Source organism: Pipistrellus hanaki (genome assembly GCF_964339955.1).
Source record: "Pipistrellus hanaki genome assembly, chromosome: 10".
Taxonomy (NCBI): domain Eukaryota; kingdom Metazoa; phylum Chordata; class Mammalia; order Chiroptera; family Vespertilionidae; genus Pipistrellus; species Pipistrellus hanaki.
The window spans coordinates 664072-733158 of NC_140512.1; the positions used below are offsets into that span (position 1 = coordinate 664072).

Here is a 69087-nt window from a genome sequence, read left to right on the forward strand (position 1 = left end):
GGTGACTAGTAAGGAGATTGGATCAGTAATCAAAAACCTCCCAACAAACAAAAGTCCAGGTGTTCCATTAAAAATGGGAAGATCGGAATAGACATTTTCCCAGAGGAGACACGCAGGTTGCCATCGGGTGCATGAGAAGATGCTCAACATCACGGATCATCAGCAAAATGCAAATCAGAACAATAGCTGTCACCTCACACCTGCCAGGATGGCTGCTGCCGCAAGAAACAGTGCCTGTCGGTGAGGACGTGGAGGAAGGGAACCTGCGGTGGGTGTGAACTGGTACAGGCGCCATGGAAAACAACTGGCATACGCCCCAGCAGTTCCACTGTGGGGTATTTACCGGAAGGCAATGAAATCACCAACTGGAAAAGATTCTGCACCCCATGTTCACTGCAGCATTACTTACAACAGCCACGATAGGGAAGCAACCTAAATGACCATGGATGGAGGAATGGTACCGAAACTTCGACACACACACACACACACACACACACACACACAAGAATACTATCCAGCCATAAGAAGGAATGAAATCTTGCCATTTGTGACAACTTGGATGGACTAAAGGGCACTGTATTGAGGAAAGACAGAGAAAGACAAACAGCATATGCTCTCTCTCATATGTGGAATCTTTAAAGACCAACCAAACAAAAACACAGCCCATGCTCACAGATACGGAGAGCAGATGGATGGTTGCTGAGGGAGGGGTTGGGAGATAAAATAAATGAGTACAAGGGATATAAATTTATTTTTAAAAATTTAAAAGAGAGTAACTAATGTAAGAGCTGGTTAATTCTGCTGAGAATAAAAAAAAACCAACAAACCCCAGCACCTGGGCTCCAGTTCTGGCTCCCTACCCCCTGCCACCCGTGGCCAGGACCCACACACGTGCGGGGCAGCGCCCGGTGAACTCAGACCCCTCTGCAGGGGCAGCCAGATCCCATTCCCAGATGGTAAATGGCTGATTCGGCGTGAGCTGCCTCCTGCGGACAGAGTCACTCTGGGACCGAGTCTGTGAACAGTCCCCTGCCCTCTGGGACAGACCACGGAGCTGTGAATGGGCTCCAGGTGTCCTGAGTTTCTGAGAAAACGGAAGGATGGCGGGTGTTTTTTCGAGCCCGGTCCACGGGGTCACCACTGACGTGACGGCAGGGGAGTGGGGCCCCGTCACCGGGACAGTCGGAAGGCCAGCCCGCCCCCGGTCGCTCACTTCGGCTCCTCCACAAACCAGGTCCTCTGGGCTCGTCCATCACAGCTCAGTCCCTGGGATGGAAATGAGGCTGTGATTCGATTTCCCGCCGCTCCATCAGAAGGGGGAATTGAATTTGCCCAGGACAGGAGGAAGCGGCTGAATGGGGAACATGACCGGTGATTGAATTTGGGTCCTTCACACTCGCCGTGATTCAATTCTGACCCACAGACCCAGCCACGAATGGCACAGGCCTGCCCTTCCACGCAGGGCTGGCATCCGCGGGAGCAGCCGGTGCTGGGCCTCTGCTCTGAGGACCACGTGGCTGGCTCGCTCCTCAGGCAGCCCCGGGTCTGGAGGCCGGCGGGGTCCTCAGCCGCCCCTGAGAGCTGTCCCCCGAGCCCCACACCCTCCCAGGGCAACTGTCCCTGCGTTCCTCCGAGAGGACGAGGCCTCCGGCTGGGGTGTGGATGAGGAAGCTAGGCTGGGCCTCACTTCTGGAAGGAGCTTCCGTGTGGAGAGACCTGCAGCCTGCGGGACCTCGTCGTCCCCTCCAGGGCGCCATCGGTCCTGCCCATGGGGGAAGCGCCGTTTGCGAGAGGCCCACAGCCCGCTCCGGCTCGGTCACTGAAGAGGGAGCCCGTGGGAGACCCACCAGTGGGGGTTTCAGAGAGACAGCAGCGTCCAGGGCGAGGCAGGGCTGACCGGCGCCTGCAATGAGGGGCTGACTTCCTTCGTCTCTGAAGAGCGATTTGTAATCATCCTGGGCTGAACTGTGTCCCTGAATCCTGGTGTTGAAGCCCCAGCCCTGGGCCGGCAGCGTGTGGACAGAGGGGCGGGCCCTCGGGCACAGGGCCTGTCCCCTGTCCTGAGAGGCAGGATGACTACAGAGGCCCCTTGGCCACTCGCCGTGTCCTGGGCTTCAGGTGCTGACACAGGTGAAAGGAATCCCACAGATACAGCCTCTCACTGTGTGGCCTGGAGCAGCCCTGTGACCTCTGACCCCCAACAGAAACAAGGTGTTCTCCCTGAGACCCCCCCTCCCCCCCTGGCTGGGAGGCCGGAGAATAAACCTGAGTCTATTCCACTCACTTCTCTGCGGGCGAGGACGGCCAGGCCTGCGGCCCTTTGATCACTGCTCTGGTGCTGACAGCGGAGACAGACGGCTGTCCTCCAGCCTCTCCCAGGGGGAGCGCACTCCCGCCAGGGCCCCCCTTCTCTCCCGGATCGGAGGGGCGCCTGGGGACTCAGTGGCCACAGACCCTGCCACAGGCCCGGACGTGGTCCTGGGACGAGGCCTTGGAGCCTGGCACAGCCGGCCTGAGGACACGGCGAGGCCCAGGGGACTGTGTCAACGCCCCGAGCGGGACTGACAGACGCAGCACCTCCGCTCCCACCGGGCGCACGGCGGTTCTCACCGGTGCCCAGCAGCATGCGGGTTTGCTGGCTGCACCCCAAACCCTCATTTTAACTTGCGCTGAGCTGGTGCATTGGTGACAATGAGGGTCATTTTCTGTGTTTCCTGGCTGCTGGTGGTTTGGGCAGCTCCCATTTGCATATCAGCCGTGCAGCATCCCCTTCCTGCTTCACCAGGTCTTGTCTGCCTGTTTGGATGGATTTGCCTTCGCGTTGAAGTGGACGCTCTCTCACGTCCTGCACATGATCCTTTGTCAGCTCTCCGCGTTAACAACCCCCTTCTCACTCTGGGCTTTCCTGTCATCCTGTCACTTTGTACAGGTGACATTTTAAAATTTTAAATAAGAAAGGAAATTAAGAAAAGAATTCCATTTGCAATAGCATCAAACAGGGTAACATACTTAGGAATAAGTTTAACGGCGGAGGTGAAAGACCTATAGCTGAAAACCATAAGACGCTGGAGAAAGAAACAATGACAACACAGCCGAATGGGAACTTGCACCCTGTTCTCAGATGGGAAGAGCTGACATTGTAAGCACGTCCTCAGTACACAGGGACCCATATGTTTAATACAGTCTCTACCCAAACACCAACAGCATCTTTTCCCACAGCAACAATAAACAATCCTAAAATGAGTATGGAACCACAAAAGTCCCTGAATAGTCAAAGCAATCTTGAGATAAAACATACACAAAACACTTCCTTATGTCAGACTATATTACAAAGCTATAGTCCTCCAGACAGTATGGTCCTGGCATAAAAACAGACAGAGACGATGGGACAGAATAGAGCCCAGGCACAAGGCCACACACCTACTGTCCACTGCCTCTGACCAGGGCCCTGGGAGGGAGCACACGCAGGAGGAACAGCCTCCTCACACGCGTGTTGGGAAGATGGGACACGCACCTGCTGAGGGAGCAGACTGGATCTCGTCCCACACCGTCACCAACAGTGACTCCAACGGACAGAGAGGAGCCCACAGTGAGGCCCAGGCCTGAGCACACGAACCCCAGCCCAGGGGCAGTCCGGCCCCTCCTGCCGCCTCCCCTGCCGGGACAGATGCTTGGGAAACATAGGTGCTCGATGAACGCTCTGGATGAATGAGTCGCGAGAACAGCCAGCCACTCCAGAGCCCATCGACAAAACAACAACGTCCAGGGAGGATGTGTTCTCCGCATCTGTGACTGCCAGGAGGCAGTGCTCTCCGGTGCCCGGCAGGCATCATGCAAACCATAGGCCACGCGGCACAAGCAGGGACTCCCTGCCTGTCTCCTCATCACAGCTCCGAGATGTAAAATGGGGCCCAATCCTCAGCTTGCCAACCACGCACTTGACTCCCCTCCCCGAGGAGACCTCCGTGTTCCCGGAGGCACCAGCGCATGGAGACCCAAGTACGTGCTCTGAGAGGCCGGTGCTGGCTGTCAGGCCTGCGCCCCGCGCCCACGTGGACCATCCGGTCTGGTGAGACTGCCCGCAGGTGCCACTGGGCCCTGCTTTCAGGCGGACAGGCACCCTGCCCGAGGATCTGCCTGATCGGGATGCCCCTGACCCTCCCAGGGGGCCTGGCCCAGCCCTGCCCCATCAGCCCAGACCCCAAGACTCAGGAGCCGTGTCCACACCCCGCCTGCTCTCAAGCCCCTTCTCCCACACTCCAAACAGGCTTGTTGAACCTGTTTTGAATCCAAAAATAGGAGTGTCTGCTCCAAATTCAATAACCAGCTTAGCAAATTCTGATCTGAGCCTGCAGGTCTTCACAGTTTCAAACATCAGCCCAGCCAAACTCGACAGTCCGCCTGCATCACCATGTCATGTGGAAGGGAGTCAGGAGAAACGAGCTATTAGTCTGCAAGACTCCATTGTTAACCTGACAAAACAGGACTTCGTTTCAGAATCTAATTTAACGGTCTGACTTCCATCCTGGCCCGTTTCATTGCATTTATTAGATTTCCGAGATAACGTGCACGATCAGACTCAATAGACAGAACAGAAATTCCGCAAAATAAGATTTTAGCCTTTGATACCGAGTCAGTCAGGCAGGCAAACGCACAAACGAGTCTCCCACTCACAGCTCCGGGGCGCCTGGCAGAGGAGCCCGGACAGAGCCGAGGTGGGTCGCACCCGCCCCAAACCTGACGGACAAGTCTGACACGTACACCTGGTTCCACGTGGCTTCTCGCTGTGCGTGGGAGCTAGCGTTCCTCGTGCGTGAAGAGACCGTGTTGTAAGCACCTCAGCACAGCCCAGGCCGCAGCGGATTCTCGATGCCTGAGGGCTGAAAGGAAACAGATTCCACATCAACCTGCATGAGCGGTAGAAGGAAGAGCCATCAGTGCCCCTGCCATTGGGAGGGGAGGGCCCCGTGGGCATCCGGGCATGGAAGCTGTGGGGCAGAAGCCGTGGGGGCACGCGCACACTCAGGTGGGAGACCCTGTGCACCTGCAACAGGACAGCCTGGTGGTGCCCATCCTCACTCCCTGCCCCCCTCACAGCTGTGTGACCTGGGATAAATTACTTGACCTCTCTGTGAATCATCAGAGCGAGTCCGGAGGAACAGTGTGGAAAACCCACCTGGCACTGCCAACGTGCATGGGCGCTCTCCGAGGCCTGTAGCCCTGGCAGAGCCGGGCACCAGTGTTGGGGAGGGGCCCGCCCAGGGTAGCCGGTAGAAGGCCACAGCATGCAGCTACTCTCCCGTGGGAACTGGGACCAGGAGAGGAGCAGGAGGAAGAGGAGGAGGAGGAGGAGGAGGAGGAGGAGGAGGAGGAGGAGGAGGAAGAGGAGGAGGAGGAGCAGGAGGAGGAGGAGGAGGAGGAGGAGGAAGAGGAGGAGGAGGAGGAGGAGGAGGAGGAGGAAGAGGAGGAGGAGGAGGAGGAGGAGGAGGAGGAAGAGGAGAAGGAAGAGGAGGAGGAGGAGCAGGAGGAGGAGGAGGAGGAGGAGAACTGGCAGAGGAGCCCAGCAAAGGGCCTCGGGGAGGCCAGAGGAGAGCCCAGGAAACCCCGGGAGAGGAGACTGGCAGCTGGCCTCCCGCTGCCCGAGTCGCTCGGGAACCAGGGGACAGTGGGACTGCAGGTGGGCATGCACAGCCGCAGGGGCCGGTCCTCACCCCCACAAAGATGCCCTCTTCACTGTGAGGGTGCAGGCGAGAAGCAATGCCCCAAGTTAGACACTCCAACAGGGTTGTCTCCCGAGACCTCAGCACACAAAGGCAGGCCTGTCCTGAGTCAGCCACTGTGATGCCAGCGAAACAGTACCCGATCCTTTTTCTTTACATACATCCTTTTCCTTGGCACTCTTTCACAGTTGGTCCTTATATTACCTCGTCTATAAAATGATGTTTTGCTCAGTTTGCTACTGATATGCACATGTAAAGTTTTTAACAACGTAAGTGACAATTGGCAAGTAACTTGGAAGTAACTGAACGGTTTCACTCACGCGGAGGCGGCTGAAGGGGACCAGGTGTCGGGTCCCAGTAGGACCACCTCTGTGCCTTCATCCATCTCCTAAGGGACTTGTTCTGCTTTTAACATGTGAATCCATTTCTTTCCTGGACATGATTTATTTTAAAATATATAAATCTATGTCTTTAACCCAGGAATGTTGTTAAGTTATATCTTCCAGTACTTCCCCGTTCCCTGCTCCTGGCTCTGAGGGGACACTGGCAGGGTGTCCTGGCGGACCTCCGCATGGTCACCTTTCAGGTCGGTTTCACTCTTCTCTCATCTCATCTTCCCGACTCTCCTCGAGCTGCAGTCCACACCCTCCCTCTGCTGTGAGCTGACTCCTGTCGCTCATTTTTCCTCCCCCATTTCTGACCTCAGCTCTGTCTCTCCCTCTCCTTCTTGCTTCGCTTAGCTCTTTCCTCAGGGCTTTCCCACGGGCTCACTTGGTGTGGGGGCCACAGGCCCCAGACGACCTGTCAGCGGTCGCATCCTTCCTCCACAGCAGCTGGTGACGACCCTTCCCTGCTGTGCGTCCGCACAGGCCTGGCGACGACACGTGTCCCTCCCTCGGCACCTCCACCCCAGACCCCATCTGTGCACGAGGGAGCCCTGCCCGGGAGAGGCTAGGAGCCCGAGAGCAGGCGCTTCCCGGGGAGACAGCTCAGCCACCGGACAATGTGGCTGTGCAATGACAGCTCTTCCCGGGAAGCCACCCCTGGGTGTCAGCACTCGGCCAGCTCCTTCCTGTCCAGTGCGCCCGGTGTGGCTCCGGGTGAGCCACCGGCACCCTCCCCGTTGCCCCGGCAGCAGCTGTGGACAGGACGGCTTTCCGTCAGGCCCGGTCCAGGCTCTGTGGTGTGGGGTCCAGGCAGGCTCCGGTCACTAATTTTGTTCTAGTGCCTCTACTTCCAGACCAGGGTCTCCGTGGCCCTCCGTACGCCCCTGGACATGGCGTGTCCCCTCTGCGTGGGCCTAATTTTCACTGCTGGCCCAGTGGGTCCCGCTCACGTTCTGGGTCTGGACACTATTCCCCGGGCCTCCGAGAATGGAGCCCGTTCTGTCCTCAGTCTCCTTGGGGATCCCAGCGTTAGTCAGGCGCCAGGGAGCAGACGGACATGCTGACGCCACGTGGAGCTGGAAGTCCCATCGCACACGGCACACCGCCCGCAGTCCCGCGAGCACCTCTCCACAGCTGTCACCCCTGCCCACGGACAGGTATGCACACGGCTGTGGAACGGCGACTATCTCAGACTTCCTCAGACTTAACAGTAAAGAAAACTGATCAAACACAGCTCATGTGCTTACCCCCGCAGCCTGGTCACCAGAAGCCCCCTCCGAGGGGCTTCCCTCTGCCCTGGCCCCAGCCCACGGCGCACCCCGGGGCGGCTGCGCTGGGAGAGGGAATGGGAGGGGAGCGGACAGACGGTCGATCTTCAGCAGCAGTTCATCCAGCAGGTCCGCAAACTCCTCCAGGGAGGTGGTCTGGGGGGAAGAAGAGAGACTAGCATGGCCTCCAGGAGCCCAGTCCCCCTCATCCTCTGAGCGTTTCCCGGCACTGACGCTGGGGAGCATGTGCGGTGTTAGGCAGCACATGGGCCCCCCATCTCAGCTCCCTCGCGCCCTGTGTGGTGCACAGGTGTGTACAACCCGCATGGTGTACGGAGCGTGCACACCTGCCCTCATCAGCACACCGCACAGCTGTGCATCTCCTGCTGAGGCTCAGGCGCGGGCCGAAGGACTGCAAGGTGGACGTGGAGGCATCATAGGGAGAGCAGGACGAGCGGGAAGCACACATGCCCACTGCTCCCGCGTGCGGCTGCTCAGAGCTGCCCGGTGGCGCCGGACGCCAGCCCTCGCAGCGGCTGGGCCCAGTGTGCCCACACCTGCTTGGTCTGTTTGACTCAGGTCGGGGTGACGACTCTCAAGTGGCTCAAAGGACAGAATAGGGTGTGTGTGTTGGGGAGAATCTTAACGCCCTCCCCCTCCCCATCCCTGCAGGGTCATTCTGAGGACGGAGGGGTCAGTGGAGAGCGGGAAGCCGTTAGAGCTGGGAGTGAGGCTCTGTGGCTTGGCAGGGAAATCGGTGCAGAATCGCAGTCTCGCTTTGGTAGCTAAAAGCCAACCTCTGCATCGAAACCGGCGCCTGGGACAGGCTCCTTGAGGCAAGCCCGCAGCTCACCTGGCTCGTGGCCGGCTCAGCCTCCTCTGGCAGCCGCCTCACCAGCCCCAGCGCAGAGCAGGCCCCCCGCACGTAGGCCATCACGTCTCCGAGGCTCACAAGAGATTGGCTTTGGGAAGATTTTCGTTTGGGAACAAAAGCCATGTGGGAACGTCTGAGCTGGGAAAAAGGAAAAAATAAAGACCAATGTCATGTTATTCAGAAAACATAGCTGTGTGAGTTTGTTCAACTGTAACTGGAGATCATATCTGATGGTGTTTTGTTTCCTGTCCATAGGCAGCAGTTACATAGCAAAAAGTCAGGCAACTCTCTCAGGAACTGAGCTCAATTGCAGCAAATTCTGAACTGGACCTGAGTTTCCAGGAAAAATCTGCGTCTGCGTTTTGGCTCCCCCTGGCGGGCCCTGTGGGCTGTGCAGGCCCTGCCCAGGGACTCGCTCCTGCCTGGAGGCAGAAAGGGCCACCAGAAGGATGCAGCTTGCCATTTGCGCAAGCAAAGGTCCCTGCAAATGGGGTTGTTTGTCTCCCACCGCAGGCTGAGGCCTGTGAGCTCAAAAGCCTGCGTGCACCCTGGACCGTGCACAGAGCCCAGACCAGCAGAGTTCTAGCCCCAGGAGCCTCTCAGTGTCCCACACACCCCACAGCAGCTGTCACCCCTGGAAAGACGGGCCCTGCAGGTATAAGCCCCCAGGCTGCTGTCCCTGCGAGCTCTCCGACCTGGAGACTTCCCCCGTGCTGCTGGGAAACTTCCCCCACACAAAACCCTCCCAGACTGCCCCCCCTCCCCCCGGCCCCCCGACACCGCCCTGGGTGTCTCCGGTGTCTCAGGTGTGAGGGACGTAGGCACAAGTCAACCTGTCACCACGGCACCACATGCAGCTGTGGGGCAGGCGGGGCAGCCGGGGAAGCTTGGGGTGACCACACACTGAACACTGTCTTCTGAGGATTTACACCTGCGGGTGGAGGGGAGGGGCTAAGGGGGCGGGGAGGTGAGGGGCGTGGCCCACGTGCCTTCAGGCTCCCAGGGCACTGTGCCTGGTGGGACACAGAGCAGGTTCCCAGCACTTCTTCAAAGGAGCACCTGGAGGAGTTTCTGAAAATGGGGGTGCTGGGCCCCACCGCTGGGAAAGGAGACAGCAAACCTGGGGAGGAATTAGGGAGAGCCCGGCTGAGAACCCGCAGACCAGGGAGCCAGAGCAGATGGGGGCGCGGTGGGGAAGGGTGGGGTGGGCAGGGCAGGGTAGCAATAGCAGGGGAAGGAAACGAGGAACGTTGAAGGAGTCTAAACCAGAAGCTGTGTGTGTGCAGGCATGTGTGTGCGTACATATGTGCTTGTGCATGTGTGTGTGCACCTGGTGTGTGTCACATGACTAGGTTTGCAGGAGGGTGGGGCGCAGGGAGCCCCATTCCTAACTCAGCCCCGAGCCCAGAGAGCATGTGCTGCACAGCTGGCTGATGGGAAGATCAAGGTAAAGGACGGGGCAGCAGGGACAGCCGCAGCGAGAGCCTGCCGGAAATCCGGTGGGAGAGGGTGTGGCTAGGCTGGGAGGCTCCCTGAGGAGGCAGCACCCAGAGCGATGGTCACCTCGTGGAGACTGTCTAGCCGACTGGACAGGTTCAGCTCCGCCCAACGCAGGAGCGGTGAGCCTCAGGTGTCTTGGCCGTGACACGTGGCCGGCAGAGGATGGAACGTCTGCTCGCCCTGCCCTCAGGTCCGGGCTGGCACATACCATTGCTATCCACAGAGCAGTCACTGCTGCCAGGAGGGCCGTGCAGCACGCAGCCGGGGCCCGCCCCGCAGACTGGGAGAGGCCCAGCAGCGTGTCTGTTAGGCTGCTTCTTGGAAAACGGTGGGAGGCGTCTGCGAAGGTGCCCGACGGAGGAGACACAGTAAAGAGCAGCATCCCACGCAGGTGGGTGTGGGCGGCCAGCACCAGGACCCCTGCCAGCTGCAGGGGGAAACCCGCCACATTGACCTTCTGAGCATGGGTCATGGGAGCCCCAGAATCTTGAGGGAGCTTCTAAATGCACTAAAGTAAGGAAAAGCTTGGGGAGCCTTTTTGGGATGCTGATCACATCATCGGGTGTAAGCTCAGCCCCTCTCCGGGCCTCCTGAGCCAGCTCCACCCCACTGGTCCACGCTCTCAGCCTAGGCGCCCTTCTCCCTGGTCCTCCTCCCACCAGCGCCCCTCCTCCTGCCGTCTGCACCCCGACTGCTGAAGGCCATGCCTGCTGCCAGGAGCACCTGTCTCATGGCCTCTGCTCCTGGTGCCCCTTGAGGGCTCAGGAAAACAAGCACTGAAGGAAGGACAGGGAAGAGCAGTGGTGTGGGGAGAGTAGCTCAGGGGAGGTCCCGCTGTCTGGGGTAACAGCCAGGCACTGGGCCCAGAACACACGTTGCTCCCCCATCCACCCACAGAGGCAAGAAGCGAGGGAGGCAGAAGGCCCATGCACCACTCCTGGCACCGCGCAGGCACCAGGAGATGGTGCTGACACATACATCCTGACAGCAACACCCAGGGAGGGCCGGAGCAGAGCGTGTACATGCCCCACGATAGCCTGAGAGAAGTCTCACCGCTGGTGCGATGACGCCCTGGAGTGAGCGGCATGTGGCGGAGGTGCAGGACACCACTGCGTGGTGAGAGCCGATCAGACGGAGGCATCTCAGGGTCAGGAGGAACGACAGGGTTCCCTGGAGCCCCCTCGCCCTCTGCGGTGGAGAACAAGCAGCCACGTGTCACCCTGTCACAGGGCGCACAGCGTCTCACCTGCAGGCGGGCACTAGGGGGCGTGCCCTGGCGTGAGGAGCCACAGCCCTGATGGAGGGTGCTCGTGCAGGTGTCCGAGGGGAAGGCACCAGGGAGAAGCAGCTATTACAGCTTTTCCGAGGGCCAGCTCCGAGTCTGACCTTGCGGCTCACAGAGGCCAGGCCCGCTCAGGTCCGCACTGCGCACCGCAGCCTCAGGGCCCGGATGGGAAAAGGCCACTCCACACGGGCACATGGAGAGCTCAGTGCCCGCTCCCCCTCGCCTTTGTGTGGGAACGAGCTCCTGACTGACATTTCTCATGCACATTGGTAAAATTGTATCTTAAAACTAGAGGCCCAGTCACAAAATTCATGCGCAGGGGTGTGTGTCCCTCAGCCCAGCCTGCACCCTCTCCAATCTGGGACCCCTAGAGGGATGTCCAATTACCCATTTAGGCCCAATCCCACCTAAATGGGAAGTCGGAAATCCCTTTCACAATCCAGGACTGCTGGCTCCCAACTGCTCACTTGCCTGCCTTCCTGATTGCCCCTAACGGCTTCTGCCTGCCAGCCTGATCACCTCCTATCCACTCCCCTGCCAGCCTGATTGATGCCTAACTGCTCCCCTGCCAGCCTGTTTGCCCCTAACTGTCCTCCCCTGCGGGCCTGGTCACCCATAACTACCCTCCCCTACAGGTCTGGCCCCTCCAACTGCTCTCCACTGCAGGCCTGGGTTGTTGCCCCCCCTCCCCCCAACTGCCCTTCCCTGCAGGCCCAGTTGCCCCTAACTTCCCTCCTCTGCCGGCCTGGTCACCCCTAACTGCCCTCCCCTAAAGGCTAATCACCCCCAAATGCCCTCCCTTGCAGGCCTGGTCCCTTCCAACTGCCCTCCCCTGCTGGCCATCTTGTGGTGGCCATCTTGTGTCCACATGGGGGGAGCCATCTTGTATGTTGGAGTAATGGTCAATTTGCATGTTACTCTTTTATTAGATAGGACTAGAAGTGCCCTGTTTTCTACTGACGGAACCTGGGGCTCCAGGAAAGGAGATGACAGAACAAGAGCCGCCTGGCTGAACAACAGCAGGCCCCCAGGGCCCACCTGTGTGGTCCCAATGCTTGTCCTACCTGGTTCCATGACACCATGGGGCTGAGGTCCACAAAACCCTGCAGGAATCCCATGTGGAACTGGTCGGCCACCTCCCCGGCCAGCGAGAGCAGGTGGCCAGAGGCTGCGTACCAGGCCAGGATGGCCCCGGCGATGGGCAGCTGCGGGGGGGGGGGGGGGGGGGGCGAGAGAGACAATCAGACGGGCTACGGTCTGGGGTGCAGGGAATGACATCTGCCTCAGAGCCTTCAGGCTCTCAGGCCATGGGGACGGCCCTGTGCCGGCTTAGCTGGTGTGCAGGCAGGCCCGCTCAGCTATGTCTGCTATGAGCGTGAGGGCCTACCTCCAGCCAGGTCCCTGGCTTTTGCCAGTAGCCACGGACGCCCTCCTCGGCCAGGCGGAAGAGCTGGAGACACAGGTGGGTCAGTGTGAGCACCAGGAAGGCCAGCTGGAGGGGCGGGAAATAAGAGACGACAGAAGTCGCATGAATTGTGTGGGAAGCTTGAAACTCCCGCCCACCCTCAGCAGGGACTCCATCCGAGCTTGTTCCTGCTGCGTGGAGCTCTGAGAGACAAGTGGTCACCGCAGGCTCCGGGGCATTTACACTGCTCCACCCGCCGCCTCAGAGCCTGCCGCAGGGACGGGGGTGCAGGGAGCTCGAGCTGAGCACCCTCGTGGAGCCTGCCCTGTGAGAACTGCCCAGCGCCCAGGGGGCTCCTGCCCACCCCGTCCTTCCTCATGATGCGCAAGAGAAAGAGTGCGCATGAATTTGGAGAACGTGAAATATGTTAACAGCTTCCTTGGCCACCGAAAACCTTTGAGAGATCCCGCACTTAAGAAATTTCCTCCTTCCCTCCCTCCCCCACTCCCTCAGGCCCTCACTCTCTCCCTCAGTGAGAGCAGCAGTGGCCCTGGCCTGTCTGAGCCATTCGGCCTTGTAGGGCCCTGTGCACCTTCCAGTGAACACGTTACAGCTAAAACGCCTCTTTTGGGACCCTCCCTCCCTTTGCTGCCACCACAGATGAGGTGCTGGGCTCAGGACAAGAATGAGATCAGTAGTAGCCACATCACAGAAGATGGAACGTGTGTGGACGGCATTTGGTAACCCACAGCCACGCTTCGAATACTAATCTTCAGTTCCCCCAGGGTGAGGGATGCCAGTGTCTGAGCTGAAGCCGGTGAGAGGCACAGGTCATGGCAGCCTGAGTGAGGCCTGGACAGGGCCGGGGCCTCAGGCCCAAGCCCCCCACATGGCATCTGTACCCGAGAGCTCTGCATCTGCGCCAGCCACTCTGACTGGTGGGATCTTCCTGTCCTGTGCCCACACCCGCGGCATGGCAGGGGTCCGTCCAGGGGAGGGCCTGTGGAGGCCGAGTGGCCGGTGAGCTCACCTGGGGAATCAGCAGGTGGTACCTCGGGGCTGCGTCGCTGTGGAAAACAGGGACTGACTCCACGAGGAGGGAAGGGGTGAGGCCCCCGCCAGGGAGCAGCTCAGCATGCAGGGCCACGCTGGAGAAGAGGCGGGTGGGAGGGTTGTAGAGGACGAAGTGCATGGACACGGCCCTGGTGTGCTGGCCCACCAGCGGCCAGCCCTGAGGCCGCTCAGCACTGCGCGGGCTGCGGACCTGCAAAGCGTGCGAGTCAGAGGGGGATGCCGTGAAGGAGGCTTCCAGCACAGGCCCTGCCGACCCCTGCCGACCCCTGCCGACCCCTGCCGACCCCTGCCGACCCCTGCCGTGGCTCTGCCGGGCCCTGCCAACCCCTGCGTGGCCCTGCATTCACAGGACGGCACAGGTGGCCGTCTGTGTCCTCCGACTCCTCACTTCCCATGCCCCCCTCTCGTTGCCTGGGTGGGACCCCAGGCTGAGGAGACCCTGGAGAGGGGTAGCCTTCCGTCCCAGGGTCCCACTTGGAGATCCCGTCTCCCCCAGGCCGTGGGAGCGATGGGCGGCCCGTGTGGACGACCTGGACCCGTCACACTGACCTTGTCCTGCCCAGGCTGAGCTCACAGAGCTCCCTGCAGGCGGTGGGGGCACTCGGGGCCACTCTCCGGGTCTCTGCGTTGGTCACAGAGGGAGTTTCAGAGCCTCCGACTGCGGGGTGACACATAGGCAGAGAATCTTCGGGAAGCACTGAGCGTGGCCTGAGAAGCTGTAGGACCAACCGAACCAGAGCAGGAGTCAGAGGTGCCTCCACGTCTGCCCTGCATCCTGAGGTGTCTGGCCGGGCCGTGCGGGCACATGCTGACCTAAACATGGCCCCAGCCCCTCCTTCCCCTGCATGGTCCCCGGGTTCAGCCTGAGCCCAGGCCCGGACCCCTCAGGAAAGGCTGCACTGGCGTGACCCCAGTCTGAGCTGGGATGTCACAGAGTTCCTGTCACCGAAGATGCAGCGGATGGGCCATCCTCACCCCTCCCATCAGGACAAGGTACGTGACATTCCAGTGTGAGACGGAGTGCCTGGGTTTGCAGAGCCAGGACGGAGGGGGGGAGGTGAAGGCGGTCAGCCCCGCCCCAGCCCAGTGCCCATGATCACTCACAGCCAGCAATGGCGCCAAGGGCCTGCGTTTCCTGCCCGTGGTTGCTCAGACTTTTCACATTCCAGGTGTTTTCAGAAGTAAAAAAATAAGGGCATCTGACCTCATCGCTTCTTACCTCACAGGAAGGGCTGGGAGAAAGTTTTAGCTGCTTAAGGACTGCCGGGCCTATGAGGTAGCACGTTCCCCCGAGAGCTCCGGGCTGCAGTAGGGAGGACACAGCGCACTGTGAGCCTGTGCACACCCTCACCCAGCACAGCCGCACTGTGAGCCTGTGCACACCCTCACCCAGCACAGCGCACTGTGAGCCTGTGCCCCTCACCCAGCAGCATCATTCTGGACTGCCCGCCTACTGTGCTGGTGGAGCAGAGGGAAGCCCACCTGGGCACCAGGCACACCGACCCGGTACAGGCCGTCCAGCAGTGTGGTCAGGCTCCAGTCCCACCAGGCATCCACGCTGCTCAGGCTGCCGGAGAAGCTCCTGGCACCTCTTAACACAGGAGGAGGAACAGAAGGTCACTTTCTGGGACATAAATGGAGGCAGTCTGGTCTGCAGCGCCAGGCACAGGCCTTGAGCGCCCAGCCCCTGCATGGCGGTGACAGGACAGGATAGTGACTCGTTCCTGTGGCTCACCCGCTCAGTCACCCTCTGAACCTGGGCCACTGGGAAGACCACCGCCTGTCCATCCCTCTTCTGGGCACCGGGACATGGACAATCAGATCCCTGTCCTGTCAAATCCCACATCACAAACACATAAGCCAAGCATGTCCGTGACAAACATCAGGGAGAGAGCACAGTGAGGGACACCGGCGTGGGCAGTGAGCAGTGGGCATGGAATCTTAATTTAAGGCCTGGAAACTTGAGCACGCGGGGACGTTTCAGCAGAGATTGAGGTGATGGAGGTGCCCACAGCGACGTATGAGGGGACAGAGGCACAGGCCTGGGTGGGCATGTACCAGGGGGTCACGGGAGGGCATGGAGGCTGCCAAACTGGTGCTAAGCCAGCGTGGGACCCTCAGATAGAGACACGGTGCTCTCTGCACCGCCACCCGCTGGCCATGGCTTCTCTGCCCTCCCAGCCAGCAAACCAGAGCAGCAGACCCAGCTCCGACGGCTGAGTCAGATGAGGTGCCAGGCCAGGCACACACGGCACTTAGTGGGGAGTCAACAGACGAAGCGTGCTGCCTTCCAGTGAACCTACTGACCCGAGAGGCAGCGTCTGCTGTCCCTCCCCCAGGGAGCTGACTCCAGCACACTGAGCGTCTCAGACAACGAAACCCGTCAGCTCAGCCGAGACACCCGCTAAGCAGAGCCTGGCCATCGTGACAAACCCGGGCCACATGTGAGGACAGGAGACAGAGCAGGTCAGTGACATGTCACCAATGTGTGGACTCAGAGAAGGGAAGGGTGGGACGCCACTCTCCCGATCATGGCCTTCACCGCTCAGAGCTTCCTGCGTTTCCAGAGCCCAGGCCCCCTGCCACCCTCCCCACTGCACGGGCTCCTGGCCAGCTGTGTGCCCACGTGAGCAGGCTGGAGGCCCCAGGCTGAGTTTTCCAGGTCCAGAGAGACCGCCCAAATGATCACTTTGTTGAGCACATGGCGCCACCTGCTGGCAGGAACTGTCCACACGGATGGTGAACACGGCTCAGGTCCTACCTGGTGAAGGTGCTCCGGATGGCGTGGTTGAGAGAGTGCTCATCCCAGGAGGACGTCGCATGGGTTAGGAGCAGGTGTAGGAGCAGCATGAGGACGGACATGCAGGTGTCCCTGTAAGAAAGGCAGTGGGAATGGCGCTCACAGGCCCGCTGCGCAGACCCCGCCGCCCGTTTCCAGTGGCCGTGGCTTCTACATCGCGAGCGGACGCTTTGGTGTCAGGGATGAGGTCTGTGTGAGGCTCACTTTTCTGCATGCTGGCATCTAGGTTTCCTAGCACCGTCCTCGGAATGAATTGCCTTTGTGCTGTTGTCCAAGACCCGGCTGGGCATCTGTGTGGGTCTATTTCCGGCTCTCTGTCCTGCCCCTGGTCTGCGAGTCTGCACCACCAGTGTCTCCGGTCCAGGGCTTTATGCCAGGCCCTGAGCTCGGAGACTGACAGCCTCTGACTGTCCTTTTCCAGGACTGCTCTGGCCAGCCCCTTCTTCCCACACACAGTTGGAAGCAGTCTGTGGGCAATGATAGGCTCAGCTGGCAGGTTTGGGTTGAGACTGCACTGGATCTGCCCTGGAAAGAACTGACACAGACCACACCGCCCCTCGGGTCACAAACACGGTGTCTCTCTGTTGCTTCCTAGCGCTGATCTCCTCTCTGAGATCCCGTGGTTTTCAGCATCCACACCCCGCGCTCTCTTCGCCCTGGGGCTGAGCACAGGCAGAGGGGGAACCGGCCTGGCTCACCCCCACTTGATCCTGTGACCCTTCGGGTTCCCTTTGGCGAATCCCAGGAGCCTTTCTCAGGATCATTTGGGGTTTTCCGTGTAGACTACGCATGTCACCTGCCAACAGGCTGTTTTGTTTCTTCCTTTCAAATCTGTAAGCTTTCCCGTTTTCCTTGCCTGGGGCACAGCTGGGGCTTCCTGGGAGGGGCAGGAGGAGCGGTTTCTACCTGAACAAGCGCGCAGTCCCAGCAGGTGTGAGGCTCGGGAGGGGTCACAGATGTCCTCTGAGTGTGGGGACAGTCCCTCTGGTCCTGTTCTGCGGAGAGGCTTTCTGTTTTGTTTTCATGAAGGAACGTCGATTGTGTCAAATGCTTTCTGTGCGTCTCCTGAAATGCTCACGTGACTTGTCTTATTGGATCTGTTCGGACGGTGAACCACGCTAACTCCTTCTCGTCTGTCTCCATCGGCCTCTGTGCCCCGATCTCTCCCGCCCTCCCCGATGTGCACTGGGTGCTGCTGTCCCTGGGAACCCGAGTGGGCACAGACTTGACCACATTAGGACCTGGCTGAGTGGGGAGGTCACCCCACAGGGGACGTGTCTGCTGTCAGGAGATGCTTGACGCCTGGTCCTTCTTTTTCTTCCTTTATGTTAGTCGCTGTGAGGATCAATGTTTAGACCCATGAATTCACCACAGGCTGCCCATGTCAGGGGGGCTCTGTCGCTTCCTGTAGGGGCTGTGGCAGGTCCATAGGGAGAAGGGCCATTAAGTCTGCTGCCACTCCCCAGGCCTGGAGTCCATGGCAAGACAGCCGAGCCTCCGTTGCGTTTGCTAACACGGCTGCCCCTCCTGTGTGTGGGTGTCAGGGATTCCCACATCTTCACAAACGGCACCAGCAAGATGAGAGGAAGAGCAGGCGATGCCGAAAGTCAGAGAAAGATCCGCAGCCAAGTTCACGAGGCTCCCCACAGCCGTCCAGCCCCACCACGACGAGATGAGGGTGTCACCAGAGAAAGGTGTCTGAGTGCACGCTGGGGAGGCTTACCAGGCACACCACTTCCTCACTTTTGGGTTTCATCTAAAAAGCATGGCAATATTTCGCTGAGCCCCACCACACATTTAACAGTAAGAGGTTTGAGAACACTGGCCGCCACCGCCTCACCTCCCCCCGCCCCAGCTCCATCCACGTCCCAGGCAGAGGTGTTTATCTTTGGGCTCCAGCACCCGGTGTCACCCTGCTCACCATGGGTCCCTGCAGAGCCCAGGTTACTCCAGCTGCTCAGCCTCCGTGGACTGAGGCGCACGGCGGTGGCTCTGGGCCAGCAAAGAGTCCCCCCTTGCTCCCCCTCCCAGACGCTGGCAGGCTGCTCTGGACCAGAGCACAGGACCTCCACCCACCTCAGCACCGCTCCGGTGCGCGTCTGTCTCCGCATCCTCTCCCGTGTGGCCCGGAGCCACGCTGTGGACGGTGGGTGTGCCCTGCGCAGGCGGCGAGCTCGCTGCCGCTCAGCCAAGACCTGTGGGGAGGAGAGGACCGTGGCCTGGGCTGCAGAGCAAGGGAGTGAGGCCTCGCTGCCCGCCACGCCCGGAGGATAGGGGCACTGCCTTTGCACTTGGCCTGGGGTTTGGTCCCACAAGCCAGGCTGCTGGGCAGGAGACTGTTCTCACTCTGTCCTGTCGCCACGGCCACACTGACAGGGCCCTGACACAGTCTCGGTCACATTCGGCTACGGGGCAGTTCGCTTCCAGAGCCTCAAAGTGGGGAAAGCCGTTTTAAAGTGTGCTCATGCCCAGCCGGTGTGGCTCAGTGGTTGAGCATCAACCTATGAACCAGGAGGTCAAGGTTCAATTCCCAGTCAGGGCACAGGCCCGGGTTGTGGGCTCCATCCCCAGTGGGAAGCGTGCAGGAGGCAGCTTCAATCATCAATGATTCTCTTTCATCATGGATGTTTCTCTCTCTCATTTTTGTCATCCACACAACCAGGATAATGCTGCACACATCGGGAGCAACCAGTGTGGAAGGAAGCAGGAGGGAGGGAGGAGCTTTCTGGGAGCCCGTTGCCATGAAAAGGCCTCGGCATCTCCCCAGTCAGAGCCCAGAACCAGACCTCCTCTGCCTCAGTGCGGTTTTGAGCGGTTTTCTCGGGGTCTGGTTCCTTCGGGGTCGGCCGAAGGTAAGGGAGTAGGCCCTGGGAGTTCACCTGTCACGTGGTACAAAAGAGCTGAAGAACCGGAACGCCCCGTAGTTTCTCTAAAGGTGCAGCCAAACGTGGGTTCCGAATGTCACAGACACGCAGGCCGAGGCCACAGCAAGCTCTCAGCTCAGTGACCCCGCAGGCCCCACCCCGTCCTCACCCTCTCCACCCCGCCCGGGCCGCGGGGATCGCTGCTGCAGGGCGCGTGGGGCGCGTGGGTGGGGGAGAGCCCCGCCAGGCCCTCCGTGGCCTCCTGTAAGGACTCCGTGAAGAAGCTCTCGTCGTCCCTCCTTCTCCACGCGAAGCCCAGAGCCAGCAGGCCCACCTGCGGGGACAGGGAGGCGCATCCTGGCACCCGTCTGTGCCCCACGGAGCCGCCTGCGCCCGGGTCAGGACCCGGGGCCAGTACAGATGCACAGGCTGCCTGCCTTCACTCCCGCCCGCCGGCTCCCAGCGCAGCCTCTCTGAGGCTGGATGTCCTCCGGAGAAATGGGTGCCAAGGGCCATGTGAGACCCCGGCCCCCACCGTCAGCCCTGCCCCCGCCTCTGCTCAGGCGGTGACATGGTGGGGCCATGGCCCCGCACGCAGGCACCAGCCCCACCGGCCGGATGGTGGACGCGACTCCCACGCGGAAGGCTGCTCACCATAAGGGGCTGGGTGACGAAGACGCAGCAGGTCACGGAGACGGTCAGCAGGCACAGCCACTGCCCACACTGCATGGGGCTGAACCTGCCCAGGAGACACGCCGTCACCTCCTGTCTGCACTCAGGGCCTGCCGGACTGTCCCCCAGGACAGGGGACTGATGAAGGTGGGGTGCTGGGCAAGGGGCAGTGGGTGGGCTGTTCTTCTGCCCAGCGAAGGGGACTGAGGTCTCCTGCTCAGGAGGGTCGCCAGCCTCCCTGAAGCTGCTCAGTGGGGAGAGAAAGGAGACCCACAGGCAGAGATGGAGCTGGAGATGGGGGGACGGGGGACACAACAGTGATAACAACTTCACATCCGCTGAGGACCGCCTCTGCTCCCTGAGCCCCGAGCAGGCCCATCCGCTGGGCCTCGCGGTTCAGGACGTGGGCCCGTGGAGCCATGATGAGTGGCCCTGGGGTGCAGGCAAGGGGCCGAGTGCCGGGACCAGCAGAGCGGGCGTGGGGAGACAGCGTCGCTGCCTGTGACCACGCTGGCTTCCTCTCCGGGTGTGCCTTCTCCCTCGCCAGGCGGCTGTTAGGGGCATGCTCTCCGCCCTGTCGGAGCTCAGCAGCGGCTCCCTCCGCCGTGGGGGCGGGTCCTGAGACCTCTCCCAACACGGAGCAGCGGGCCCGCCACCCTGTGGGGTTTACAGAGGCGATGGGGGAGCAGCGGGGTTGAGACAGCCAGAGCCACTTCTGGGCCCACCTCACACGTTCCCCAAGCCAGGGTTTCCTTATAGAGAATAGACTTGCCATCCGAAGACCTGAGAATGTCTCTCAGCTCACCTGTATCCTAGATGTACTGTCCCCACACCACAGGCCACGGAGACCGTCCCGCAAATGGCCCACGCTGCAGAGCGCAGCCACGGCCGCGGCGCCCTTGGCCATGGGGTTGTGACGAGTCCTCTGAACGCACTGCTGGGGGCTGAGGAAGAGAAGACAGGCAAGCGTGTGAACAGACCTCATCACTTTTGGTCACTGATTTTGTGACTCCTGACTGGCTCACAGGGCGCCCCAGCTCCCAAGACACACCCTAACTCTCCCCACGGCCAATGCAGGACGGCAGGACGGGGCCAGGCGTGGCACACCCACACCCAGGTCACCTTGTAAACCGAGAATGCAGTCTCTCTTCTCCCTCGGAGCCCGCTGGCCAAGCTCAGCCCTGCATGCCTCCGGCTCAGGGGGCGGCTGGGTGGCCCCCTCCCTGCTGACTGCGCTCTGAGTCTGGGCTCCCCCACAGAGAACGGCCGGTGCTCTTCGCTAGAAAAGACCAGGTCAGAGTGAGGCTGTGCCCCGGAACGTGGTACCCTCCACGGCGGTTCCCTTGTGAGCCTCTCGGGAGGGCACGGCCTGGCGACTCGTCGTGCCTCAGGCTGGGATGGATTCTGGGGGAGGCGAGGGCAGCCCTGGGCAATGACAGTAACTACTAACAGGCTCTTTGAAGCCCAGAGAGTGTGCACCTGCCCCGAGGTGGCCACGTGACCTGGGGCAGGGGGTGGGGCTCGGGCAGAAGGGCAGGGAGCCAGCCCGGTGTGGGGACAGGGCAGTGGAGGCCAGAGCAGCCAGGAACACAGCCTGGGGACCAGGGCCATGCTCAGGGACAGGCTCTGGGCTAGGACTTAGAGTCCAGAGAGCACAGGCCACACCGACATGCTGCCAGGACAAGAGCTCACTGAAGCCACCGTGACTGAGGCCTGGGATGGCGGCACCAGCACAGGCAGCACCGCATGTCCCCGCCCCCCCCCCTCCGCTGTCCCACATCTCTCCCACCCTGCCCACCCCGCCCCCACCCTGCACAGGGGCCTGGGGCCTGTCCCCAACAGGTCCCGTATGTACTCATGGACTCCTCATCCCCTTCCCACCCTGGGCCTGGCCGTCTGTGGCTCAGGGGCGGGGGCTGCACTGGGTGGGGCCCAGGCATCCTGCAGGGTGAGGACGCGTTTAGGATGGCGCCCAGGGCTGCCCAGGACAGGGCCGCGCAGACGGGACCGGGCACCTGGCTGAGCCTGAAGAGCAGCGACAAGAGCTGCGCCCCCGGAGAAGCCAGGAGGGTGCACAGGAAGCCTGTCCAGAAGGACCCGAGAGGTACGCCGGCCGGGCCCACACTCGGTGGGAGCTGCAGGGACAACAGAGAAACATCGCCCCGATCAGCGGGGCCCAGAGGCGCGGTCATTTGTCATCACGATGCAGTCCACGTGAGCATGTGCGTCGTGTGCAATCACACGGCAGTCCATGTAAGTGCGTGCGTCATACTTCACAAAGTTCTCTCTCACTGAACCTCGGACTCCCGCTCGGGAGTGAGAAAAGAAATGGCCAGAAATCCTGCTTTCCCTGCACAACCCTGGATGCATCGAACGTTTGCTGAGCGCTCGCTGGCGCCAGGCACCTCGAGCAAAGCTGGTGGGATCCGCGCTACAGTCTGACAGGAAGCCGTCTGTCCACATGTCCCCAGCGGAAAAGCAGAGATCAGACAGCTGGCGGCCTTGGGAGGAGCCAACCTCGCGTTCTGGGCGTGGCCCTCTCACCCGGTGGGTGGACACAGCTGTCCCCTCACACTGCTCAGTGAGACTCAGGACCACCTTCTCACATCCCACACACTCGCTCTTTTCCAAGAAGCTGCCAACCCGCCGCCGTGACAGTGACCCCGGAGCCCCAGTGCCCTCTGGACGCACACCGCCCCCATGAGAGACCCGCACCACCTTCCCGCCGCGGGGCTGGGAACGGCCGGGAGGCTGCCACGGAAGCAACTGTGACTGCTGTCCCTCCACAGGGTCACTGCGCTACCCGCCTGCCGCGAATCAGCTCGCCTCTGACTCCTGGGAAAACAGACCAGAGCTGCCGTGCAAACCCGCGTTCCGCAGCCAGGCGTGGCCGTCGGAACTCCTGCTTTTCTGTCCGAGGGAATTTAAACTACTTGCCAACCTGAAGCAAGTCCGGGGGCTCTCACAGGACCCTCCAGGCTGCTGTCCCCTGAGCACCAGGCTGAGGGTGGCACGGGCTCCCTCACGGCCAGTCAGCGGAGACATGGCAGCCGCCCGCAGACGCCCCTGGGTCCCCCAGGCCCACGTCACCCCGGCCTTGAGCACCAGGCCCCTTCCCCGCTGTAAGCCCCTCGGAGAACCGTGAACGTCGCTGACATGAGTGTCACCCTGCAGGTCTGGGCCTCGGGGCCTCTTAAGGAGAGTGTCCCACCTGCCCGTGTCCCGTGGCGGTGACCAGGGCGGCCAGGCAGGCGTAGGCGCACAGCAGGGCGAAGGCCACGCTGAGGCGCGGCGTGTGCAGGAGCCCCCGGCCCACTGGCCGGCTGAGCACCGAGGCCCACACGTGGAGGTCCTCCAGCCGCTCGGTGAACCTGGACAGCAGGAGCTGCAACGGAACACAAGGCCGCGCTGCACGGGCACTGGCACTGCCGCATGGACACCCAGGGTCTGAGAGGCAGCGGCTCCTGCTTCTGGGCCCCAGCCTGAGCACAGACCCCGCCGCGCACACTGACCGCGTCTCTCCTTGCTGGTCCCATAGCTCTGAGCCCCTCACACCCGGCCCTCCCAGCGCAGCTGGACGCACGGGAGAAAGGACAGCTCTCTTCACCTCCCACTGTGTCTGCCCTGGCCCGGGTCACCTGGGGACCGATGGCACCTACCTTCCGGAAGCCGAGGCCCCCGCGCAGACAGGCCAGCTCCCGCTCCACACGGCCGTCCCGCCTGCCCGCAGCCAGCCAGCACTCGGCGGAGAAGAACCAGCGGCCCCGGCCCTCCGGCAGCTCCTTCACCATCACGTGGCTGACGTACCAGGCGGGGTGGGCCCCGCTGCTGTCGTGCCACAGGCGGACCTTCCGGAGCGGGCCCAGCGTGGCCGGGGTGCTGCGGACACAGAAGCGTCAGGGGGGCGCGGCCGCTCTCACCCTCGGGCAGGAAGGATCCGTCTACAAGCAGTGACCCAGGAGGCCCCTCGGGGGGGGACAGGCCGCAATGGCGGTGACCCTGCGGAGCTCCCTCAGATCCTCACAGTCTGTCCACGAGGAGCGTCCACAGCTGACCCATCTCAGTGAGGACACAGACCGCCCCTGAGCGTGAATGTCCAGGGGAAGGGCAGCCACCCCCTTCCTGCCTGCCCTGGCCGCCCTCCTGGCAAACCATTTACCCCCCGCCCCCGGCTCTGCACGCCTCGTCCCTCGTCACCCTCGTTTGGGGCGAAACAAACTCCTTTATTCGGGTTTAGTGACAGAATTCCTAGCATGTAAGTCCATCAGCCCTCTGTCCTTCCGTCCGTCCCTCACATGGGCGTGCTATCTGTCACCCTCAGATACACGGTGAAGACACTGTGAGCCCATGGAACCGCCGGCCCCGCTGGAGAGCTGGCCTGACGGCCACACCAGCCTCACGGCTGTTTCCGGACTCTGCGGCGACAGTCTGACACCTGAGGACGAAGGTGTGCCTGGAGTTCCGTTCAAACAGCGGCTTCTCCGGGCAGCAGAGCTCTCTGGGTTCCGAACGTCCATCTTCACCACACAGAACAATGTAGACCTCAAAACACAGACACAGGTCAGCGTTCAGTTACCGAACCTGTGACTCTACCTGTGCTGGCAGGGCCCCCTGCACCCTCCTCCCAGCCCTTCCCCCCAGACCTCCATCCAGGAAGCCAGCGCCCCATGTGGACCCTGCCATCCCGGGACAGTCCCTGCCGGGTGGGGCAGGAAAGGCCAGATGCCCCCTCGGGTCACTGGGCACATGGCTAGCTCACGCGTGGGCCCCGTGGCTGTCTCACGTGTAGGCCTGCCCTCCTCCCTCCACTCTAGCCTGGGTGGGTGAGGGCACCATGGACACACGGCCGTGTTCGCAGCAGCTGGGCTTGCGGTTCCCAGCGGGGTGGCTTCTTGGCACAGAAACGTACGATTCTGACGCAGTGCCACCTACCCATCTCGCACTGGGAAAACCCCTCTTTGTTCTGTTCTTTTAAATCCTTCCCCGTAGCAAGGTGTGCCTTATCTTGGAGTGACTTCTGAGTTTCACGTTGCTTTTGCACATGGAAGCGCCGTCCCTGAGCTCCTCACTGCACGAGCCCTGCTCCACTCTGAGCTGCACGGCCCCAACACGCCTGGTCTGAGTCTGTCCGTGTCTGTCTGTCTCCTGACACGCGACCCTGTCCTGGCAGTCCCACTCCAGCTGGCCTGGGGCCCCTCGGAGCCGGCCTGCTCCCTCTGCTGGTGGCACTACCCTCTAAGTCTCTAACATTCTTGTGTTTTCTTCCAGGTAAATCTTAGAATCAGCTTTTCAAGCTCCACAAAATCTGTCCTGAAGTTTTTGTTTGATTGCATGGACTTGAACCTCTTTCTGCCTGGTTTGTCACCTGTAAAATGGGTATATTAATAGGACTGTCTCCAAAGTGTTTTGAGGTTTGGGGGGGAGTAAAAAACCCCGACATAGTAAAGCCCTTTTCCTGTCAGCTGGTTATCACTATTATTGATGATAAAAGTTAACGTGGGAGAAATGACAAGGAAAACTGGCTTTCCTGTCCGTGAATAAACATTACTGTCTATTTACACTACAGCCGGTGCACGATGTTCATGCACTCGCAGGGGCGGGCGGGGCCTCAGCCCGGCCTGCTCCCTCTTGCAGCCCAGGCACCCTCGCTCCTCACTGCTCGGCTCCCTGCTCCTTAGCGCTGGTGAGGAGGCGGGAGAGGCTCCTGCCACCACCACTGTGCTTGCAGCTGGGAGCAGCTTCTGGCTGAGAGGGGCTCCCCCTGTGGAAGTGTACCAATCCCCTGGGGGCAGCTCCTGCACCGAGTGTCTGCCCCCTGATGGTCTTTGTGCATCATAGTGACCGGTCATTCCACCGTTTGGTCGATTTGCATATTAGCCTTTTATTATATAGGGCATTTTATGCATTTGTGCTGATCTTCTCATGATGGTCTTGTGGGTGCCCAGTGTGGCCGGGATGGGGAACATGTGGTCTTAGTTATGTGTCCTATGTGGTCCTTGTTGTTGCATCAAGATGCCTTTGAGGGTTACGGTGAGAATAAACAAGCCGTCTTTTCTGTCAGAGAACAGTGTAGGCAGCTGCCATGTTGGCTGCAGGGCTTGCAGCTCCCTGGAGGTCATCATCTTGAAACAGCAAAGGCCAGCTCCGTGAATTGGCCATCACGCAAGACTGTGCGCCTGCGCTCCGATCAAGAGTGAGGGCAGGTCAGTTGCCTCGGGGACACAGCAGCTCTCAGCGAGCGGCCACCGGACCAGGGGCCTCCCGCAGGGGGAGACGCTGCCTGCTGGGGCGCCAGGTGCGCTGTGTCCCACCAGGACCCCTGGGTCGGGGCTCACCTTCCTCTGACATTCACTGACCGTGTAATCCAGCAATTTTGTTAAACTTTCATATTGATTCTAATTATTGTCTGAAGATCCTCTTACATTTTCTATGCAGACATCAGATCACCTGCCAGGAACTAATTTTCTCTCCTTCCAAGCCTTAGATTCTTGTTTTGTTCGTGTCCTGCTGTCCTCCCTGGAGCTTCCCGGACAGATGGACAGACAGATGGCCACCTCGGAGCCGTGCACCCACACCTGCACACACACGTCCACACCACACGTGTCCCCGGACGCCCAGGCACCTTTGCAGTGCAGCGGGCTGGCGCCCGGAAGCCCGTGTCCACGACCACCGCGTACAGCCGGTGGCTGGGCGGGGCACTGTCGTGCAGGAAAATGTGGCCCGTTTTCTTTTTCTCACGGCGATCCGCACGTCTGCTTTTAGTGACCAAAAGTGCATACAGAACTGTGATGGCCACAATGAAAATGCTGGGGAGCAGGTTCTCCGGGCAGCTGTACATAAAGGAGCACAGAGAGTGAGATAAACATGCAATCCGAGACCAGTGATGTTCCCCATGCAGGGCTAATACACATGCACACACACACACACACACACACACACACACACACACTGGCTAATTCACATGCATACACAGAGCTGACATGTGCACACATTCACACAGATTTGCCCCTAAATGGGCCCTGCTGAGGAGCAAGGGGGCTGGGACAACAAGAGAGCAGCAATTGCTGTGTTGCCACTGTGGACGCTGACCCACTGGCCAGTCACAACTGCCCAGATTCACACTGATTTCCGTGTGTCCATCTCTCTCCTGCCAGCAAGTGTGAGCAGACAGATGAACACGGGCAACTAGGCAACAGTGAATAACAATCCCTGTTAGCAGCGGGTTCTGAGAAGCAAAACGATCCAAGTAGCAGGTCCCTGCTCTGCTGCGGACCAGGGCGGCCAGTGGCCGGCAGATAACACGGGCTGGGCTGGAAGGCGGGACTCACCGTCGGAACTGGGAAACGTCCCTTGATTCAAAGCTGGCGTTCAGGCTTCTCCTTGCGACGGAGTAGGCGCCGAGGAGGTCGTAGCTGGGAGGGAGATGGGTTAGTGTGAGTGTCCCGGGCGCCCGCCGGGGGGAAGGGAGGAGAGGGTGGTTCCCGTTACGGGTTACTCTCAGACCCAGTGTGAAGGGTCAGCCTGGGAGTCAAACGTGGCGCTCGGCCATCTGTGTCTGCGCGGCTCCCAAGGCTGGGACACTGCTGTCCTCGGCGTGGACTGGGGCTCATTGCAGACATCTTTGTGAGGCCAGGGCACCAGTGCTGACATCTCCATGGCAAACCCCCCACCCCCCCCAATCCAGCCTCAGCCCAGGGGCAGACTGTGCTGTGCCTGTGGTCTGGGCACAGCCGGTGCCCATCACGAGTAACTGCTGAGGACGGGCTCCCCAATGTAACCTGTCCTCCCCGCACTGCCCCGTGCGCAGGCCCTGCTGCACTGCCTGCCCTGGCCCCTCCGCGCCCGCGGAATCGCAGCAGAGAGCGAACCCCTGCGTCAATGCGGAACGAACACGGCCATCCCGGGAAACGGAGCCTGGCCGCAGCCTAGCGAGCGCCCAGCACCGCTGTGCACGCGGAGTGGACGTGAGAAGCCACGGACGGCTTCCAGGCACCGCACACGGAGGTCTGGACACGCTGCCTCCTCCAGGCAGCTCGGCGATAGCTTTGCGAGGCACCTTTTCTTAAGATAACGATGGCTTCTACACGTGCCTACGGGGTGTTTCTACTACAGCCACACTGCACGGCCTGATAGCCAGCCGCTCTGCATCTGGACAAAGAATTCCTGACCGAGGGGCTCGCCGATGCTCGCAGAAACTCCTGGGCGGCTGCACAGTCCGTGTAGCGAGGCACGTCCTGTCGTAGAGTTCACCCTCACGACTATGCAGAGGGGCAGGCGCGGGTCACAGAGTGGGCGGGGAAGAGAGGCCCCACCCGAGGGGGGTCATCAGCATGAGCAGGACACGCAATCCACACGGGTCTCATCCACCCACCGCCTCCTTCATCCGCCAGATGTTCGCAGAGCACCACCCACGTCCGGGAGGCAGTGCGCTCCCCGGGGGCTGCTGCATGCAGCCAGGTGCAGGAGGAAGCGGCCCCTGCACACCTCTGACCCACCGCCTCCTCACCTGCAGGCCACCTTCCCCGGGGGCGCTGCCGGCTGGGCGGGGAGGCTCTCGGGCTCCCGCGGGTCCCAGAGCAGGCAGCGGACCCCCCGGAAACGCACCGAGTAGCTCATGGCCTCGGCCAAGTACGCGTTGGGAGGCTCCCTGTCGTAGTCCGCATCCAGCAGGGACAGGTAGCCGTGGGTGTGGCCTGAAGAGAAAATGTAAGTAAGGATCAACCTGAGGTTTGGGGAAAGGCGCAGCCTGTTCCTGCAGCGGACGAGGCGGGGACGGACGGCAGCACCGCGACACCCACGCCACAGCCGGGGCTGCGTCTGGGACAGAACGGAGGCCACGGCGTACGTCCACCGACCTTGCAGCACCGCCGCCGGCACCGAGACGTGCGCCGTGAGCCCCTCCCGGAGGTGCAGCTGCCGCAGCAGGAAGTCGGCGGGCGTTGGCTCCTCGGAGAACCTGGGACAGCACAGAGCCTGGGCACAGTCTGCTCGGTGTCTCCTCTGCGGGCCTTTGCCAGGCTTCTGCGCAGACACCCTCTCACAGTAAGGCGGGCTGGGCCCCAGGCCACCGCATCGCCACTGGGACTACGTGACACTCGCTCCGTGCTCCACTAAAGAATTAACACCAGCCCAGCCGGTGTGGCTCAGTGGCTGAGCGCCAACCTATGAAGCAGGAGGTCACAATTCAATTCCTGGTCAGAGCACATGCCTAGGTTTCAGGCTCCATCCTCAGTGAGGGGCTTGCAGCAGGCAGCCAATCCATGGTTCTCTCTCATCATGGATGTTTCAATCTCCCTCTCCCACTTCCTTCCTCTCTGCAATCAATAAAAACAATTTTTAGAATAAAAGATTAGGTCCTACCCAGGCGTGCACTGAGAGTCCTGGTCAGATACCTGTGCTCTCATCCACATCCTGTCTCTCCTGCAAACGGCTGCTCTGTCTGAGGCAGCGACACCTCCTCCCTGAGCAGGCCTGTCACTCCATCTCTCGACGCCCCGCCTCACACCCGCTGCAGAGCGCAGCCTCACTCACAGGAATTCCCCCGCACGTCTCCGCCCTGACCCCTTCCCCGCAGCCTCAGCACACACCTCACCAGCAGCATGACGGGGAACGCCCTGGCGGCCGGCGGGGAGAACTGCACCCGGACCTGCAGGGCCTCCGGGCTGGCCGCAGAGAGCCCGGCGAAGCGGTGGACGTTCACTCTCTCCCGCAGCAGCACAAAGGAGGTCTCATTTCCCCCGTCACCCTGTCAGCGTGTGGACAACGAGCAGATTGGCTTTTGGAAAAGTGAAGATGTCCCATGTCACCAGGGCAGCCCAAACACAGCTGAGGGGACCGGGCGGGGCTGTCCTCACCGGGCCATCTTCCTCCCCAAACTCCACGGTCACAGGCGTCCTCAGCCGGGGCCTGTGCAGGGGCCTCCGGCTGGAGCAGCAGTGCAGGGACAGGGCCAGCAGAGCGCCAACCTGGGGACAAGAGCGCCTCGCAGTGGTGACGCCGGCCAGGCGGCGGCTACACCCTCAGGGAGCACAGGGGCACTGGCCAGAGCGGCAGGTCTGGGTGGGGGTGGCTTCACTGCACCACTCTCAGTGAGTGAGTCATTCTTAGGGTTTGTCAGAGTTTTTATCTTTTATCTAAAAGCTCATAGGAGAGCCACAGCTGCTGAGTGACGATGAGCAGAGGCCCCAGCACTGCCGCCAGCCTCACCCGAGGACGCCCGGCCAGGGGACAGCAAAGGTTCTCCTGTTCTTTTCGGTGAAGCCTTCCAAAGCCGCTACAACGCCCTGGCTGGCAGCTTGTTGGCTGCCTGTGGGTCCTCCTCATCATTCCCATAGCCAGGGGCTGGCTGTGTGCGGAGCGGCCAGGCTACCAGAACTACCATTGCTCTGAATGCACACATGGAACTTCCCGCTCTGAGGACATCTGTTCCTGTTCCCTGGTGGGGGGCGGGGGTAGAAACATCGGGTCCGGTGCTTCTGGAGCCCGGGCACCTGGACGAAGAGCCTCCCAGATGGGCAGACACCTGCTCCACCTCCACATGGTGTGTCTCTACACAACTGCCCTTCTTAGGGTGAGAACACTCACTCTAACCTCTATTTCTTTACTGCTTGTTAGTTGGGATTATTTTCATGTTATTTCCAAGGAGGTGTGTGACTGCTGTTTAAAATAAACATTTTTGAACAAAACGATGAGTTTGTTGTTCGTGTACACTTGTCCATCAGACATTATTGGGGCCCAGGGAGCCAGGCCCTCGAGCGAGAGTCTGCACACAGAAATAGGATGTGGCGCTTGGGCCCGGCCTCAACCCCGGTGACCCGGGACAAAAGCAGACGTGAAGCCCATGTTCCCAGAGCCTAGAAACACTGGCACCACCCCCCCCCCCCGTGTCCCCATTGGCACCACCCCCCCCCGCGTCCCCATTGGCACCATCCCCCCCCGCGTCCCCATTGGCACCACCCCCCCCCCGCGTCCCCGATGGCACCATCCCCCCGCGTCCTCACTGGCACCACCCCCCCCCGTGTCCCCATTGGCACCCCCCCCCCCGCGTCCCCATTGGCACCACCCCCCCCCCGCGTCCCCATTGGCACCATCCCCCCCCCGCGTCCCCATTGGCACCATCCCCCCCGCGTCCTCACTGGCACCATCCCCCCCGCGTCCCCGATGGCACCACCCCCCCCCCCGCGTCCTCACTGGCACCATCCCCCCCGCGTCCCCGATGGCACCACCCCCCCCCCCGCGTCCTCACTGGCACCATCCCCCCCCGCGTCCCCATTGGCACCACCCCCCCCCCCGCGTCCCCGATGGCACCATCCCCCCGCGTCCTCACTGGCACCACCCCCCCCCGTGTCCCCATTGGCACCCCCCCCCCCGCGTCCCCATTGGCACCACCCCCCCCCGCGTCCCCATTGGCACCATCCCCCCCCCGCGTCCCCATTGGCACCATCCCCCCGCGTCCTCACTGGCACCATCCCCCCCGCGTCCCCGATGGCACCACCCCCCCCCCCGCGTCCTCACTGGCACCATCCCCCCCGCGTCCCCGATGGCACCACCCCCCCCCCCGCGTCCTCACTGGCACCATCCCCCCCGCGTCCCCATTGGCACCATCCCCCCCGTGTCCCCATTGGCACCATCCCCCCCCCGCGTCCTCACTGGCACCATCCCCCCCGCGTCCCCATTGGCACCACCCCCCCCGCGTCCCCGATGGCACCACCACCCCCCCCCGCGTCCCCATTGGCACCATCCCCCCCGCGTCCCCGATGGCACGTGCCCTCTTGGCTCACCCTCCATGACCCAATGGCCAGTGTTGCCGTGACGCACCCGGACCACTCCGCCTCCGGTTTTGATGGTGGGTCCGAGCGGCTGCACAGGAAGTGCTCACCTGGCCGGGAGCGCGTCCCTGCAGGAAGGGGTTGGTCCTGAAGAGCAGGAGCTGGCTCACGTAGCACAGGCTGGGCTTCCGGCCGGCCAGGTCTGCAGGGAGGTGCACCCGGACGGGGCCCAAGCTCTGCACGGAGCTCTGAGGGCGGCAGTGCAGCTGCGTGTGGACCTCTGCCTGCCCAGCGCTCACGTGGGCCTGGTGCTCGCTGCGGGAGGACAGGCAGCCCTGGAACGGCACGGGTCAGACGCTGGTGGGCAGAATCACCAACCGGATCAGCCAGAGAAGTGGAAACTCCTGGGAAGGCCCGAGCCAGGACCGGACACCAGGATGGGGCAGCCCCGTGACGGGACGCGAGCTGTTTGCTGTTTAGATGCATCTTCCTGAGACGCTCCACTCCCTGTGACCACAGCTGGCTCGTGGGTTCCTCAGCCCCCGGGGAGCCAAGGCCTTGGCTCCTACAGTGCTGGGGCTGCCAGGCCACTAGCGCAGAGCAGCGAGGGCGCCAGGCGTGCAGGCGGGACATGCCTTCCAAATGTGTCACTGGGCTCACATCGAACACCATTCTCTCATCTCCCCGGCATCACACCGAGAATCAGCTACATGACCAGCAGGTCTGGGCAGGGGGAGGATAAATGGGGACCGAGGAGACATGGAAGCTTCTGGAAGGAACCCAATCAATTCTGAGACACTGTCCTGTGGTCACTGCAGCAGGAGCACAGGAAATGACCTGGTGTCCTGGTGGCCAGGTCCGTTGGGGCTGCTTCCCACATCATTTCCACCTGCATCCCTCCCTGGATCCCTCAGGGACAGGTCCCACGTCCCACAAGGACACCCACCGGACCTGGGACGGGACAGGAGTGACATCACTGCACATCCCGATACCCACGAAGCACAGCCCTCACCAGGAACATCCCAAGACCAATGCCACCAGCATCGTAGTCATCGGATCCCAGGAGCCAAGTGCATTGTGGGTTTTGAGAGCAGTTACTAAGCCGGCTACTGTCCTAGGGAGGAGCAGCCGTTACCCAAGGAGGAGGAGGGCCGTACCAGCAGCACATCCGCGATGGCCTGAGCACCTTCCTCCAGCAGGCGGCCCCAGCTCCTTGAGTGACCGTGGTTGGTGGCCTCCAGGACCCGGGACACGAGAAGGACGAGCTCCCGCACCCGGCCCGCATCCGCCACGCAGCCCGCGGGGCGCTGGCTGGGGGCCAGCAGCGTGCCCGCGCAGCGGAGGATGAGGAGAGCGCTGGCGAGGCTCACCTGGATGGGAACAGGCGGGGTGGAGCGCCCCTCAGTGGCGCACACGCCGCCGTGCCCGCCCTCGGGGGGGACACCATGCGCCAGGTGGGGAGGACGGGGCCAGGCCCGGGTCAGCTCACCCTGCGAGTCCGTCCCCGTAAAAGGACCAGAGAACAAGCGGCCTCTGCAGGTCACTGAGGCCCAGGAAACGTGCTGAGGCCGTTGTTTTCGGAGGCGACTCCACATTGAGCGTGCCTCTGCCTGAACCGAGCCCCCTGCAGGTTCCAGGAGCCCCCGCAGGACCCGGAGTGCCGAGTCCGCGGAGGGCGGCAGCGGAACACCTGGCGGAGGACTCACCTTGTTGGGGAAGCGCAGCAGGTCCCGCAGCAGGAGCACAGAGCCGGCCGCTTCCGCCTGACCAGGAGAAACGGAAACAACAAGAAGACAGGCAGGAAGTCAGCCATCGGTCATGGCCGCGCACTCAGCTCCCTGAGCAGAGACGGAGCAGACCCCACATGTTTGGGCTCAGAGACAAGGGGGGCTGACATGGGAGAGACCGTCACCGCGGTCCCACATTTCCCCACTTGGGTGGCCCCCCTGCCCTGTGCCCACTGGCCATCCCCACCCCGTCAGGAGAGGACCCAAGGGCTCAGGGACGAGGAGGACAGCAGGGGGACTGGTTCCTGAGCCCCATGATGACAACTGAGTGTGCCCTTAGATGTGGCTGTTGTTGCCATGGTGACAATGGAGCATGCCCTTAGATGTGGCTGTTGTTGCCATGGTGACGCCATGGTGACGATGGAGTAGATGTGACTGTCCTCTGTGACAGTGGCAGGGCAGAGGCACAGCCGTGCTGGCAAGAACAGTGCACAACAGTACGTGGTCGCTGCCCTGGAAGCCGCACAGAACCGTAAGCCTCACTGCTGTGCCACTGTTACCAGGGGGATCGGGTTGGGTTTACACCCTTTTCTCTTACGTACACGTGGGCCCATCTGCGGGGACGTGGCTGATGTGGGTCTCTAGTAACCAGCCCACTGGTCTGTGAGACGTGCACGCAGGCGAGAGCCACAGCCCTGCGTCAGCGTGCGGCCGGCCCACCAGTCCCAGACTGATGGTTCCTCACAGCACAACCACCTGCTAGTGAGCCGACCAGTCTTAGTCCCTGCTGAGCAGACAGACCACAGACACGCTGGCCGCACCTGGTCCTGGGGAGCTAATCTGCATACTGAAGGAATGAACGCGTCCTGGAGTCGGGACCACTGGCCACAGGAGGGGCTCCCGCCCTCCCTCGCCCAGCGACTCAGGATCCTGGTGGTCACGGCGACATAGTTCCTGACTTGAGTGTCACTCCCCATCCGCTGGAGGGTGGAGAGGTTCCTCAGGCTGGCATTGTACCTGAAGGACACAGAGCAGTTACCAGGATCGTCCAGCACGTTCCAAACGCTCCAGCCACCACCCCAAGTGTGATCCACCACAGACACACTTTGGGGACTGGGCTGCCACCAAGTACTCCACCGAGGCGGTGGGGACTCAGAGCCTCACTCACAGGTCCTCGCCGGAGCAGCGGTCCCCGTGGGGACGGGGCAGCACAGTCACAGCCACGGCGCAGGGCTGCGTCTGGGAGCCGTCGCCATCGGTGATCACAGTGGACACCAGGACTGGAAGGGACATGGCAGAGGTCAGCGGCCTGTGTCGGCGAGGACTTCTTCGAGTGCAATGGTAATGAAGAGACAGGAGCCCGAGGACCAGTCCCACACCGCGGGCCCACCTGTGTGCTGGGCGGTGACGGGACCTCCAGGGGGCAGAGCTGAGGTGACTCCCATCGCTGTGGGGAGACCACACTCCACACCAAACAGGGGGGGCAGGGGGTGCGTGCAGAGCCAGGAGGGAAGCAGCCCGCAGAATGGGGAGTCACTCACTCCCTGTCACTGGCCTGTACTGTGTGTCCGCGGCAGCAAGCAGCCATGGTGACCAGGACTGCCCCAGCCTCTACCTCCCTGCCTGCTCAGGACTACGGTCAGGTTATAAACGTGACTCGTGCCAGAACTGGCAAGGCCCGGGAGGTCTGCAGACCCCGAAGTGCAAGTCCAGGCTGGTGCTGCTGGGACCAGGGCGGAGGGAGGGCAGCGCTGTGGCAGGTCCAGAGAAGGCGTGGAGAACCCACTGAAGTCGTTCATGCACAGACACGGCACGGCAGGAAGCGGCATTCTGGGGACTCGGAACTCCTTCCGGTGGCAGGGCTGGGGTTTGTGGTGGGGGCCCTGCAGGGAGGGGAGCTGAGTCCTGCCCACCATCCGTCTGTCTGTCCAAGACTCACCTTGATAACCGTCCACGGGCTCCCCAGCTGGCAGTGCAAAGTAGTGCTGGGCATCCGTGCCCCGGTACAGGGTGTACTTGGAGGCGTTTCCTATACGGTAACCAAACTCATAGCGGAAGTCCTGCGGTCCATCCCATAATGAAGGAGAGAGCACAGAAGAGCAGAGGATTACCCCAGTACGCACGCACACCTGTCCTCACTCCGCCCGAGGGCAGGTCAGATGGGCTGGGGCAGGTACAAGCGGCTCATGGGCCCTCCCGCGGGACCTGGGACTGTCACAGACACACAGAGTGGGGGAGGGATGAGGCTGCACCTTGTTTGCCTCTGGGCGACACAACACCTGGGTGATGGGACAGGGTATTAGTCGGAAACACCCTCAGCCTCAGAGCCGGGCAGCAGTTAGCACCAGGGTCAGGGCCTCCTGAAGACGCACAGCGGGGAGTCCAGCACAACACGGTGCAGGAGTAGGGGGGCTGTCCAGACTGACAACCTGGTCCCCGGCCCCAGTAGGATGCTTGCACCCCCAGCGTTTCATCAGAGCTGGCAGCCTCGTCCTTCAGAACGGCTGGACGGGGTCTGTGTGCTCACCGGTCTCCCCGACGTGCAGAAGACGCTGAAGATGGTGTCTGCCTCGAGGCCACGGTGGGGCTGCACCTGGCAGGCCACGTCCCTCGGAGCACGGTTGACGGTCACATACAGCTGAGCCTTCCCTAGAAAGCTGTGCCCCGAAGCTGCAGAGAGGGGGCGACACCTGCATGCTGGGAGCTACAGGCAGCCCCAGAGGTTTCCCAAGTGTAGACCGTGTGGCCCCCAGAGCTGCGGCTTTGGCGTTGCTGTGACCTTGACTGAACCGTGATTCTGGGCCACCCCAACCTGCTGGGTCAGACCCTGAGGGGCCATTGATCTGCGTCAGCGCCTGCCTCGGGGGACGCTGGGCCCAGGACCCCTGCCATGTGGCACCCACTGATGTAGCACCATTTGTCGGGTGCTCGCTCGCTGGGGCAGCCGTGCCCGAGACCCTGAGAGAGCAGTGGACGGGCGAGACCTGGGAGCTGGACAGCCTCGCCGGCAGAACCACACCCAGCACACAGACCCCTCCACTCCCGCTTGCGTGCGGCCTCGTCCAGGAGCAAATGCATTGCTATTGCCTCTCAATGACTAAACACTTCATCTTCCATTTTCTGCTGTTGTTAGCCACCCTGAAATGACCATTCTCACGCATGGAGTTATTTTTTACTTTCGATGTCTGTTTCTTGAGATAAATTACAGGCATGAGTCACATGTGTTGAGCTGTGGAACACTGAGGACGCTGACCCTCACTAACAGTAGGCACTCTGCTCAGCTCCCCGCCAGGCCCAGGTGCCACCTACCCACCGCTGCTTGCAGGACGTACGTCTCTCCGGGGCTCAGTGAGAATGGCTTCACTGTCACCGTCTGTCCAGTGATCCCTGCGGAAAAGGAGGCAGGCACCCCTCGTCAGGGCGCCCGGAGGGCAGCAGGGCAGACACGCCCTTCCTCGGCCACTGCAGCTGAAGGCGGCAGGCAAAGAGGTCCCATTAGCCCTGCCTGACCCACGGGGATCCATGCTTGTTCGTTACCCCGGCCCCTTGTGACAGAGCACGAAGCTCATCTCTGCTCCCGCTCAAACTGAGCCAGTCCAGGGCCAGTCAGAAAGGCCCTGCCTCCCGGACAAGGAGAGGACTCTGGGAAGAACGCTGTCCATGTATTTTGAGGCATCCCTAAACCGAGGGTTTCCCTTTCAAACAACCTCCTCATGTCTGCAGGAGCCCCCGGGAGGGACTCCTGGACCCAAGCAAGACTGCTGACCCTGGGGCCCGAGATCTCAAAGAGAGAGGCTCCCTCAGCTGCTGCCACGCTCCTCGGGCAGCGTCCTGCACTGAGTCTGCAGGCCGGGCGCCCACACCCTGGGCGGTGTGCACACACCCCAGCATGCACACAGGATGCATGTAGAGGGGGCGGCACTGTCCTCTGTGTCTGTGCCTGCTCAGTAGCCTCTTCCCCTTACTTTGCGAACGGGGGGGGGGGGGGGGTACCTGCAGCTGGAGCCTTGCCCTGAGGGACGAGCACAACCAAGAGGCATCGTGACCCGTCTGTCTCTAGTCCAGGGGAAGGCACGGGGAATGGGGGTGGGAGGCTGCAGCTGCTAAGGTTCCAGGCGGAGGGGCACTGATACCGGACGCGGTGCGGCCCTGGAAAACAGCTCGGCTCACGGGGGACTTGGGCCAGTCGACCAGAAGTGCAGGCAGGGCACTGGCGGTGGGGAGGAAGGGGCCCACCAGGTTGTCCCCGTCCCCTCGGCTCTCGTCCTCACTGGCTCCGGGTCCCGACGCTGAGAGGTACATGCTGGTCCCTAGGAAGACACGCCAGGTCAGGGGTGGCTGAGACCAAGGTGGCCATGGTCTGCTTAAAGAGCTAATGGCTCAAGGCTGAGGTCAGTGCTGTCCACTCTCTCTGGACTCGCTTGTCTAAATGTCTCCGACTGCACATAGGATGAATGCCGTCCCACACAACCAGTGGCTCTGCGACATTTACTCAGCTCACGTTCTCAGCCACGGAGCCCAGGATTGCGTCTACGGGAACACCACGGCAGACAGTGGGCCCTGCATGTGGACATCTAGGTGAGGGTGTCAGGAAACACTCGAGAAAACACACCAATGAGCAGAACACAGCCAGTGACGGAGTGCCCTGGGGAAGACAGAGCAGGCGCACAGACGGGCAGACAGGCTGTTCTAGGGCCGAGTGGGCAGGCCCGGGGGAGAGGCTCAGACAGAAGGAAATGGGCTCCGGAAAAAGCGGCTCAGGGAGGGTCTGGGTGTGCTGGAGGGGGAGTGGGGAAGAGGAGATGAGACTTCAGCTCCTTCCATCATCCCCCGCGTGGGCCCTGGGAGCCAGGCCAGCGGGATGTGCTGGGCTGGGTGTGTGAGGTGACTGGGCCACAGGCCCAGGCAGAGACAGTGTCTGCATGTCCAGCAGAGGGAGGGCGCCAGGCTTGCTCAGAAAACTCGGATTTCAGACTCCAAACAAATGCGGTTAAACAAGGGGAAATGATAAAGTGGATCCATGTTGGGGTTAAAGGACTGAAACATCAGGAGGAGTGACTTGCGAATGCAGGCCTTTCTCTCACTCAAGGTTATCTATGAAGCGTCTGCTGGGAGTGTGAAGTGAGCCCTCTCAGCCCGGGGGAGCAGAAGGAGCGTGGGGTGGCCAGAGGAACCAGCGTCCAGGCGATCAGGGGGACGGTCAAAGAGCACAGCACAGTGAGTCCTAAACAAAGTGCTCACTGACCACCCAAAGTGCTCTCACTCACTCATTATTCATTCAACAAACCAACTGTTCATGGTGGGGCATCCTTAAGCATCTGTCCATGGGCTGGGTGAACCCTCCCTCCTGCTCATTCACTGAGAACATGCGTGCTGAGGCCAACACGAGTGTGCAGCTGCCTTGGAAACCTTCCCTTCCCAGACAAGAAAGAGCTAAAGGAGTTCATCACCAACAAACCGGTATTACAAGAAACTTAAGGGACTTCTTTAAAAGAAGGAAAAAGAAGTTCAAAACTATAATAAAATGGTGACAATTACATGTCTGTGAGCAATCCCTAGGTGTACATGAACTAAATGCTCTGACCAAAAGATGTAGCATGGTGAACAGATAAGGAAGCAAGACCCTTACATGTGCTGCCTACCAGAGACCCATTAGATCCAAAGGTGCAGGCTGGGAGTGCGGGTGGAAAAGGTATTTCACGGAAATGGGAACTGAGAAAGCGGGCAGCAATAACTACGCCAGGACATTAAAGTGAAGGACCAGGAGATAAAGAAGGACCAGCAAGCCTACTTCTGGGTGCTTCTCTGAAGAAACTCTAAACACCATTCAAAACGACATGTACGCCCCTGTGGTCACTGCAGTGCTGTCTACAGAAGCCAAAGCATGCCAGCAGCCTGAGTGCCAGCAGCAGGTGAGCATATAGGACGGACTATGACTCTGCCATAGGAAAGGGTGAAATCTTGCCATTTATGACAGCATGGAGGGACCTAGCAGGTACTGTGTTGAGTGAAATAAGTCAGACAGAGAAAGATAAATACCATATAATTTCAATTATATGTGGAATCTAAAAAACAAAATAAATGAACAGAAAGACTCATAGGTACAGAGAACAGACTGATGGCTACCAGAGGAGAGGGGGTGGGGGATGGATGAAGAAGGTGAAGGGATTGAGAAGCACAGATTGGCCCTGGCCGGTGTTGCTCAGTGGATAGAGTTCCAGGTTCGATTCTGGTCAAGGGCACATGCCCAGGTTGTGGGCCTGACCCCAGTGGGGGCATGTAGGAGGCCGATCAATGATTTTCTCTCATCATTGAAGTTTCTATCTCTCTCCCTTTCTCTTCCTTTCTGAAATCAATAAAAATATATATTTTTTTAAAAGAGAAGCACAGATTGGCTGTTACAAAATAGTCTCAGGGCTGTGAAGTACAGCAGAGGGAATATAGTCAATAATATTGTAATAGCTATGAATGGTGCCGGGTAGGTACTGGAAATATCCAGGGGGGGCACTTAGTAAAATACATAAATGTCTAAATTAATGTCACATCCTCTGTCAACTAAAATGGAAAATAAAAATTATTCTAAAATAAGAAAGTTGCCTTGGGGAGTGGAGTAGAGAGACAGAAAGAGCCCAGGGAGAGGGGGGCGGGAGAGGGGCGGTGATGAGAGGGGCCTCCCAGAGAGGAGAGGAACCAGAGCCGGCCCAGGAAGGAGGAAGGAGGAAGCGGTGAGGCCAGGACTTGGGAAGGGCGATCAGGGAGGCATGTTGGCAGGGGCCAGCCCATATCTGAGGATGGGGAGGGGCAGTGTCTGGGCCTGGGCTCCCCAGCAGGTGAGCTAGAAACAGCCAGACCATGTCCCCCAAAGGCGCCCAGACCCCCTCAGCTTGGAGCACAGAGAGGCGTGTGGCCTGGGTTTCAGAGGAGAGGAGGGGCTGGCGGGAGGGAGACAGACTCACAGGCTCCCGGCTGCCTTCCTCCCGAGGGCACCGCTTCTTGGACGTCGCTGTAATAGGCCTCGAAGTCTGCGTGAGGACAGAGTGAGAGCGTTTCACGTAAACCAGACTCCCGGGAATGCCCAGCACCCCGCGGGAGCACGCACATCGCCCTGGGTCACCTCAGGGCCCCTGCTCTACAGGCACAAACCCCAGCAGCCAGGCCCAGCACATGGCAACAGTGGGGAGCCAGTCACTGTCCCGCCCCCCAACAGGTAGGGCTCCATGTGATTGGTTGGGGGGAGGCCGAGGCCCAGAACTGTCCTCCTGGGCCTCACTCTTGTCTCACACGGAGACACCGACAGGAGTGTCCAGCTGCCACTGTCACCTTCCTGTCCCCAGGCACTTCCCTCCTCCATCTGAGGGCTCACGGAGGCTCTCCCACCAACGACCTCGCCTGGACTCTGGAGTGCAGGCCTTTGCCAGAGCACAGCCCATGACCCTGAGCGGCCAGCTTGGGTGGCGTCAGGGAGGGACGGGAGGGGCCGGGGAGTGCCGGGCCAGAGCCTGGATCACTGACAACGAATGTCTCTCAGCTTCTAAGCACCGGAACAGCTCCTGTCCCACCTGAAAGCGGGGACACAGGGCACAGTGGCCATCAGGGAGGAAGGATGAGGGGGTGGTTGGGCAGAGCGCTGGCTCAGCCGACTATCCCGGGTCCCGTCAGAGAAGAGTACCAGGCCTGGAGGCACCTCCAGGGCAAGAGCAGGTACAGTGCAGGGTCAGCACCTACCAGGGGGGTGAGGGGTGGGGCTTCCTGGGGACCCCTCGTCCCAGGGATCCCCTTCTGGGGCCGCAGGGTCAACAGCCGTGGGAACTTGGGGTGCAGCGACTGTGGACTCCACAGAGGCTCTCCCTGTGGCTGAGAGGTCATCCCGGCCCAGGGTCCAGGGCCATGGCTTCCGTGTGAACGGCACAGGCGTGACGTGGGGCTCTGCCCTGCGTGGCCCCGGGGACAGTGGGTGGGACTCGGAGAGCTTCGACATAGACCCCAATCCTGAGGAGCCCAGCAGCCCCACGGTTCTGCAGAAGGGAACTAAACAAAGAAGACATTAGGCTTCTCTCAGGGTGCAGGTTCCATGAGCACATTCTGTCCTAAACAAGTCCGCCAGCACGTGAAAACCGCACGGAGAGGTGTATGGGGGCAGACCAGAGTGACTTCTCGGGACTTCACCTCCTTGCAAAGTCTTAGGACCCATATTTTCCACCCAAGAAAACAGTCTCAGAGCAGTGTTCCCATTACAGCCGGTGTGCGGAGCGAGGCCCACCTTCCACGCTCCTCTGCTGGTCCCACGTGTGGCCCCAAGGACGGCAGGATGAGAGGGACAGTGGCCCCAGCAGAGTGGCCGGGGCGGTGCTCAAAGCGCTCAGTGCGTTTGTAAACCAGGAGAGCTGCCCCAGCGGGCACCGCGCAGCGCCGGCTGCCCCGGGCTGAGAGCAGCATCCGAGGCTCGTCCTCCCGGCCGTCACCACTGCCCACCCAAATGTGAAGCCAGGAGGGACTGGGGGCGAATAGCTCATGGCCAAGAGCAGACACGCTGGGTCAAACAAATTAGATCTCAGACTTTTTTAGCAATCTCAAAATAACCGCTCAGCCGACAAAGCCAAGCATCACGCGCCCTTGCTGGCTGAGTCAACAGATAGAGCATCGGCCCGTGGACTGAAGGAAGAGGTCCGGGTTTGATTCTGGTCAAGGGCACGTACCTCGGTTGCAGGCTCAATCCCCAGCCCAGGTCAGGTGTGTGCAGGAGGCAACCAGTCGATGTGCCTCTCTCACATCTATGTTTCTCTCTGTGTCTCCCTCACCCCTCCGCTCTCTCTAAAAAAATAAAATAAAAATGAAGCTGTGCAGTCTGTACCTTCCTCTCTGCCCCTTCCTGTCGCGTTGACCAAAAAGAGGTCCCAGGAGTAAGAGAGGGCCGCCTCCCCGCAGTCTTCACAGGCCGCCCGCAGCGAGAGCTCCTCGTTCCAGTTCACAGGGACGCCGCGGAACGTCCCCGCGGAGATGTGCACGCGCCTGCGGTGTGCAAGCAGGCAGAGTTACAGAAACAGGCCCAGGGCTGTGGCCGCCGTTCCAGGCCAGGTTTGCTCAGACCACCTGGTCGCAGGCCGCAGACGCACCACCTCACCCCACCGAGCGGGAGGCTGCGCGCTTCCTCAAGGAGCCCCGGGAGCTGGCCCAGCCCGGCTGTGACCACCACGTGTTTTTACACAGTCACTGCCCAGACCCCTGCAGGGCCCAGTGACGGGGCCGCCCTGCCAGGTGTCCTGCGGAGCTGAGGCCAGGGCAGCTGCGGCACACGCCAACCTGTGTTCAGAGGCTGGGGCTGGGCGTGGCCCTCGGTGCCCCTGTGGCCTCCGTGCTGCAGAACTCTGAGCTCTCTCTGCCCTGCAAAGTCTCGACGTCACACTCAGCTGCCAGGTGCCTCCCCGCTGTGGGCCCATGGTGCCCAGTGGCGCCTGGAGGCCAGGACAGAGGCCCTGGCACACTCAGCCTCTTTGTGCCCTCAGCCCTAGGTCCTGGAGCTAACCCCCGTCTCCGGGCAGCTGCGAGGGTGCGAGGACACCTTCCCCTCGGAGCCCCACTGTCAGCGCAGTGGGTCGGTCTGAACCCACCTCCCACGTGCACAGTGGGTTTCTTTGGTGGCTCCCACCCCAGCCTGGCCTGGGCACCCAGATGGGCATTGTGGGGGCAGCAGGGCAGCTGGCACCTGAGCGCCACGTCGGGGACGGTGGAAAGGAACACCTGCGCCTCGGAAGAGTTCCGGCCATGGCTGGACACCGTCAGTGTCACAAGGAACTGGTCGTAGCCACTGCTGAGAGAGTCCACTGCGAAGGACAGCGTGGGCGCGCGGACATCCAGACTGCGTGCAGCGGGCCCCGCGAGGCAGGAGCGCCCGGGGGCACTGGCCGGGGTGCACGCCCAGTGGTACCTGTGGGGAAGCGATGGAGGGGCTGACCCACCGCTCTGGCCAGTTAGGGACCAGGGTGTCACCCAGTGGCGTTCCTGGGGCCGCTGGGAGCAGCGGCTGGTTTCCATGGATGCAGGTCCCAGCTTACCGACAGGGATGGTGTCCGTGGAGGGTCTGTGCTCAGGGCTAACAGTGTGGACGGTGTCCATGGCAGGACACTGGTGAGGCACCGGGGATGGGAGTGGGTGGAGGTGAGGACCAAGGCCTCAGCCCAGGGACCCGACACTGAGGGACCCACTCCAGAGAGGCCCGTGTTTATTTCTGCCCCTCTCCCAAGTCCCTTATACTGTGATCCCAAGTGAGACACCGCTTTGATTAATAAAGGTATAGATCCTTACAACTGTGCAGATTACAGCTCAGTGCCCCTGAGTTGAGTGTGGAGAGAGCAGAGGAGGAGAAAGGCTGGGACGAGGAGGAGGGCCCCACAGCCCCAGCGCTCACCTGAGCGTGGCCCCGGGCCTGTCGGGGTCGTAGGACAGGGACCCGCTGAGGACCATGGTGGACGAGGGGGTCCTGGGGATGAACAGGTGCGTGCCCTCGGAGATCACGCTGACAGGCGCCCGGGCACGCACCTCCACTCCCACGCAGTAGTTGCTGTGCACGGGACTGCCTCGCACCTGCACCTGGAACGTGGGTGACAGGGGGCGTCAGTGAGGCAGGCAGGGTGCCCACTGGAGACAGAGGGGCTGGAGTCTGGGAACAGGATGGCCATTGGGGACAGAGGGGCTGGATGACAGGAGCGTTTTCCTCTCCGTGTCTGTGTTAACAGGAAGCTGGGGTTCTGGGTCTGGGGACATAAGGATACCCCAACTATTCCTGGTTTGTAACCTGCTCTGCCGACAGTAAATTTCCCATGTGCTGGATTTTGTTTAGCATACCCTTGTTAAGCTCCCTCTCTAACCCCCAAACACATCATGGCCTAAAGGAATGTCAGGGATTGAAGAGAACCCCTCCTCTGGGACAGGCCAGACCGGGTCCCAGGGTCTCTGAGGCTGACGGGAAGGGAGCAGGAGCTTGGGCAGGTTCACTGCCAGCCGCCGCCCACCTGGGCCAGCGCAGTGTAGTTCCCGGGCTCCAGGAAGTAGGGGGGGACGGTGAGGGTCTGCCTGTGGGTGCTGACGGCAGGAGGCAGAGGCACCGGCCACCCCGCGGAGTCGGTGAGGCTCCAGGCGTAGGAGAGGCCTTGGGAGATGTCACAGAGAATGGCGGCTTCGAAGGTCACGCCCAGGGTCACAGGCTGGGACCGCCACACCTGCGTGGGAGAAAGGTGTCTGTTAGAAATGTGTCTGCCTGCTCCAGAGGACGTGGTTCAAGACCAGGCTTCACCTCTGTGTCTGCGGTCACAGTCAGTGAGAACAAAGACCTCACACACTCACCGAGGAGAACCCTTACAAGCATACATTAATGGGGAAATACCAAAGGAAAAGGTCAATACATTTGATTACATAAAATTTTGAATATAAAAATATTATTTAAAATGCAATCAGAGAAAAAGGAAAGTCACTTGCAAAATATATGACAGTGTTAATATTTAAAATCAATAGAAAAATTTCAAAATCTCCAACAGAAAACCGAGCAACTGATCATTGGAAACAAAAGAAAGTAACTGTATTTTAAACAAATAATAGAATAAGGATGTGTTTCAAGGGACCTTAATATACAGCATTTTGAGGCTCTAATCTAAGCATGTCAAACTCAAAGGCTAACAACGGGCTAAATAAATGAGGCATGCGGCCCACGGGCTGTGAGTTTGACATGCTTGCTCTAGTTTAAGGGCTACAAGAACTTGAGACAAATCTGAAAGCTCACTAATAAGTGTTATTTCTGATGGTACTGCTGGCATTGTTGCTCTGGAAGTACTTCACATACTGAGTAGATAAAAGCTGATAAATACTTGCAGAGCTGAAGGGCCTGCGGGGCGGACAGAGCGTTCAGAGACCAGGCTGGAGCGTTCAGAGACAATGTCTCCAGCCCGTGGAACAATGGAACAGCACTTTGTGCACGTACAGATCTTGCCCAGTGGGAAGAACTCCCAAGCTGGTGCCCCTGGAGGACTGCTTTTGAAGATTGCCCATAAAAATGGGAAAGGAGCCGAAACCGGTTTGGCTCAGTGGCAGAGCGTCGGTCTGCGGACTGAAAGGTCCCAGGTTCGATTCCGGTCAAGGGCATGTACGTTGGTTGCGGGCACATCCCCAGTAGGGGGTGTGCAAGAGGCAGCTGGTCGATGTTTCTCTCTTTCATCAACGTTTCTAGCTCTCTATCTCTCTCCCTTCCTCTCTGTAAAAAATCAATAAAATATATATTTTTTTAAAAATGGGAAAGGACCCATCTACGAGCTGAAATGGGACTTTAAAACACATTGGTATTTGTTGCGAATGATTTTACCTTTGGCTTTAAGTGACTTTAGTCCTTATTTAAATTACCGTGCTTGACAATCGTGCCTATTGTTTCTATCCTGAACAAGAAAGTATTCCAGCGTTTGTCACTTAACAGCACAGCTTTATGGGCACTAACACAGATGCTCATTCTTACCCCAGGGATAACCACAGACAAACTATGAAATGGCCCCAGGAAGCTGTGGGGTCTTGGGGCTCAGGACCTGGAGGGAGGACCCATGGAAAGGCCCAGGCCGGGCCTGGCCCTGGGCTTCTCCGTGCTCCCTCTCTCCATGGCCACATCAGGGCGGGAGGTGAGACTCAGGCCCAGCGACCGACCTCTGGGCTAGAAAGCCACGGAGAGCTCCTGGCAAATGTAGCCACATCACGGAGTTCATGTGTGTCTGCCGTGTGGGCACTCTTACCTAAAAGGACAAGCTGCTCCAAGTCAGTGCCTCCAGGGTAAAAGGAATAGAACCAGCCCTATTTCTGTAGCGCACAGCAGGTGCTCACCAAGCAGCTGACCACCTCCTCGCTTTCCATCTCCTGAGCACCCTCCAGTTCCTAGCACAGGTTTGTAACAAGCTTGTCAGGGCGCACGGAGCCAAGCCCAGAGTGACAGGCGAACGGAGGGCGGACTCTAAGGCCTGCAGCAGGCGTGTCCCTCCCTGGGCCGGTGACTCCGGGACCTCGGAAGCGCCCCCAGGCGCCCTCATGACCGGCGCGGGGGCTGACCTGGAGGAAGCGTCCCTATCGGGCTCCCAAGGAGAAAGGCTGACCCTGTCAGTGCCTCAGCCTTACCTGCACCTTCCCGGGCCCCATGTTCTTCACGGGGGGCGGCTGGCAGGGCCTGCGCACCACGAAAAGGCGCCTCCTCAGGGAGACGGTGCTGATGGCATTGAAGGCGACGACCTCAACCGTGAACTCTCCCTCCCTGGAGGAGACAGCACAGGCACTAGAACGGACTCCCCGGCCGCGGCCTTCGTCGTCACACCAGCAGGTCTGTGTGCTCACGGGCAGGAGGCCACCCAGAGGCCACCAGTGCCCAACCTACAGGCGCTGCCGCGGCACAGGGCGGGACGGGCACCGAACCCCACTGATGGCATCTGCTGTGCGAGGAGCAAGCACCACAGGCCATGCTGCCTCTCTCCCAGGAGCCCCCCCACAGCATGGCTAGCCCCTCTGCCCCCTCAAGGACACCCTCAGGTCCCCGGGGGTGGGGACCTCTGGACCTTCGTGTGCTGTTTCCTGTCCGGGAGGTGACAGAGCCCACCGCTGGAGGCGAGGCCGCCGGGGGAGGGAGGGGGTAGGGGAGGGGCCCAGCTGGGGGAGAGGTAAGACCGGAAGGGTGGCAGTTAGTTCCTGGCTAAGCCGGTTGTGCTTCCTGAGGAAACGCGTTTGTTCTGCAAACGATGCCCGTAGGCAGGCACTCAGGACGGTGGGGGTCGCCGTGGAGGTCCCGGAGCACGAGAAGGCGGGTCCTGCACACGGCGCGCTCACCTGCTGTAGACGTGGCTGGTGGAGCTGCTCCCCAGGCCACCAGTGCCGTCCCCGAAGGCCCAGCGGTAAGCCACGTCGGTGCCGAAGCTGATTCTGCACTGGAAGGTCACGGGGGCGTTCACCAGAGCAGAGGCAGCGGCCACAAGCCCGCTGGCCACCACTCTCCTCTGAGCCTGCACGTGGTGGGGCTCCGAGGCCACGCTGCCCATTCCATTGGAGGCCTGGACCACCACACGGTACCTGTGGGGGGACAGGACGGTCAGGTGGTGACAGACCAGGAGAGAGAGAGAGAGAGAGAGAGAGAGAGAGAGAGAGAGAGAGAGAGAGGGAGAGGAACTCCACCGTTCTCCTGGGAAAGGCGGTGCTGGCGGTCATCTGCAGGAGTGATGGGAGTGCCCGGTGTTGCCTCCCTGAGCAGAGGGTGACACAGTGACCTCCCTCTTTACCACGGAGCACACCAGTCACAGCCATGGGAGCACGGTCACCTCCTTACAGAGGAGCACGCTTAGGCCATGACGGGCGGAATGGCACCTGTGCCTGGACTGCCTGGTCCCGAGGCCCCACCCTCCGCCGCGGCCTGCAGACCTACGTGTGTGACCGAATCACACGCCACATCATGTCAGCGCCAGCTCGGCATCTGCAAACTGCGCTGCACCTACCACTACGCACCACTGGGGGGCGCCGAGCCTTCTCTGGATGCTCCTGCGTCTTGTCCTCACGGGCAGGTCTTCTCCGAAGAACCACGTGAACTCCAGGGGAGTGGTTTCCTTGGTAACGGCCACAAAAGTGATGTCGGTGTCGGTGGCAAACACAGTTCCGTTGGTGTAGACAGAGACAGCTGTGACAGAGGGGGCATGGGGGACCTCAGCGGGAGGCTGGACCTGCTAGGGAAGTCTCCACCTTCCCGCGGGGCCACAGCCATTCGGACGCCGGACAGTACACGGAGCAGTGGTGGGACTGGGGGCCTCGGCCCGAGCTCATCAGGGGACCCGGCCACTCTGCTGACTCCGCACGGAACCGCCCACCTGCCCATCCCTCCAGGTCTGCGGTTCATGGCGAGCAGGGCCCTGGCAGAGCGGACCATAGACCTGGTGCTGCCGTGGCCTCAACCTCAACTGACTGCAGAGGGTTCATTAGGCCTCGACTTAAAACAGAAACGTACGCTGCATCCGATACCGCACGGCCATGCTGGACCAGGCCCACCGGCCCCCCACACGGGTCTGCAAGGCGAAGGACACGTTACAGGAGGAAATGGGTGGAAAACGGTGAGAAACTATGGTGCCTGGAAGGAAAGTGAAAACAGAGGGAGACAGTCTCAGAGCTGCTTCCCTGTCACACATGCCCTTGTCCCCATCCCTCCATCTTCTCTCCTTCCATTGCAACACATTCAAAATTCAAAGTTTGTGTTTTGGAAACAGACAGGCGTGGGAAACATGAACTTTGTCACAAAATTTCTCTCAGTAAAATGTTAAGTGTTGCCTGGCTGGTGTTGCTCAGTGGTTAAACATCAACCTAGGAACCAGGAGGTCACAGTTTGATTCCCAGTCAGGGCACATGCCTGGGTTGTGGGCTCGATCCCCAGTGGGGGGCGTGCAGGTGGCAGCCAGTCAATGATTCTCTCTCATCATTCATGTTTCTATCTCTTTCTCTCCCCCTTTTTCCCTGAAACCACTGAAAATATATATTCTTTAAAAGTTAAGTGTTTTCTCTCTGGTGAGGGCCCTGCTGGCCACTGTGTCGGTGCCTTTGAAAGGGTCTGCTCCTGTGTGGGGGGCACACTCGGAGCTGTCATGTTTTGGGGACTTGTGAGGGTGTGGACGCCCAGAGCAGGGCTGGGTGCCCGGCTTACTTCTCAGGTCCGGGGGGGAGCCCCCGAAGGAGAGCACGTGGTCCCCGAGGATGCTGCTGGCGTTCAGGAACACGGACGGGGCCTGGGGGCCCAGCTCCATGTAGTAAGGCCCAAGCCGCACCTCGGCTCCGTGGGACCCGCTGTGAAGGACCGCCTGGAGCGCGTAGACGCCTTCTGCACAGAGGAGCAAGGGCCGCTGAGGGGGTGTGAAGAGCACGCACAGCAGCTGACACTGGCCTGGCCGGGGGCGGGGGGGAGTGGGGCACGACCAGCATGCTCCATCACATGACACACCCGCCACGCTGTTCCTTTCTCCTGTGGGCTCCTCCTGCTGTGGCTCAGCCCCCACAGCCACAGGGCGCAGCGTGTGGCTTAACACTCTGCTGTCTCAGAACTTAGGTGTTAACAAGGGGGCACGGCAGGTTACAGAGGGCCCATGCCTCCTGGCTTCACACCGGATGGTGCGGCCCGTGTGACCACAGGCCGCCCATGCAGTGGCCGCCGCCTCTGCCCTGTGTGGACTGTGGCAGGTCCTGCCCGCGGACGGCTCTCATGTGCTTGTGCTGGTGTGAAGAAGCCGGCTAGCCGCTGAGGGACACGAGACCCATGACTGAGGTCCCATCGCCTGGGGACAGCCGGCCCCTCCAGGCTGCCCTCTGACGGGACCGTGTGACAGGAGCTCCCAGTGCGGAGCGCACCCTGGGCTGCGGGCTGTGGGCGGCTGTGACACGGCGGCAGGCAATGACCGTCAGCCACTGCCTAATCCCAGCTCCACCTGTGGGTTTTCATCGCTCATTTGACTCCCAGCTTTGACGTGTTAGGCGACTTCTGACGGATCCCAGGATGAAGTCCCGAGCTGGGATGAAGTCCCACCTGCCACCCAGCCCCCATGCACACCTGAGGGGCCCCAGCACACCGAGTCCTCACCCCACGCAGCTGGGCTCCACTTCCTGCCACTAACCTGCCCCCTGGGCCACGCTTCTCTCTCCTTGCAGCCTCCCCCCTCACCCCCATGACTCTGCCTGGGGCTTAACCCCAGAACCTGCCTGGGCCTCCCACTCCAGCCCCCACACTGCTGTCTGCCCTGTCCCCAGACTTCAGCACATTCACAAACCAACCAAGGTGTGCAGCAGGGAAAGCCGAAGAAGCCCGCAGATTTAGCAGTGCTTTCAACGGGCTCCACCCTGCCTGTGCAGGAAGCAAGGCTGGAGCCTTAGCCACCGGACGTCAGGACAAGCCCCGCCCCTCTGCCCCCTGGCCCTGCGAGAGGAGGGTGGGCTGTCTCCCTGGGCCTGGGAGGAGGGTGAAGGAGGGAAAGTGCGGGCAGGATGGGCAGAGCGCAGCTCCTGGCCTTTGCTGTTAGGATGTGGGGGTGTGACCGCCCAGAGTCTCTCTGGCCAGTGTCCAGCACCATGCCTTAGGCCTCCTCTCCTCAGCCTGTCTCCCGCCCATACTCCTGAGCGCGTACCTCGCCTGTACCGGTGGAAGGTGGTGACAGCCACGTCCCCGGTAGCACGGTGGGTCCTCATCTGAACCCCAGAACCATCCCCGAAGTCCATCACCAGACACAGAGCAGCTTCGGGAGTGATTTGAACCCGGAACTCCAGACCCGGAAGTGCCTGAGCATCAGCATGTGGGAAGCGATGGGCGACAGGATCCGCAGCGTCCTCGAGGCCCAGGGTTGGGACGGCAGTGGCGTGACACTGAGCGTGGGGCCAGAGCTGCTGGCGCCCAGGCCGGGGCGTGGAGAGGCTGAGGGTGCAGGGAGGTCCGGGAGGAAGGCGGTGGGGGCTGTGGGGAGAGGGCAGAGCCTCAGATCTCAGGACAGTGACACATTATCGGAGGAACAGGACACAGCAGGGACCTGCCTCAAGCAAGGTCTGAGGCCTGATCGCGGGCTCACGGTCACTGTTCTCAAAGTGGAGTCCCAGCGCAGCATGAACTAGGACAGACCCTCCCAGCAGCAGAGAACTCTTTCAAGGCCTGGGAAATGGTGCGAGCGTCTCAGGGGCGCCACCTGGTGGTCCAGAGCCTGTGCTTGAAGCTGTGGCCATGGCTGCCACTGCCCTGAAGTGCACACGGCAGGCCTAAGAGCATGTGCTCCTGGAGGCAGAGAACCCTAGCAGGGACATGGCCTCCACACCCCTCTCCCCCCTGTACCTTCTGGGCAAGACAGCAGATGGTGAAGTCGGGATGCTGGTCTGAGCAGATGTGGCCGCCTTAATGGGGGCCCGGGGGGTGACAGTGGCTGACGTGGCATCCTTCCCAGGAAGCCGCTCAGGGGTCAGGTCCTCAGCAGAGCGCAGTGGCCCCAAGGCACAGGAGGGGACCTCCACCTGCAGGCTGCAGGGGCCCGCGGGACAGGTGCACTGGAATTTAGGGTAACACCAGTGAGGGTCAGACGGGCGGTGGTGTCTGCGCTGATGCGTGTCCTCAGCCAGCAGCCAGCAGCCAGCAGGGCTCGCACAGCCCGGCTCCCGAGCTCAGTGGCTCCAGCGCTGGTGCCTTCCAGGAAGAGGCGGGCATTCCTACCTCCAGGGCAGCTCCTGAGCCCGCTCTCACCCCGAGCCTCAGGCATCAGAACTGGGCACAGCTATTCCGATGCCCATGCTGCACCGCGCCAGGTGGGTGGAAGTGAGCACTTTTACATTAGCTATAAACCCAAGTCCACAGCCTTGTCCAAAGGACTGGAAGTTCAAAATACGGGTCCCAACAGGCCCGAGGGTCACCTGTGCCCCAGACACCCACCTGGACCAGCTCCCAGAAGGCGCCACCCGACTCCCCAGCGGCACATGTTGGTCGGAGGTGGCAGCCCTGGCCTCCACCGCTCCCGCAGCCTGCGGTCTCCACGGACGGTTCCTGGGGGCCTCTGACCAGGAGGCAGAGGAAGCCTGTCCGCGTCCCTCCCTGGTGCTGCCCTTGGCTGCTGCCGAGAGAGAAGGGCACAGCTCTGAGCTCAGCAGCCCCACGGACCCCAGAATGCCTCAGGCCACACCCCTCTCAGCAAGGACTCCACGTCCAGAGCTCACTCCCAGGCCACCCCTGCACCCTCAGGTGTCAGCGGGGACACTGCCCGAGACCCAGGAGCCGCCACTTGCCCCCAGAGCCAGCCCAGGGCTGGCTGCTGCAGTGACCGTGAGTTCAGAGACACCACACACCACTGCAGCGCCCACACCCCTGGGGCAGCAGAGGGGCGCGGTGCCAATGTGGGGGGCTCAGGGTCTGGATTCGTCTTTGCCACAGCACAGGCCAGGCAAGGAGGTCCAGACCAGGGTCTCCTCATCTGCATGTCACCTCAAACAGCAGCTGGCTGACCTCAGTCTGTGAATGATCCTTTAACCCAGCAACTCTTGCAAAAGCCCCTTTCCCTCCACTGGCATGAAGGTGGAACATTCCTTTGGGAAGAGACACTGGACTCATACTTGCCTATAAGTCCCCTGACAACAGGCCGCTCACCTCTCCTGGTCACCGGGAACTCCGGGGGCCGGCTCCCGGGCCGTGGGCACTGAGGCCTTCCCTGGGGGCCGGTCACGGCGGCGGTGGCCATCCCCTGGAAGACGGTGAGAGGGAGCAGCGCCCTTGTGTCAGGACACGCATCGCACCGCGGACAAAAGGACGCCCAGCGACGCCCTCCTGATCAGAAATGCATTCTCCCGCCCTCAGAAGCTGTCCTATCGAGCGCGCTTCACGCAGGGGCCACGTGTCTGCCCGCCGCCATCTCTCCGGGCCTGCAGGACTGCCAAGGCCAGATCCTGTGGACAAGGGCTCGGGGACGGCTGCGGGCCTGCTCGCTGCCCCCACCCCGCCCTCTTTCACGTGGTGTGGCCCGATCCCTCCCTCTGCCTCCGGACTGTGTGGGTCAGTATTCACCGGAGAAGAGGGTGTTCTGTGGCTCAGGCGGCAGCCCCTTCAGGAAGTGCGTGCTTTCCTGTCCACGTCCTGAGCCTACAGGAGGACCACTGCAGACAGAGTCCCCTCTGACCGGAGGAGGGCCTTACACAGTCAGAAGACTGATGGGGAAGTAGGCACAAGGTATGCCACATAGGCAGTTTAGAGGTAGCGCAGGCTGGAGATTTGCAAAGACCTGTGGGTATGCCAAAGACTGTCGGCTCTGGTTGTCCATCTGTGCGTGCTCACAGGCAGCTCACGGGCTGCATTTCCAGGTGAGCTCCCAGGTATCGACTGCCTGCCCCCTGCTCGAGCCACCTGCCCACGGAGCTGGCACCACCCCACAGGTCAGAGGGACCAGAGGAGGCACCCTGCTCCACCTTTTCCTCCCCCCTGGGGGTGGGGGTGGGGGGGTCCGGACACACTCGGCACAGCTCAGGAGTAAAGTGTGCAAGGCCACACAGTTAACCCGGGATGACAAGGAGAACTGTCCCTGTGTGTCCGCCCCACGTGCGGGCCACAGCCACAGCCACAGCGCTGCCTGAGCTTAATTCCAAAGAAATAAGGTTAAGCCCCACTGGCGTGGTTCAGTGGCTGAGCATCAACCTATGAACCAGGAGGTCACAGTATGATTCCCGGTCAGGGCTCATGGTCAGGTTGCAGACTCAATTCCCCATGTGGTGGGGCAGCCGATCAGTGATTCTCTCTCATCATTGATGTTTCTATCTCTCTCTGCCTCTCCCTTCCTGTCTGAAACCAATAAAAACATATTAAAACACAGTAAAGTTAAGAGGTTAGGGTTAGTTTCTCCATCACAGTGGCCACATGTCCAGGCTCAGTGTCCGGACACAGAATGACTATCACCATGGAGTGTCCTGGTGGCTGGCTCTGGGTGGGCGGGCTGAGGGCAATCTGTTGTCCCCACCTGGGGCCTGACCCCTGGTCATCAGCACACAGGACCATGAGCTGCCACGAAGCAGGACAGCATCACCTGGAGTTTCCAACGCTACTCACAGGACAAATATTCTGATGCAATTACTTAAATGGCTTTGAGAATGGCTCCTTTTAGGAAATCCCCACCCAGCTCCTCCTTAGGAAGCAGACTCACCAGGGCGTGCCGGGTGGGGTTCCTGAGGCCTGGATTAAGGGGGTGGGGGCCATCGTGCAGGGCAAAAGCCAGGAGCCTCGGAAGCAAAGCATGCGCCTAGCTAACCACTGTCCTCTGTCTCCACTAAGTTGATGAACAAAAGCCTATTTGGATTTTTTTAGCCACAAATTCTGCATTTCAGATTTAATGACCAGTGTTTGGTTCTGCTCCTTCTGACTCCACAAGACACAGTACTTAGGGGACACCAATCAAGAGGAACATTGCTACTTAAGAGCGATAAGAGCCCTCCCGGCACCCAGCTCTCCTGGCACCCAGCCTCCCCAGCACCCAGCCCTCCCGGCACCCAGCCCTCCCGGCACCCAGCCTCCCCAGCACCCAGCCCTCCTGGCACCCAGCCCTCCCAGCACCCAGCCTCCCCAGCACCCAGCCCTCCCGGCACCCAGCCTCCCCAGCACCCAGCCCTCCCAGCACCCAGCCTCCCCATCATCCAGCCTCCCCATCACCCAGCCTCCCGGCACCCAGCCTCCCCATCACCCAGCTTCCCCGGCACCCAGCATCCCCATCACCCAGCTTCCCCGGCATCCTGCCTCCCCAGCACCCAGCCTCCCCATCACCCAGCCTCCCCATCACCCAGCCCTCCCAGCACCCAGCCTCCCCATCACCCAGCTTCCCCGGCATCCAGCCTCCCCAGCACCCAGCCTCCCCATCACCCAGCCTCCCCATCACCCAGCCCTCCCAGCACCCAGCCTCCCCAGCATCCAGCCTCCCCAGCACCCAGCCCTCCTGGCACCCAGCCTCCCCAGCACCCAGCCTCCCCGGCACCCAGCCTCCCCAGCCAGCACGCGAAGCAGGCAGTGCCCAGGCACAGTTGGGTCATAGTTGGACTCAGGCAAAAACAAGAGGCACTGCCAGATCGTGGCGAGGGTGCACGTACCTTCCTCTGCGCGGCTCCCAGGCCCAGGCGGCAGCAAGCAGAGCAGTGCCAGGGCTGGGACCAGCAGCCTCCTCCCGGGCCCCATGGCTCCTGCCGCCCCGGCACAATCCAGGCGACGCCGTGAGGCCGGGCACTTAAAGGCCTAGCCCTCCCCTGGTCAGCACCTGTGGACAATCAGCCAACTGTGAGTCCCCCCCAAACACTCCTCCCCCCCCCCCCCGCGGGGCTGCTTCCCTCAGATCAAAGTGTCTGCGGGGGTCAGCGAGGCCGCCCTCCACGGGCTCACACAGCTGCCCAAAGTCAACCGCTCTCCCCAGGACTGACACAGCGGCGACACGCTGTGCTCTGTCCACACAGCACACCGAGGCCATGTGCGAGGTGGAGGACACACAGACCTGCTGCCCTGGGCTCTGAGGAGCCCTGCCTGGTGCCCTCACAGGTGCTGCATTAACACATGCATCAGGTCCTCTAACCCCCAACCCCACTGGCTTCAGAACAAACACCCCCCAGCTCTGTGTTCACACACCTGACGGTGGTCCCCAAGGCACCTGGTCCTGTGGTCCCTGGGAGCGAAGGGATGACTTCTGACCCTACCTGCCCCCTTCGTTCCCCCCTCCCCCCCCTGCAAACACACTGCTGGATTCCACCGGAGGACAATGACCATCCAGCACCAACCACTCAGCACTGCCGGGTCTGTGGCACCTGATTTCCCCGATGCCTCAGGGACGGGAAGTCGCCTGACCGCCGCTGCCCTCACCTCGCCCCAGTGCTAAGCGCAGGGAGCGGGACGCACACTCCGGGAGAAGGTGCTTGTGTCTGCTCATCTGTGTCACTTCAGCCAACCGAAGGAGAAATGGACAGGCCCATGAAACAACTTCTCACTACTCCAACTGCTCTGCCGCTGACAGTGGAGGAACGTATGCAGAATGTACCTTTACATGTAGCCTAATGGGACAACTATTGCCAATATGTAAAGATTATTCTATTCCTTTTGGGAAGGAAGTCACATATGGGGACTTTTATACGTTGGGACCCACTGTCTGGGAATAGGATGTGATAGATCCTCCCTTTCTCCAGTTGATGGACAGATGTAAACCCCACCTGCGGCCAGACATTCCTGAGCTCTGAACCACAAATCAGCACCTGCCAAATACCCTATGCCCCTCCTCCCCCATTCCTAAGTCCCCAGGTCCCTAATCACCAATCAGCGTGTGCTGAGTGCCCTAAGCCCCGCCCCCTATCCTTAAAGGTGCTTGTACAGGGGCGCTAGCTCTCTCCCGCCCCACTTCGCGGAAGCAGCCGGCAGGGGTACTTTTCCCTCCAATAAACCCTGCGTGTGTCCTGCCACCCAGTCTCCGGTCTACCTTCTCTATTAATCTATCAGGATGCAGGGATGTTTTCTTTAAAAGTTGCAATGGCTTTCTGTGTGGAATGTCTTTTACTGGGTGTTCTTTTAGCATTTAATAACTACAATATGAATTGCTTTGATAATTTCACTCTGCCTTATAGAAAGGGACATTCTAAGCTGCTGGCCTGCTGGTTTCTGGTGTGTGGGAAACTTTATTCATATATCCCTGCCAACAGCACCGAGGGGCCTTGTTCCTTAGCACGACTGACAGTCTGCAGGCCCCAGAAACATAACTGGGTGCAAACCAGATGAGACCTCCCCACGCTGTGGCACCGGACTGCAACGACCATCTCCCCACGAAGCCCTGCTGACTGTATTGCTTTAACCATCTTTGTTATGCCAGTGATGGTGGGCCCTACCGGAGGAGTGACCTGGCTGGCTTGTGGCATGGTGAAAGCTCTGAATGCCACACATGGGATAAATCAAGAGCTGAGCCAGGTGAGGGGCCCAGCTCCAGAGAATTGAGCAGCAATAGATTACTCACTGTTGCAGCATAACCATGACTGGGGAATTTAAAGGAATGTGCTATCTTAATCTTTCTTTCAATTCTAGATAGAAAACAACATTAAACCAATTAGGGAAATCATCTCCAAGGTAAAATACAGTTTGTTTTGTGTGTGTTTTTTTATGGATTTAACTTAACCAAAGTTCCTGGCTACCTAACCTGTCTGGGATGTGGGAATTATCTTAATTTTTTTCTCCTGTTTATTTTTCGTAGTCTGATAGCTTACTGCTGTATTCAATCTCTTCCTATTTTGAGATTCTGCACTCGCTGTGTTCCATCCCCAAGAATTACTATCGAGGCAAAAGCAAATGCAGTCCGGCAGGATGAGGTTTTTCATCTAAAACAAATCTCATAAACATGAGATGATAGGAACAGCAGTGGGGAATGATAGGGACAGAAATAGAACACTGGGAACTGCTATAACTTTAAGAAATATTAATCATGCTCTGTTAACTGTGATTGTCTTGTTCAGGCACATTCCAGCCTGGCTGGGGAAAAAGCCAGCGAGAGCCCTTGGTCACTGCCAGAAAGGGAACACTGTCACTAGTAGTAAAAAGAGCTGACCAACCTTAATGGCTCTGAATGGTCGGAGCTATCAACTCATTGTTTAGTTGAGATAGTGGTAGTTGAAGCAACTTAAATTTGTTAATCATATGTAAATTTTTGTTGATTTTCTGTTGTTGGAATTTCCTGCCTAAAGGTTGTCTTTATCTCAGAACCTCAATAAAAGGGATGGCAAAAGGCCAGAGCACCGAAGGTCCTCCCCCTAGAGGTGGACTTCAGCCGGCCCCCCCATTTTCCCAAATTAACTCTTTTCTAGCCTCTCTGCATTTTGTGTGCGGCCTTCAGAACACGGAGTCTGAAGTGGAATCCTGAACCACGTGGGTCGTGTTAAGGAATTCCCACATCTGGCGCCTTCAATGCCGGACTTCTGGAGGAGAAGGTATTTTTCCCCTAGAGCGAAGGAGGGGAAAATTCACCAGAAAAAGGTGAGGGAAATTCACCGCACTCAAAAGCCCACGGAACAGGTGCAGAATCCGGATCTGTAAGTAGGGTGGGCACACCTTTTTCAGCCAGGCTAATGGGGAAGAATTAGGTTATAAAAATTAAGTAAATTTTATTATAGGATTTTGGTTTGTATGCTTAAAGAATGTGGTTTCTTTTTAAAATCTTAGTTTATATTTGGAGTTTAAAATCTGTAATAAGAAGTGAAACTCCACTGCTGAAACGCCTCTGGAGCGGAGAAATTCCAAGGTGGCAGGAGAGGGCAAGGCTATCTGCTCTCCCACAATGAGATTACTCAATGCTTTGTTTAAAAATTATAAAAGAACTTGCAAATTGGGTGTTATCTTGTCCAAATTGGGTGCTAGTTATTACTTCAGAAAGCAAAAAAGAAAGAAAAAATTGAGATCTGTCTTTCTCTATTAAGCATGAAAAAATGTGTGGCCAGATCTGTTGCTAAAATTTCCCCCAAGTAAGCAGGATGTGGGGGAAGGGAGAGACAAGTGGCGATCCAATAAGGAAGACCACTCTCCCAGTAAGCTAAGGAATTTGGTAATTTGCATTTGAATGGCTACAAACTTCCTCCAAACTCCTGTGGCACTTTTTTTTTTTTTTTTTTTTTGAAGTTTGCTTAATTATATAAATAAAAAAGTAAAGTTTAAATTTGCCTCAAAAAATCTAGAGGGCAGAATTGAAGCTCTTAATTGATTATGTCTTGTATTTTTCTTAGAAATGTTAAGTGTTATTTATCTAGGACATGCATTGCCAAAACCGGTTTGGCTCAGTCTGCGGACTTAAAGGTCCCAAGTTCGATTCCGGTTGAGGGCATGTACATCTCCAGTGGGGGGTGCAGGAGGCAGCTGGTCAATGTTTCTCTCTCATTGATGTTTCTAGCTCTCTATCCCTCTCCCTTCCTCTCTGTAAAAAATCAATAAAATACATATATTAAATCTAGGACATGAAAAATATATTTGACTTACCAGCTTTAAAAGTTCAAAGTGCAAATTAAATGGGGAGAAATTATATAGTTAAAATGTGTTTCTCTAATAATTAGGAATTCAAAGTAAGTTGCTTATTACTGGTCTAATTAATAAAGAGAGTTAATTCTGTGATCTCAACTCAAAATTTTCTATGCAAAAACTAGTCTAAATCTAATTGATACCTTAAGATAATAATAAAAGGTACTATAATATTTAAATCATATATGGATATAGATATTTGTTTGGTTTTTTCCATGTTAAAATTTCAAAGCTTTAACAGATGATTCTTGGAAAGCTCCAAGGGCCTGGAGTAATACAAGAAATTTATTCTCTCTTCTTAAAGAAAATATTTTAAAACAGATCTAATGTGCTTGAAATTGCATGGAAAGCCTTATAAAAATTAATATACTTTAAATATTTTAGAAGGTTTACAGTCATTTATTGTTACTGGCAAAGGAAAGAAGTTAATAACTAAATAGGATATCAACCTTTTTAGGATCGGTCACTGCTCAGTCTCCTTACCCTCATGCTGATCCTATACAATGGAAAGATGATAGACCTGTGGGTGGATCAGTGGCCATTAACCAAGGAGAAATTAATCTTATTCATGAATTAATACAAGAACAAATAGAGGCTGGCCACATAGAACCTTTCAATAGTCTTTGGAATATGCCAATATTTACAATCCTTAAAAAGGCGACAGGAAATGGTGATTGTTACATGCTCTTAGAGCAGTTAATGCTACTATGCATACCATGGGAGCTTTACCACCTGGACTCCCAGCGTCTTCACAAATCCCTTTGAATTGGTCTCTCATAGTAATAGATCTTAGATTTGCATTTTCAGTGCCATCTATAATAATATAGAGCCTATGAAATATATCAATGGAAGGTTTTACCTCAAGGAATGGCCAATAGCCCTACTTTGTGTCAAAAATATGTGGCTCATGCTGTTCAGCCTGCATGGGACAAATACTCCCAATGTTACATTATTCATTACATGGATGACTTGCTCTTAGCAAGCCCACTGGAAGAGCAGACTTTGGCCATGTTTTCCCAATTAGAAGAGGAACTCCCTAAATGGGGCTTAAGAATTGCTCCAGAGAAGGTACAGAAAGAAACGCCTTTCCAATATTTGGGAACCATAATTGAAAACCAAAGCATTAGGCCTCAGAAGGTGGAGATAAGAAAAGATTGTCTTAAGACTTTAAATGACTTTCAGAAATTATTAGAGGACATTAACTGGTTAAGACCTTATCTGAAGATCTCTACAGGAGAAATGACAAATTTATTTAGTTTACTTAGAGGCGACTCTAATCTCTCTTCTCTCCCGAACTTTAAAAGATGAAGCTAGGAATGAGTTGCTAAGGGTTGAGCAGGCAATTTCCTCAGCCCAAGTAGCACAAGTACATCCCGAATTACCTTTATTGGGACAAATTAACCCTACTGCAAATAGTCCCACTGGAGTCATCTTTCAAAATAAAAATTCTCCTGTCATTATTGAATGGGTCCACCTAGGACATCAGTCCTCTAAAACTGCAGTTACATATGTAGAACTATTGGCCCAATTATTATTTTAAATTAGGAAACGTTGTAAGCAGCTTAGAGGGGAAGAGCCCAGTGTATCTACTTCCCCCTCACTGGGAAGCAATTAGAAATGTTACTTCAGACTGATATAAATTGGCAAATTGGGTTAAGTGGATATTCAGGAGAACTTAGCTGTTACCTATTAAAAGATAAATCACTACAATTTTTATGTAATACCTCCATCATTATACAAAAAAACATACTAGGCAGGAACCTATTCCTGGAGCTTTAACTCTTTTTACTAATGGGTCATCAAATGGGAAAGCTGCCTCTCATACAATAAATTCATCAGACCAAGTAATACAGTCATACTTCTGTACAAATAATTGAACTAGAAGCTATTAAGGCTGCATTGCAGAATTTCCAAGGGCCTCTTAATATCGTCTCTGATTCCTTTTAATGCTGCAAACTTAGTGAATAGAATTGAAACTGCCCAGGTGAAATGGCTTAGTGATCAAAGTTTATTTTTACTATTCAAACAAGTTCAGCAGATTGTACAACAGAGACAATATCCTTTTTACATCACTCACATCAGGGCTCATAGTGTTTTACCTGGTCCTTTAACAAAAGGAAATGCACAGGCTGATCAACTGGTTGCTTTATTAAAAGAAGCCTTAGAATTTCATCAGCTTTTATATCAGCCTGCCAAAATGTTGTCTAAACAATTCTCAATCACTCGACCAGACCACTGGCAAAACAGATTATTAAGGAATGTCCAACTTGCATGTTACATCTACCTCAATGGCCTAACATAGGAGTCAACCCCAGAGGTTTGGTAAGAGATCATATCTAGCAAATGGATGTAACACATTATAATTCCTTTGGACGCCTTGGGGCATTACATGTCTCTGTAGATACCTTTTCAAAAGTCTTATGGGTTACTGCATCTACAGGAGAAATGGCAAAACAAGTTATTAATCACTGCCTAGCTGCTTTTGCTGTCATGGGAGTTCCAAAAATTATTAAAACTGGTAATGGGCCTGCTTACACAAGCTGTCAATTCCAGGAATTTTGTAAAAGGTGGGAAATTCAGCATATTACAGGAATACCATATAATTCCCAAGGACAGGCCATTATTGAACGACTGCAACAGCGGCTAAAATCCCAACTTGAAAAACAAAAAAGGGGGATGATGGAGAAATCGCCTGCGGGTAGGCTGCACCAAGCCTTAATTACTTTAAACTTTTTCACTTGTGATGATGAAGGAAGGACGCCTATGGAACTACATTGGCGTCAGAATAAAGCAGAAGAAAATGGTCTAGTTAAATGGAAAGATCCCGAATCTGGTTTATGGAAAGGACCTGATCCATTATTAACCTTTGGCAGAGGGTATGCTTGTATATTCCCAGAGAATTTTTCCAAACCCGTGTGGATTCCTGCTAGAAATATTAAACTGCAACAGGGATCCAAGAGAGAAACTAGCCAGACTAATGAGGACCTTGCACCTGGAGCCACACCATGCAGCTGCAGACAATCAACTACCACAACTACAGAGGGCAGCGACACCAAGCAGTCCACTCAAGATGAGCAGGAGGAGGAGGAGCCAGACAGCAAACAACCCAGAGACCATCTGGGGCAGGGGTCCTCAAACTTTTTAAAGTGGGGGCCAGATCACGGTCCCTCAGAGAGCTGGAGGGCCGGACTATATGAACTACTAATTCCTACTGTAACACCTCGGCTGCGCTCACTGCCCAAAAAACCTGGCGGGCCAGATCAGACTCCTCTGCGGGCCGCATGTTGCCCGCGGGCCGTAGTTTGAAGACCCCTGATCTGGGGCATGGTAAAAAGGAGACGGTACAGGTGCCTGAGAATGTCTTTCTTGCCATGCTAGCAGTAATCATCTGTATGGTAATATTACCTGGGACAAATGTGGAAGTTCCTGACCCTTCATGGGTAAAAGCCCTTACGCTGATCCCTCGCCTAATGTAGTCAGTCAACTATAATACCAAACACCTTCGTCATCCAGGAGGAAAACGGGTGGGGCAAGGAAGTATTACACAGATGTTGCCACCCAGCTTCCCTTGTATGACACAATTAAACAACTGCTCCTTTGTGTGTAAAATGAAAGAGAGTTTCTGGCTTGCACCAAAGTAGGTTCACTACTTGCTCCTAGAAGTGCAGGAAATGTAACTAAGACCTTGTCTATACAAAAAGAAAATGGACAGCCAGTTTGAAATTGCAGTGTTTCCCAAACTTCTCTCATGGTGAGAATCACCTGGTGACAATTTTACCTATATGTTCCCAAAAATTCTAGTTTAGCACTTCTTAGTTGGGATTCAGGAATCTGTATTTTAACAACTCCACCAGGTGATTCTCACCATGAGAGAAGTTTGGGAAACACTGGCTTAGAGCAAAGAATATCCTTACATGATATTATTCTACAATGTCATTATAATTTTTGATATTTTACAGCAGCATATTGTACAATTATTCCAAACAAACTTAAAAGTCTAATTTTTTGGATGTTTGGCAGCAATTTAAAAGGACATGAAAGGAGTTAATCCCTTCCACTGTGTGGAAGGCCCCCTGGGAAGGCACTTGAGCATCCTATATTGGCCCTTCTTGACCTTTTTGCCTCTTCTCACAATCCAATTACTCACAGCTGTTGCCTGAATTTTCAGTTTATGCTAAGGTTGAAGCCTTATGGTGGATGGTACCATGGATCTGTCTCTCGCACAATGGCGTGAGCTGGGCCCTCCCTGGAGAAGAAACCTGTGTTCCCCAAGATATCAATGCCGGGCCTAGCCAGCAGGTGAGGGGATCCCAAGGCAGGTGCTGGGCATGGAGGCCAGGGGCATAGGCTACCAAGGAGACAGAACTGAACCTCACATCACCCTGCTTGGCCCCAGAGGATGGCTGGTAGCCAAAGTCGGGTAAGATTCCTCAGGGAAGGAACAACCTAAGACAGGCATAGTCGCAGAGGGGGCCATCAGGAAAGAACTTGGGGATCAACAAAGGAGGGGCACAGATCCTCACCCCCCCCCCCCCAACACTGAGGGGCTTAAACACTCGCCTCTTCTGAGGGAGGTCTCCTGTCCCATGGCTGCTTCGTGCTTCCCATGCCCAGCTCAAATCAGGACCCAGGCAACATACAGAGACTTGGCCCAGCTCAGATTGAGACCCAAGCAACAGAGAAGTGGGTGATGGCAGCTGCCCTATATCTAAATCCAGCCTAAATCCAGGAATGCTCAGGACTTTCTCAAGAATGCAAATAATCCTTTCCATTAATATTTACAGGGTAAACTAAGATTGTTGTTGAAGTATTAAATTTGACAGTCAAGTTTTCAGATTAATTTAAATTGGCTAAATGAATTAAGTGAATATTCAAGAAAATTTAATTGTACAAAAGGCTGTTCCTAAAGTACCATATTTCCCGGCGTATAAGAAACCCCCTAATTTTACAGTTAAAACATAGGTTTAGGCCTATATTCACTGTATAAGACTACCCCCCACTTCCGAGGCAACACCAGTTCTTTTTTTAATAGACCGCCTCTCTGACTCTGGCCAATCTGAGCAGGCTTTTTACTAGAACACAGCGGTCTATTAAGAACTGGTGTTGCCTCGGAAGTGGGGAGGGTAGTCTTATACAGAGAATATAGGCCTAAACCTATGTTTTAACTGTAAAATTAGGGGGTCATCTTATACGCCGGAAAATACGGTATTAACCAAAATTTCTATTGGCAGTTCATTTCATGGTAAAATTGCTTAACATGCAATAAACCTAAAGCAGTCATATTTTTGTGCAAAAAATTAAAATTTAAAAGCTATCAAAACTGCATTTTCCAAAAGCCTCCTAATAATTCAATTAAAAAAAAAGGGGGGGATAGTGGAAAAATACCATGTAAGGAAAAAATGTCCTGTAAATAAAGTACATCTAGAAAATTGTTTTTCTTTTGAAAACTAATTTTCATTTGTAATGCTAACAGCAAGACAGCCATGAAAAACACACATGGTATCAAAATAAGTCAAAGGGAAATTGTTTGGGCAAAAAATTAAAGGGATCCCAAGTAGAATTTATAGAAAAGATTCCTTTATTAACTTTTGGTCGAGAATATGTTTGTATATTTTCAGAAAACAACTCCAAGACCATGTGGATTCTTGCAACAGAGAGGAATTAATAGGAATGCTCCACCCATGAAGACAAGAGGAGAAACAGTCCAGACATGCAAGACGCTGACGACGCCTTGCCATGCTAGCAGTCAGCAGCTGTGCCCAGGACCAATCCAGAGACGGTCGGACCTGCATCGCCACCGTTTGTCCACCATCCAGATATCATTGCTGACATGTACACATGAGGAACTGATGGACATTGAAACTTGGACTGATAACTTTTGGACATTAAAACTTGGGACTCAGCCGAAACCGGTTTGGCTCAATGGTAGAGCGTCGGTCTGCGGACTGAAAGGTCCCAGGTTCGATTCCGGTCAAGGGAATGTACATTGGTTGCAGGCACATCCCCAGTGGGGGGTGTGCAGGAGGCAGCTGGTCGATGTTTCTCTCTCATCGATGTTTCTAGCCCTCTATCTCTCTCCCTTCCTCTCTGTAAAAAATCAATAAAATAAAAAAAACTTGGACTCAGAACTTTTGGACATTGAAATTGGGACTGAAACATTTTTTGTTCTTATATGTTTATTTCTGGTCTGTAAATGAAAGATTCTTTTAAAGGAAGAAATTGGGGGGAGATGCTGGAAACTGAACATTGTCACTAGTAGTAAAATGTAAAAAGAGCTGGCCAACCTTAATGGCCTGAATGGTCAGAGCTATCAACTCATTGTTTAGTTGAGATAAGTGGTAGTTGAAACAACTTTGTTATTTTTTATTTTTTTAATATTTATTTTTATTGGTATAGAGGAAGGGAGAGGAAGAGAAACATCAATAATAGAATCATTGCTTAGCTGCCTCCTGCATAACCCCTACTGGGGATTAAGCCTGCAATCCAAGCATATACCCTTGACTGGAATCGAACCCAGGGCCTTTCAGTCCGCAGGCCGAGGCTCTATTCACTGAGCCAAACCGGCTAGGGCTGAAGCAACTTTGTTAATCATATGTAAATTCTTGATTTTCTGTTGTTGAAATTTCCTGCCTAAAGAATGTCTTTATCTCAGAACCTCAATAAAAGGGATGGCAAAAGGCCAGAGCACTGGGTAGTCTTCTCCCTAGAGGTGGACTCCCACCTGGCCCCCCATTTTCCCAAATTAACTCTTTTCTAGCCTCTCTTCATTTTGTGTGCGGCCTTCTCCAGAACACGGACTCTGAAGTAGAATCCTGAACCAGGCTGGTCGTGTTAAGATCCCACAGGTCACCTGGTTCATGGCACTTGGGAGCTCCCCCGGAAAGGCGGTCCATCCTCCCCACCCCAGAGCTGCCTGTATCATGGAAAGATGAGCAGCCCTGTTGCAGAAATCGGAGCCCTCTGCATGCCTCCCGCCTGCATTACCTGCAAACTGCCCAATGTGTCATACCCTTTTGCCTACTTCCCCATGTAATCTTCATCCTTCTCCCAATATAAGCAGCTGGCTTATGGCGGGGGTAGAGCAGATGTTTTGTGGATGGCCTGCTGCTCTCCCATACTGTCAGCAGTACTGGAATAAATGCTCACATATGATTCAACCCTGTCTCTGCTTAATTGGCTCAAGCAGTGACAGGTAGTGAAGACCCATTGATTGCCCAGTTATAATAATATGAAGTAACATGTTTATTCAACTATTTCATTAATTTAATTTCTAGTTACACTATCATAAAGGAAAAAATAAGGGAAATGTACAGAATTTGTGCTGCTGTGAGGACAGGGACCAATGATGAGCACATCGCCCATGCCTCTCCAGTCATGGATGGCCTCGGGGCTCCGTGCAGCTGGCAGTGCTAGGACATGGCTGGGATGAAGTACTGCAGGGACACATCCTCATGGAGCAGGTCAAAGTGCACCATCTTGTGACTCACAACATCTGGGGACAGAAGACACCGTCACTATGGAGCCTCCATGCACAGGGCTGCTCCCTGAATCCTGGACCCACTGAAGGAGAAATCTGCTCCAGGAACGCCAGCCCCACAGGGATGGTCTACGAAGGCAAGGGCACGCACTGCCCGGCGAAGGGCAAACATGCCAAGGCACAGGCAGATGGAGCGCCCCAGAGGAGTGATGACAGCAACAGAACCCAGCAGCCAGGACCCAGGACCACAACATGTGGGAGACAGAAGCACTTCCCAGCAAGGTACGTGTCCTTTCAGGGGCTGTGTTATCCACAGCAAGGAGACAAGGCAGCCCTTCCTCAGGCACAGGGAATGCGCACGCTGCTGAGAATGGGCCAAGCAGAGCCACCGGAGGGGTTGAGAGGACACAGGCGTCAGGTTGAGATACAGGAAGAAACAGAGGCATGGTGAGGGAAACCAAAATCAAGCCAGATGGTGTCAGGGCTCCGCCTATGTCAGGCAAGGTGTCAGGTCAGATTACATTCTTCCACAGCCCCTCTCTGGGCGCAGAGACCATGCTAACGCCCGGTGAGACAGCACAGACCCACCTCTGTCACCTCTGAACCCGGGGCACCCCAATCATCCCCGGCCCTGGAAAATCAGAGGCCTTCTGACCAAGCTGCCCTGCATTTACGAGACCACACACCAGCTGAGAGGCCACAGGTGACTCAAGCACAGGAAACGTGCAAACCATTGCATGCACACTCACTGCAGATGCCCCTGGTGGGGTTCACTTGTTGTCCAGCAAGAAACTGCAGGAACTTCCTGATGTCCACCTGCACCTCCGCCATCTGCTCGGGGCTGCGGTCCTCAGACTCGTTTCCAGAGGCTAAAATGACAGGAACATCTAGATGTAAAAGAAGACTGTTTGCTTAAATAAATGAGCTGCATTCCCTTATGTTACATACTGTACAAATCGTGCAAGATGGAAATAGGAACCTTTGTTAAGCAAGAATTTATTAAATCCTGACTCTGAAATACTACTATGTCAATTTCCAGGAAATCTTCAGTCCCAGGACTTGAAACATGACCTAAACTCCCTTTAGGTCAAGGGAGACGACATCCCTCAGTGCACATGAACAGTCAATGCTTCATATGCTTATGTGGGTTAGTCAAGGCCTCCTTCCAGAGTGGAAAAGCACCACGGTAAGAAAACCCTCTTTCTTGTTTACTAAAACGAACAAAATGAGTCAGACCAGAGTAAGTCCTCTCCCTCAGCATTACCAAAGCGTTGACCACATGGGCCTCCCTCTCCCCACAGCACCCTTTCACTGTTAAGGCCCAGCCCCACAGCAACGCTAGAATGTGCATAGCAACCCTGGGGTGACACATGCCCATTCTGAGAGTGGCCTGTTTGGGACACATGCGAGACTGAAGGGCTTTAGGTCACTAGCAAACGCATCCCCAGGTCCTTGGCTTCTCTCCCTCCCCTGCCCCACCCACACAGTAATGCAGCACAGGCTCCAATCCATGCATCAGCTGTTGTCCACACTCACTGTATTGATTCCGTGGGCCCTATCACCTCGCCTGAGAAAAGTCTGCATTTGCTAATCTATGTCTGTAAGTGTCAGAGAGACCAAAGTAGGAGAAAAGGAGAAATGCCACCTACCTTTCTAACTGCTCCAGGTGGGAACTTGCAATCTTTAGCAGCAGAAACAGGGATTTCAGAGCTGGGATGGCTCCAGGTTTCCAGATCCTGAGCCCACCCTCCAGCCAGGCACACGCATGCCCAGGGCGCCCGTCTCTCCACGCACCGCCCATCACAGCAGCACGTATACCAACCTGTCACCTGTCTCCCCAAGCATAAAACAGGCACCGGAATTTAAACTCTTCCCATTTATTCAGAGGCCTCGTAAGGTGTGAAACAATTTTTCAGAAGCAAAACACAAACTACCAGAAAACCTACCTGATGGCGGATTCCCAAGATCTTTAAAATGAGTTGTAACAGACACTAGTTCCGATTCTATTTTCAAGTTCAAGTCTCCATTGAGGTTTGCTTCAATAATCTGCAAGTGGAGTATTTCACAAAGTCTTAAAAAAGAAAAGGAAAGCAAAAAGATAAAGTAAAAATCCACCACAAACATCAGCTTCCATACCAGGTGACGAGGGAGCCTACAAACCCAGCACCTTCAGACAGCACGGGACATTGGCAACAGAGAGGACAGGCCAGAGGATCAGGGACTCGGAAAACCCCGTAGGGAGCAGCCCTCAGAGCGGAGAACTCGGCACGGACAGGTGACAGGCCAGGGAGGCTGGCTCCCTCACAGAAGTCACACTGTAGGGGGATGGTACCCTGGATTATGAGAGGAGGGAACGAGGCAGTGGGCTCAGAGGCCCCACAGGGGCGGCTCAGAGTGCTCTGGGCCTCTGTCCGGGCCTCTGCTGGCTCAGCCCTGCACACGGAGACTCATTGGTCCTGAGACGGCTGCCTTGCCTCTCTCTGGTCGCCCTGCCTCTCTCAGGCTCGGAACCTCTCCTGAGTCCCCAAAGGAAGCCTGCAGCCTGACAACAGCCGGACAGTAGGCAGGCATGGGAGCACATGACACCAGGCTCTCACTGCTTTGCCCGAAGCCAGCTGAGACTAAGCCATGAGAGAAAATTACCCTTAAGTGGACACAACTGTAGATGAAATGGCCCATAGCATTTCCTAGGCTTCAGAAAACCTCTGCAATTCC

At 57.8% G+C, this 69087-nt stretch overlaps 2 protein-coding genes across 3 annotated transcripts in view; both read right to left on the reverse strand.

Annotated features, from left to right (window-relative positions):
- Positions 1–4612: 4612 nt before the first annotated feature.
- PKD1L1 (polycystin 1 like 1, transient receptor potential channel interacting) lies at positions 4613–55119 on the reverse strand. Its single transcript, XM_084896616.1, has 52 exons — positions 54962–55119; positions 52488–52581; positions 51780–51954; positions 51192–51400; positions 50500–50822; positions 49032–49205; positions 48345–48464; positions 47852–48020; positions 47183–47422; positions 46484–46616; positions 44353–44559; positions 43749–43930; positions 43047–43268; positions 42195–42352; positions 41069–41371; positions 40300–40365; positions 37477–37653; positions 36653–36730; positions 35871–36013; positions 35283–35403; positions 34512–34623; positions 34165–34360; positions 32774–33379; positions 31727–31951; positions 29703–29813; positions 29436–29593; positions 28704–28804; positions 28355–28541; positions 27177–27260; positions 26471–26678; positions 24284–24390; positions 23508–23727; positions 23060–23233; positions 21864–21983; positions 20971–21127; positions 20654–20792; positions 19831–19915; positions 19346–19510; positions 18389–18507; positions 16274–16384; positions 14995–15103; positions 14732–14815; positions 14062–14228; positions 13860–13923; positions 13469–13702; positions 12421–12525; positions 12098–12238; positions 10802–10936; positions 9957–10175; positions 8228–8386; positions 7354–7530; positions 4613–4880 (listed from the first exon to the last, which is right to left on the reverse strand). The coding sequence occupies exons 1-52, from the start codon at positions 55044–55046 to the stop codon at positions 4839–4841; spliced, it is 8400 nt and encodes a 2799-aa protein (XP_084752742.1). The 5' UTR covers positions 55047–55119; the 3' UTR covers positions 4613–4838.
- An 11017-nt stretch (positions 55120–66136) lies between these two features.
- HUS1 (HUS1 checkpoint clamp component) overlaps positions 66137–69087 on the reverse strand; it is a 6270-nt gene continuing 3319 nt past the window's right edge. For both annotated transcript variants that reach the window (XM_084897712.1, XM_084897711.1), the window contains exons 6-8: positions 68319–68418; positions 67122–67241; positions 66137–66387 (exon numbers count right to left, since the gene is read on the reverse strand). In XM_084897712.1, the coding sequence (XP_084753838.1) occupies positions 66305–66387; positions 67122–67241; positions 68319–68418 (303 nt within the window). In that variant the 3' untranslated portion in view covers positions 66137–66304. The remainder of the gene's footprint in view (positions 66388–67121; positions 67242–68318; positions 68419–69087) is intronic.

Coding starts and splice junctions, on each gene's coding strand:
- PKD1L1 (XM_084896616.1), bottom strand. CDS start 55,046: ATGGGGCCCGGGAGGAGGCTGCTGGTCCCAGCCCTGGCACTGCTCTGC. Junction 49,206..50,499: donor CTTCCACCGGTACAGGCGAG/GTACGCGCTCAG, acceptor TCCTCTGTGCAG/AAGGCGTCTACGCGCTCCAG. Junction 7,531..8,227: donor CTGAGCCGGCCACGAGCCAG/GTGAGCTGCGGG, acceptor TCTTCCCCCCAG/ACCACCTCCCTGGAGGAGTT.